Source organism: Coregonus clupeaformis, chromosome 14 (assembly GCF_020615455.1).
Source record: "Coregonus clupeaformis isolate EN_2021a chromosome 14, ASM2061545v1, whole genome shotgun sequence".
Lineage (NCBI taxonomy): Eukaryota > Metazoa > Chordata > Actinopteri > Salmoniformes > Salmonidae > Coregonus > Coregonus clupeaformis.
In genome coordinates, this window is record NC_059205.1 from 8,706,480 (window position 1) to 8,764,093 (window position 57,614).

The window sequence follows — 57,614 nt, forward strand, 5'->3', positions numbered from 1 at the left end:
CTCCAGAGTGACTTAGAGTAGGCCTAGTGAGTGAATACATTTTGGTACCGATTCCCCCATGGGAATCAAACCCACAACCCTCGCATTGCAAGTGCCATGCTCTACCAACTGAGCCACAGGTGACTTACTATTCTGCCACAGGACGGTTTTTGTTGGAGTGGATGGTTGTGAGGCCAGACCATAAAGTTGACTGCAAGTTGACCACAACTAAGCCCAAAAAGAGATTGTATTTGAAAATAATAATAATTTCGTAACTTGATTTATTTGTTGGAATAGATTTCATAAATTTAAAGTCATTTTTTGCTGAATTCCAGGTGGTTTTACAGTATTTTTTGACCAAAAACTAAAATCCTCCACCCCAAAATCACTTGCAGGACAGTTTTGCCCAGCCTGTTGCTGACCCCTGCTCTACACTGTGGTCAGCAAAACCTTTGGACAAGGTTTGATATGAAAATCTGTGCAAAACAGATTTCTGCCACACCACATGCAGCTACATTGACGTTGGTACGCCGATTTGCCTAACAACCCCAATCTGAATTCAGTCATTTCCTAAGTCCAACCATTGCCCGACAGCTGCTTACCTGTAACTGGTAAGGATGCTTTAAATTTGTTCACAACAATGATTAAAAACGAGCTGTATGTAAAATGCTGCATCAAAAAGCTTCAGAAACACAGCTGAACTCCCATCCATCATCCCTATGCTGTCATTCTTGGATAGTGAGCATTTAGCAAAGGTTTCCCATAGAGATAGAGGACTCATCTTCATATCTGTGCCATTATAGCGTCCATTGAGGCTACGACCCATAGGAAACCCCACCCAGTTGACTGCACGTACTTTGACTACCTTAAAATAGTGGAAGCTTGGTGGAAGCCCTCGATGGCGCTGCCCATGCTAAAATGGCATTTTGGCCACTAGAGATCTCTATCATTCTCTAAGGTTTTTCCCTTCAACTTGCACTTGTTGACGTTTCCGAAATTTTCTAAATACTACATCATGATTAAGTCAGAGGGGTTGTCTTCCAATGGTTTGTGAGTGATAAACATTGCTACAATGTCTCCACCTTGTGGGATGCAGAAGTACACTGCATGACCAAAAGTGAACATCTCATTCCAAAATCATGGGCATTCATATGGAGTTGGTCCCACCTTTGCTGCTATAAAAGCCACTCTTCTGGGAAGGCTTTCCACTAGATGTTGGAACATTGCAGCGGGGACTTGCTACCATTCAGCCACAAGAGCATTAGTGAGATCGGGCACTGATGTTGGGCGATTAGGCCTGGCTCGCAGTCGGTGTTCCAATTAATCCCAAAGGTGTTCGATGGGGTTGAGGTCAGGGCTCTGTGCAGGCCAGTCAAGTTCTTCCACACCGATCTCGACAAACCATTTCTGTATGGACCTCGCTTTGTGCATGGGGGCATTGTCATGCTGAAACATGAAAGGGCCTTCCCCAAACTGTTGCCACAAAGTTGGAAGCACAGAATCGTCTAGAATGTCATTGTATGCTGTAGCGTTAAGATTTCCCTTCACTGGAACTAAGGGTCCTAGCCCGAACCATGAAAAACAGCCTCAGACCATTATTCGTCCTACACCAACCTTTAAAGATGGCACTATGCATTGTGGCAGGTAGTGTTCTCCTGGCATCCGCCAAAACCTGCTCGGCCATGGAAAAGCATTTCATGAAGCTCCTGACAAAACAGTTCCTGTGCTGACATTGCTTCCAGAGGCAGTTTGGAACTCAGTAGTTAGTGTTGCAAGCGAGGACAGACGATTTTTACGCGCTACATGCTTCAGCACTCGGCGGTCCCGTTCTGTGAGCTTGTGTGGCCTACCACTTTGCGGCTGAGCCACTGTTGCTCCTAGACGTTTCCACTTCACAATAACAGCACTTGCAGTTGACTGGGGCAGCTCTAGCAGGGCAGACATTTTACAAACTGACTTGTTGGAAATGTTTGGCATGGGTCCTCAGGCATGGGTCCTCAGATCCTCAAAAGATTCTACAGCTGCACCATCGAGAGTATCCTGACTGGTTGCATCACTGCCTGGTATGGCAACTGCTCGCCCTCCGACCGCAAGGCACTACAGAGGGTAGTGCGTACGGCCCAGTACATCACTGGGGCCAAGCTTCCTGCCATCCAGGACCTCTATACCAGGCGGTGTCAGAGGAAGGCCCTAAAAATTGTCAAAGACTCCAGCCACCCTAGTCATAGACTGTTCTCTCTGCTACCGCACGGCAAGCGGTACCGGAGTGCCAAGTCTAGGTCCAAGAGGCTTCTAAACAGCTTCTACCCCCAAGCCATGACTCCTGAACATCGAATCAAATGGCTAACCAGACTATTTGCATTGTATGTGGCTATGGAGATTGAATGGCTGTGTGCTCAATTTTATATACCTGTCAGCAATGGGTGTGGCTGAAATAGCCAATTCTACTAATTTGAAGGGGTGTCCACATACTTTTGGTATCATATAATAGCACTCACAGCTTTCCAAGAAAACAAAATCTGAGACATTTATGGTCTGTTTACATACATTTTAGAGGATAATTATACAGAAAATGTGTATAAGACCTGCATAAACCGTATTTATAATTATTTGACAATATTTTAGGTTGACTATAATTCCATTACACAATTTCTGATATAATCACATGCCTTACTTCAGGAATCAGGAAATACATCACCTATAACTCTACTGCCATTCATTCCAATTAGATTGGTTTTAGATATCTCCCTGACCAAGATGGCTGCCATTTTGGCCCCATTATGGAACTTTGAGGGTTTATAACATAGTCCCTATAGTAATTTAATAGGATCTCTATGGACATAACATTGAAATAACACCAACATCACACAGTTTGAATATAGAAAAAGCACTACAGTCTTATTTTTTTCTTAAAAAAAAAAAATCACAGTAATGATTTCACACAACTCACTGCCGTGGGCAGCATACATTTAACATCTCTAAGTAATTTATTAGAACAGGGATGTTTGCAGAGAAGTCTACCGTCAAGTGGCTCAAACAGTCTTACAAAAGGTTTGCGCCAGTCACCTGTGTCCATGCATTACCAGCAAGTCTTTCCAGAGCATTGTAATGTAAAGCTTTCAGTCACTTACAATATTAGTCTTAAATGTACCCCTTCCCCAACCCCAATGTGTGTAGCACAGGAGGTTGGTGACAGCTTAATAGAGGAGGACGGGTTCGTGGTAATGACTGGAGCGGAATCAGTGGAATTAAATACATCAAACACATGGTTTCTAGGTGTTTGATGCCATTCCATTGGCTCCGTTCCAGACATTATTAAGAGCCGTTCTCCCCTCAGCAGCCTACTGTGGTGTGAAATATACCCACTTTGGTAAAATAAAACCTCGCCTGGAAATGCAAGACACATGACTATAAGCGAGGTTAGCAGTCATACATTCTGTAGCACTCGATTGCTCCACATTGAACGGTCCATTTCCTTCAGACAAATTATGCAGTAGTGCTGCTGTAGTAATGATAAAACAATAATAATAATAATAGTAGAAAAATAACAGCAAAGATGATCACAAGAGGGAAAAAACTAAAATAAACGTACGTTTCAGAGTACTGGTGCTGATAGAACCATGTGCTTTCCAAGCTCTAAAATAGATATTTATCAAACGCTCTAAGTGCAAGATATGTCCAGAGTCGACAATCTTCCTTAGTATGAAACGACTATGTTCTCAGAAATAACAACTACTTCAGGCAAAACAGAGCTGCTTTTGAACTTGTGGTCAAGTGCCCGGAAGATGTCAAGTTCATGGCAGGGGAGTACTTTAAGTCTATAAGTAACAATTATTCACAATCAACCCAATTGATTTCGCACGCACACACACACACGGTCACACAAAAAATAAGGTTACTAGTAGTAAAGCCTGTACGACCTACAAGGACCAGCCTAGAAATACATTTGGACCCTGGCTGCCCTGAAGACACAGGAAGTTAAGTCTGGACCAGGGACAAAGCACATGAACCACTGGTCCAGAAAAATAAGAGCCTATCAATAGGAAAATAAAGGAAACCGGAGGCATTGACTTTCACCTGCATGACAAGCAGAAGAATATTAAGCTTAAGGGGTCACTAGACCACAGGTACATTTTTAAAACACAGTAATAGATTCAGTACAAAGGTACTCAAATGTATTGTAAGTTTAACATCCGAGTAATGCACAACTTAAAAGTCACCCTTTCAAAAAAAAAAAGCTTGTCTAAGATGACCCCAAAATATTCAGGTAAAGTCATGAGGAAAGCCTCGGGGTTAAAACACACACACACCTCCATCTCTGAAATACATTTATTCAAGCAGCAATATGAAAAAATATACATGAAGTATGCATAATCTCTGAAAAAAAAACCATACTGTATGAAAACATCCCTGCTATCATGTCTCTAAATACAAAACGTTTACCAATAATTTGCTTCAGTTCATCAAGAGAAGTCATTTTTCAATTTTTTTTGGTCTTTTTATCTGTCCTTTTAAAAACAGGTTACAATTTCAGTCCTCAGGTGTGATGACAGTCTTTTTTTTTTATCGTATACTTGAAGAAGTTGTAAGCATGCAAGCCTCGTAGAGGAGGGGCCCGGAGGGGCGGGGCTAATGCCCGGAGGGGCTGATGGGGTGGGCTGGTAGCAGTGCTAGAGTATTAGGCCAGGGCCGGGAAGGCCTCTGGGTCGTCAACGTTGGGAACGGACACTCCACCCGGCTGGGGACAAGAGAGAGAGAAAAATATATATTTTTTTTAAATACACAATCAGAGAATACTGGGTCGTGTTCAGTAGGGATTGGGAGGTACTACATGAACAACACAACTCAAAACAAGTAGAACAATGATCACAGTCAGCTTGAGCACCCAATTTGACTTTTTGTGGTCAGTGAAAACAGCTTTCTATGGTCAGTAACCATTAAGGTTGAATGGTGGGAACCCGGTTACCGAGGTTTACTGCCCAAAACCACTCCCTTTTCCTGCGAGAAACTGGTAAATTTGAATAAATTATTTATATGAACAGCATGGCGTGAAATGGAACTGTTAAATTATATGCAATGTCTAAATCTGGCTTCTCTACGGCCAATGCATGATGATTCAACGCTCAGGATGGGGACAGACAGCCCATCTCAGTATGGAGCGCAGTTCACAATGCATGTATCATCTCATCATGGCAACCTTTTTTCTTGTGACAGGTAGGCCTAGATTTGCTGCAGCATAGCCCTTGCTACAGTAATATAAGGACCGAATGCGTGTCTAATTTACCATCTCCATCTGGCTTTCGGGGTCACCTTGTTTTTAATTGTAAAGATTATAATTTTTAAAATTCCAGCTCCAGAGTTTTAAAAATAGCTTATCACTCGAATATCGTTGCTTTAAAATCAGTGCACGCGCGAGCACTCTCTCGCAGTCTCTCTCTCTCCATCAACTCCATTCAAATTGCATCCAAAATAGATAATCCTGTTCTAGATTATATATATATATATATATATATATATAAACTCAGCAAAAAAAGAAATGTCCTCTCACTGTCAACTGCATTTATTTTCAGCAAACTTAACATGTGTAAATATTTGTATGAACATAACAAGATTCAACAACTGATACAGAAACTGAACAAGTTCCACAGACATGTGACTAACATAAATGGAATAATGTGTCCCTGAACAAAGGGGGGGGGGGGTCAAAATCAAAAGTACCAGTCAGTATCTGGTGTGGCCACCAGCTGCATTAAGTACTGCAGTGCATCTCCTCCTCATGGACTGCACCAGATTTTCCAGTTCTTGCTGTGAGATGTTACCCCACTCTTCCACCAAGGCACCTGCAAGTTCCCGGACATTTCTTGGGGGAATGGCCCTAGCCCTCACCCTCCGATCCAACAGGTCCCAAATGTGCTCAATGGGATTGAGATCCGGCCTCTTCGCTGGCCATGGTAGAACACTGACATTCCTGTCTTGCAGAAAATCACGCACAGAACGAGCAGTATGGCTGGTGGCATTGTCATGCTGGAGGGTCATGTCAGGATGAGCCTCGGCGTAACGCTCATTCCTTCGACGATAAACACTAGTCCGACCATCACCCCTGGTGAGACAAAACCGCGACTCGTCAGTGAAGAGCACTTTTTTCCAGTCATGTCTGGTCCAGCGACGGTGGGTTTGTGCCCATAGGCGACGTCGTTGTCGGTGATGTCTGGTGAGGACCTGCCTTACAACAGTTCTACAAGCCCTCAGTACAGCCTCTCTCAGCCTATTGCGGACAGTCTGAGCACTGATGGAGGGATTGTGCGTTGCTGGTGTAACTCGGGCAGTTGTTGTTGCCATCCTGTACCTGTCCCGCAGGTGTGATGTTCGGATGTACCGATCCTGTGCAGGTGTTGTTACACGTGGTCTGCCACTGCGAGGACGATCAGCTGTCCGTCCTGTCTCCCTGTACCGCTGTCCTAGGCATCTCACAGTACGGACATTGCAATTTATTGCCCTGGCCACATCTGCAGTCCTCATGCCTCCTTGCAGCATGCCTAAGGCACGTTCACGCAGATAAGCAGGGACCCTGGGCATCTTTCTTTTGGTGTTTTTCAGAGTCAGTAGAAAGGCCTCTTTAGTATCCTAAGTTTTCATAAGTGTGACCTTAGCGTGGAACCCTGTATTATCGGCATATTCAACAGCGTAATTTTTTTTTATTACCTTCAACAGTGTTATCTTGTGATCAAGCCATCAATGTTATGTGATTATTGGTGTCGTAAAAATGTTAGCTAACGGGTTAGCAATTAGCAAGTTTGACATTTCAGTGGAAATACTACTATTATCAGCTTTTTGATAAGCGGTTTAGCAAAAAAATACGTCCCGTATTATCGGCATACGGCCCCGTTATTGGCCACCTTACTATTTTGTTAAAAAGAGACACCAACCACGTACCCGAAGTGATTACTAGATAGTTGACTAGTTGGCTAGCCTTCCGGTAAAAAAGAATGACTTGCCTGTCAACTTTTCATTGCGTAGCCCGGTGCGCCCTCCTGTGGACTCTTAAAAAATGGTTCTTCACCAACATATTCAGTGTTTTACAGATTAATCTTATGTTTTGAGAAAGTAGATAACAGTTGAATACTAAAATATGAGTATTAATAATTTACATCAAATAAAACTTTAATTTCATTTATGTGCATTGACATAAACAATGAAAACACTGTTGGAGTTTGTGTTGCAGAGGTGCACTTGGAAAGTAAAGGAAGAAATACACAAGATGGGTTCAATAAATATATATTATATTTTAGACATTTATTTTTTGGTACAAAGAAATAATTTCATATGAACACAAACAAAACAAACAATTAAATCTCGACCTATATTGTCACAAAAATCACAATAGAAATCCAGCTCCACCGCTACCTCTTGATCCCACTGCACACACCTGCAGTGGAACCAGTGCTGGCAGAAGTCACAGCACACCCATGGCACCTCGGATCTACACTCCTGAGAGGAGCTTGCAGGCGGATCATGCTCCCCGTAGCGAGCACAGCAGGTGTCTTCTTTCATATAAAATAAAATAATAATAAAAATTGATTAATATGGTTTTGCAAAATGTAGAAGTTCTTCAACAACAATAGTAATTGATACAACTGAGAGAGAGAGAAAAACAGATGATGAAGTACCTGAGAGTGGTGGCATGACAGATGTGACCAGTGGAGCTTTTCTCTTCCTTTTCTGTGCTGCAGTTTGAGAAAAAGTAGTGTTAGACAGAGCATGTTTCATGAAAACCCTTTTCAACTTTTTACATCAATACCTCTGGAGGAAGCTGCAGAGGTTTTGGAGGAGGTGGAGATGACTTGAGGGCTGGTGCTATGTACTGTAGATATGTAAAGAGAGATTGGCCGATGGTGTGGCCAGGAGAGTAGGCACGTGGCCTTCTTCTGCAGCTTGGGACTCCGGCGGCTCCTACAGGTGTTGCACACTGGGAGGCACTGGCAGTAGTGATACAGCTGTCAGGAGTGGTTCCAGCAGGGGGTCCTGCAGAGGCGATGGCGTCAATGGTCTCATCCATGGCAGCCCTCTCCTGTGCCCTCTGTGTTCTGAGGGCTGCCCGACACTCTTTCTCCTCTGCCTCGGCCCTCTCCTTCTCACCCCTCTCCTGCCACTGGCGCGTGTATTCCTCCCCGGTGAGGCATGTGGTGACCACAGGCAGTCTTCTGTATCGGTCCAGCCGATACTTCAGGACAGTAAGGATGTGCCCCAGGTCCTTCGCTATCAGCCCCCCCTCTATTAGGGGGTGCTCTTCTAGAGCTAGGCCTGGGACTGGAGCAGGGACTGGGACTGGAGATGGGGCTGAGGGTCCTCCTGTGGTTGCTGGGGAGGAAGTGCTGATGGACGGCACAGTGCTGCTGGTTCCAGGAGAGGCGGTGGTGTGACCCGGTAGGGACCGAGACGGCATTAAACGGGACCCTTCAATGGCTGAAGGGTGAAAAGGAAAGAGGCCACACTTCTTAAACCCTTCCACCACATAGCGCATGTCCTTGCATCGCTGGTACGGGTAGCGGAATACTGATTCTGATTTGTTTACCATGTAGGAGTGGTCAAAATGGCTAAGGTCTCCAGCTACCTTGGAGAACTCAGCCTTTAAAGGGCCAAAGTATGCCACGTCCAGCGGCTGCAGGACATGGGTGCAGTGTGGTGGAAGACAAAGAAGTATAACCCCTTCCCTTAGTGCCGCCGCGAGCACTTCCGGGTCCATGTGGCTCTTGTGCCCATCGAAGAGGAGAAGGAGAGGGCGCTCCTTCACTGCATGCTTAAAGAAGTGCTGAAACCACTTCCTGAACAGGTCCCCGTCAATGTAGCCACTGCTAGCCAAGGCTTGGGGGGGGGGGGCTCCCAGTGTGTAGTGGCCACCGGGGAAACACTTGGGGTAGATGATAAACGGGGGTACGTCCTCCCCAGCTGCGTTGAAGCAGGCCAGCACTGTGATGTGCTCCTTGGTCCCCGGAGCCTGCTGGTACACGTGTTTTGCGCCCCGGGGAGCCAGCACTTTGTGCCTGCTCTGGTCGCTACGAAACCCAGACTCATCGCAGTTATAGATTTGTCTGGGTTACTCCCTCAACCCACTCTCCTCCAAGTGCTTCTCATAAGAAGTGAAGAAGGTGTCCATCGTCGGACGTGTGGCACACTCAGCTCTCCCCCTGCCCAGGGTGTCCGGCCTCCTCATGCTCAGGTTCTTGTGCCTCTTCCTGAACATTTCCCACCTCCTCTTCCCCAGTGGTGGGATTGTTTCCCCTGGGTGCCGAAACCTACAATAGAATAGAATAGAATATATAATTGTCCATCCAGGATGAAAATGTTTGTTTTGGCATCACCATACATATCCACATTTACATCACACACATTGAGAACAGTCAGTCCACCAATCTACATATATAAATACATAGAACACCAAATACCTGCCTATTTTGTTGGCGTATTTCATCAGCCTCTGTCTGGTGAAGGGGAACCCATAGATACAGTACTGCACCAGAGAATTTTCATCCTCTGGTGCAAGCAATGTGGGTGGTCCACTGCGACAACCATGGGTCACCCGGCCGCTCAGCCTGTCCGCCAGGGTCTGCCGAGGTACACCATGCACCTTGGTAGATAAGAAAAGAAAACTGTTACTAGCAGATAAAATTCACATACACATGGTAATCTCCTAAAAACAAAAGATGCCTAACCTTGGCAGCCTGGCGGATAGCCATCCCTGCCCCGCAGTCCTCCAAGGCATGGAACTTGTCCACCTCACTCCACTGCTTCCTCTTGACCTTCTCCATGCTGTGGTGTTAATACATGTAGCTAAATAACTTGGCATACTATACACATTTTTGAAAGATAATCAAATCAAATCAAATGTTATTGGCCACATGCGCCGAATACAACAGGTGCAGACATTACAGTGAAATGCTTACTTACAGCCCTTAACCAACAGTGCATTTATTTTTAATAAAAATGTAAAATAAAACAACAAAAAAGTGTTGAGAAAAAAAGAGCAGAAGTAAAATAAAATAACAGTAGGGAGGCTATATATACAGGGGGGTACCGGTGCAGAGTCAATGTGCGGGGGCACCGGCTAGTTGAGGTAGTTGAAGTAATATGTACATGTGGGTAGAGTTAAAGTGACTATGCATAAATAATTAACAGAGTAGCAGCAGCGTAAAAAGATGGGGTGGGGGTGGGGGGGCAGTGCAAATAGTCCGGGGTAGCCATGATTAGCTGTTCAGGAGTCTTATGGCTTGGGGGTAGAAGCTGTTGAGAAGTCTTTTGGACCTAGACTTGGCACTCCGGTACCGCTTGCTGTGCGGTAGCAGAGAGAACAGTCTATGACTAGGGTGGCTGGAGTCTTTGACAATTTTGAGGGCCTTCCTCTGACACCGCCTGGTATAGAGGTCCTGGATGGCAGGAAGCTTGGCGCCAGTGATGTACTGGGCCGTACGCACTACCCTCTGTAGTGCCTTGCGGTCGGAGGCCAAGCAGTTGCCATACCAGGCGGTGATGCAACCAGTCAGGATGCTCTTGATGGTGCAGCTGTAGAATTTTTTGAGGATCTGAGGACCCATGCCAAATATTTTCAGTCTCCTGAGGGGGAATAGGCTTTGTTGTGCCCTCTTCACGACAGTCTTGGCGTGTTTGGACCATGATAGTTTGTTGGTGATGTGGACACCAAGGAACTTGAAGCTCTCAACCTGTTCCACTACAGCCCCGTCGATGAGAATGGGGGCGTGCTCAGTCCTCTTTTTTTTCCTGTTGTTCACAATCATCTCCTTTGTCTTGGTCACTTTGAGGGAGAGGTTGTTATCCTGGCACCACACGGAGATAACTCAATCTGAATATGAATAAACATTTACATTTCAAAGCTAAGGCATTGAAAGGTGATGAAAGTTTTCACTAACTGAAAGTGTACCCACGTTTTTTGTTTGATGTTATCTGTAATGAAAATGAGTGTCCCAATTAGTTTAATATTGATGCATAAATTGTCAAATTTGACTAAATACTCCCTCTATGTAGCTGTTGTAAGATGAAACATAGCCAACAGTGATAGGTGTCAAAAAGTTAATGGTTCAAAGTTCCAAATACATTTTTGCAGATTGTGCAAAACGCCTCCGTCGGAGGACTCCAATTTTGATACGATAAAGCTTGACAACATTCAGCTGTTTTTGTGATATGTATTATCTAACGCTTACAATTTATTTCCTTTTTGCTGTCTTAGCAGTTCTATCAACATTTAGCAACTAAGCTAGCAACATTAGAAAATCAGTTAGCTATATTTCAGAGGTAAAAAGTTGGATATGAAATGATGTGTGGTCTGTCGCGCAGTCAAATTTTACAATATGCAGCGTGTTGCACAAAATGTGTACATATATACCTTTTTTGAAAACGCTCAAAACCTAACTTAACTTACACAAATTGCACTGAAAATCGGTGGTCAGCTAGCTAGAAGGGTGTCGTTAGTCGCAAAACTTACCGTTCTTTTCCAGTCCATTTAAATGTTGAGCTCGAGGTGATTTAGTCCTCCAACCGCTAGAGAGTGTCCAAAGTTAGGGGGTGTCCGATGTTGGGGGGTGTCCGATGTTAGGGGGTGTCCGATGTTAGGGGGAAAATTAGCTAATTGCCTACTGTTAGTGTCTTGACGACCGTTCCACAGGTGCATGTTCATTAACTGTTTATGGTTCATTGAACAAGCATGGGAAACAGTGTTTAAACCCTTCACAATGAAGATCTGTGAAGTTATTTGGATTTTTACAAATTATCTTTGAAAGACAGGGTCCTGAAAAAGGGATGTTTCTTTTTTTGCTGAGTTATATATATATATATATATATATATATATATATATATATATATATATATATATATATATAGATAGATAGATGTATTAGCCTACCTCTTACAGGTAATACATTTAATGCAGTACTAGCCTTATATTTATCTAATTAATGATGCATAAGAAGTGTCTAACTTATAGCCTCTGTCTCTTGCGCAATACGCAACCACCTGTGCTCTGCTGGCCTCCTTAAAAAAACGCTCCTTAGCTCTTGGAGTTCCATGCAGGAAAAGCTAGACTAGAATAGCTTGCTGGAAATCTTTTTTTTTTTTTTTTTAGCATTTCTTATACCAATAGACTATTCGGCAAGCTATTTTTTGCTGAATGTTAAATACAGCAGCCAAGAGAACTCACGGGTAGTTTGAAAGAAGAGCAAACGCGCGATGGTGGCAGGCCATAGCAGTTATTTATTCAGCCCCATACCCATTCAATCTTCGTGAAGAGAAGTGAAAGCCTTCTGCATCTAATTCTAGTCCTATATTATTCAAGGATGTCATTAGAACGATGAAGAGGAGGCTAATAACATTAGGGGAAATATTATGAAAGGTATATATATATTCGTCAGCCTACTAATGACACAAATAGGCCCCATTATATTTCAGTAGCCTATACTTGTACCTTTGTAGGCCGCATGTTCTGCACCAGAATCGCATGTTCTCTCCTGCTTTATCATGGTTTGAATGATGTGCGTAATTCCAGTCCATATAATACAATACAGTACAGTAATACAGTTCACGCTCAAAAAGATTAGCCTACTGGAGCTAGATTAATTGATTTACCCAAGAGAGGATATAGCTAGCTACATCTATGGGCTTTTATATAGCTAGGTACATCTATGGGCTTTTATATAGCTAGCTACATCTATGGGCTTTATATAGCTAGCTACATCTATGGGCTTTATATAGCTAGCTACATCTATGGGCTTTATATAGCTAGCTACATCTATGGGCTTTATATAGCTAGCTATGGGCTTTTATGTTTTTCTGTCGTGCGTAATGTGCAGTAGCCTATATCATATATGTATTGGATAATGGCACAATAATTTGTGCTTTTTTGTGCTTGGGTTCATTAAACGTCGTTAATGTAGGACTGATAAAATGTATTTAATATATGTCTCATCAGGCTCAGGTAGCATCAAGTTTGAATTTTCATGCTGATCAAAGCTTGAATCAAATCCCAACATATTTATATGCTTTATAATGCTTTTGAATGACACTTCCGGTTTTGGCGGGAAATACCGGGTTACCCGGGAGAAAAGTGATTTATTCTCGGGATTGAACATTTGTAAAATACAGGGAAAATATTCAACCCTAGTAATCATAGCCTTTTGTGATCAATATTTACATCTATTTGTGTTCAATGACAACAGCCTCCATTAGCGTTACCTTTTCAGATCGGCCTCCTCCCGCACCGCGGCCTCCCCTTCCTCCACGGGCTCCCCCGCGCCCGCGCCGGCCCAGGTCTCCAAAGTTGATCTCCAGCTGGGCCGTGATGTCGTTGGCGGGCTTGCGGAAGTGGTGATCCGGGCCGACTTCTTCAGGATTGCCCTGATGGAGGAAGAATTGATGTTGTTTACATTTAACCAGAATCCGCTGATAGCAACCATCTCAACTCAAATAGCCAACATGCTAACTACAGTTTGACATAATTAAACTCCTGATATACTATGCCAATGTGTATGAGTGTGTAGATAAAGGCTTGTTTTATCAGAATTGTATAGGGTTGAATATGTGAAACAACAGGCACCTTGAACAGAGGGGTCGTGTCTGCTTCAATCTCCGGAGCATCAATCACAGCTGGTCTCTGCAACATCCAAGAGAAAGGACCAACAATAAGGATGAATACGTCAGTCACATTTGTAATGGCATAGCCTCTTGGGGAGGGTTGTAATGGCATAGCCTCTTGGGGAGGGTTGTAATGGCATAGCCTCTTGGGGAGGGTTGTAATGGCATAGCCTCTTGGGGAGGGTTGTAATGGCATAGCCTCTTGGGGAGGGTTGTAATGGCATAGCCTCTTGGGGAGGGTTGTAATGGCATAGCCTCTTGGGGAGGGTTGTAATGGCATAGCCTCTTGGGGAGGGTTGTAATGGCATAGCCTCTTGGGGAGGGTTGTAATGGCATAGCCTCTTGGGGAGGGTTGTAATGGCATAGCCTCTTGGGGAGGGTTGTAATGGCATAGCCTCTTGGGGAGGGTTGTAATGGCATAGCCTCTTGGGGAGGGTTGTAATGGCATAGCCTCTTGGGGAGGGTTGTAATGGCATAGCCTCTTGGGGAGGGTTGTAATGGCATAGCCTCTTGGGGAGGGTTGTAATGGCATAGCCTCTTGGGGAGGGTTGTTTGCTGGTTTACTATCTGGTTTATATCAGCCATTTTGTTGGCCAATACATAAACAAATACAGACCACCACAGTTATTTAATACCTTACCAATATTTTTTCGCATTGATCCGTTGATAGGAATCAATCATGAAACTTCTTTCTAACTTGAAACTTTTTTCCAAACTTGAAATGACACAGTACAGCAAGAAAACACAATGAAATCTGCAAAACACAACTAGGGCTGGCACAATTACACATTGTTATTTTTATAGTTTTTTGTATTTTACCGCCTTTTTCACCCCAATTTCGATCTTGTCTCATCGCTGCAACTCCCCAACGGGCTTGGGAGAGGCGAAGGTTGAGTCATGCGTCCTCAGAAACATGACCCGCCAAGCCGCGCTTCTTAACACCCGCCCGCTTAACCCAGAAGCCTGTGTCGGAGGAATCACTGTTCAACTGACGTCAGCCTGCAGGCACCCGGCCCGCCACAAGGAGTCGCTAGAGCGCGAAGAGCCAAGTAAAGCTCCCCTGGCCAAACCCTCCACTAACCCGGACGACGCTGGGCCAATTGTGCGCCGCCCTATGGGACACCCGGTCAAGGCCGGTTGTGACACAGCCTGGGATCGAACCTGGGTCTGTAGTGACGCCTCAAGCACTGCGATGCAGTGCCTTAGACTGCTGCGCCACTCGGTAGGCCGGTTATTTTATTTTCATGATGGTCTTCATCCATTACCGTCGGTTATACAGTAATTGTGCCAGCCCTAGTTTTTTGGGGGGAGGGGGGAACGAACAGCTGATTGAAGACTTTCTGCGATAACATGGACTCTTAACAACGTGATGAAACTTTGTTGCCCTTGCTGGAACAAGCAAGGTGTTGTAGCAAACGATGAATATAATGGGTTTGGAACCTCTAACCTTGGCAATAGATGCGGTAAAAGAGGTTAATCGAACTCGACCAAAACAATGGAATTGCCATGGAAACGAGAGGGGTAAAAGGCCGCGGGGGAAAGATCCCGAGTCTCCTCATTGCCCCCAGCAAAATGTGCGTACATTTAGGCTATTGTTTGTGTATTTCACACTATGTTGAGGAAAATAAAAAATAAAAAAATCGGGAGTATAATCCTTGTATGGATGTCAACACCAATACATGTTCATGTCATCGTTACTAATCAACTGCATTAGACTACCACACCAATTTCTGTATGCTAGCTAAGATAACCAGCTTATACGAACAGGAGTTAGCATTTAGCAGTCACTTCTTCTAAACCTGAAAAAGGGACAACCTCTACATGTTATGCAGCGGAAACTGCCAAATATATCCAAATCGGACTTCAGTAACCACATTGTGGCCTGTTACAATACATAAATCATGACGGATTTGACAAATATCCACTTTGTTAGATCAGATTTGTTGAACGTGCGCCAATCTGGTCATTCCATTGACTCCTTCACCCCATATATTTGACTGGTAAACTCATGGATACACTGGCAATGGTTGCCTGGTATTGTGATGCAATAATTTCCATGTTAATGTAGAATGTTCATTCAAATGATAACTGAGGTGGCTCATGCAATGGAAAGTATTTTTTTGTAATGTAAGTTGAGTTGAATCAACAAATCACAGCACATATTGATGGGTACACTTCCTGTTTTTACTTCCTGCTTTGCTCCTATGGATACACTTGTAATGACCAGTCCACCCCTTATGCCTTCATTGACTTGAATGGGGATGCCCGTTCTTTTCATTATATTATTTCTATGGCAGCACATGCAGTCAGGAGTGGAGGAAAGCAGAAAATGTAGGCCAAAACAAATACATATATATACACAAATATTCCTATTTGAATGGTTATTATGGAGACCGCGGCCATTTGGCTGGCCAATTACCGTCATCCAAAACTCCATGACTGTCACAGTCCTAAACACAACCAAATACAATGGGAAAACATCCATATATATATATATATATATACACATACACACCTAACAGTGCACTGCACAACTATAGATAAGCAAAAAATAAATACAAATTCTCGGCTCGTGTCACTTACGTCTTTCGGCTTTTCGTCACTTACATCTTCGCTCTTGGACTTGTGCAGAACGTAGCCTTTGTTCCACTTGCTGTCGGCGCCCTCGTTGGGCTTGCGGATGTTGAACTCCACCTTGGCTCGCTCCTTGTCCTGCATGGCCTTCCATTCATCCAGGGTCATCTCCTTGGGGCCCTCCTCCTTTGGTTCCTCCACCTCATTCTCCCTGGAGGAGACAGAGACACATTTGTTATTGCAAGCGATTACCATCCATTGTCTGTTAGCTTTCACATTTCTGTTGTTGTTTTGGATTTATTCTAGATTGACTGTAGGGCTGCTTGCATTGTGGACCACAGGATGAATTGAACGTTGAGATCATACTGAATGAAGCAGCAAGAACCATCATGAATGCAGCACCATAGTGAACCAGTACAAATTCAAGAACAGGTATCCCTGGCAAAAATTCAACTTAACCTGTATAAATAAAAGGTTAAATGAAAAGGAGCTAAATGAGTTGGTTGTGTAGTTGGTGGTCCCGTTTTACAGTCAGAGCAGCAGTCCTGGGGTGTTCTGCACAGAGGTGTGTGGGGAGGTTAACTAGACAGGTCCAGGAGGGTACTCACTTGTTCTCAGAGTCAGCAGGGGGGTGTTCCTCTCCCTCAGGGGTTACCTCAGGGGCAGAAGTCTGTTCAGCATCACCACTGGGGAACGGAAATTCAACACAACTTGATTTATCCCCTCAAGGGCGAAGGAACAAACCAGTCAACATCAACAAAGGACCTGTGTCCTTGACTACACATAACGATGCTCTTTCATCTCATTTAAGGGAGCAGGATATGATTGTTTGAACACCGACCTCGTTTCGTCCTTGGGGTTCCCCCAGTTGTGAGAGCCACTCCCGCCACGCTTCTCCTCGGATTTCTGACTGTTGAGAAAAAAACGGAAACCAAAAGCTCCACCATCACCACCACTAGTCACAGAGCATCTGAATATCTAATCCCTCCAAAATACCATCACCACCACTAGTCACAGAGCATCTAAATATCTAATCCCTCCAAAATACCATCACCACCACTAGTCACAGAGCATCTGAATATCTAATCCCTCCAAAATACCATCACTACCACTAGTCACAGAGCATCTGAATATCTAATCCCTCCAAAATACCATCACCACCACTAGTCACAGAGCATCTGAATATCTAATCCCTCCAAAATACCATCACCACCACTAGTCACAGAGCATCTGAATATCTAATCCCTCCAAAATACCATCACTACCACTAGTCACAGAGCATCTGAATATCTAATCCCTCCAAAATACCATCACTACCACTAGTCACAGAGCATCTGAATATCTAATCCCTCCAAAATACCATCACTACCACTAGTCACAGAGCATCTGAATATCTAATCCCTCCAAAATACCATCACTACCACTAGTCACAGAGCATCTGAATATCTAATCCCCCCAAAATACCATCACTACCACTAGTCACAGAGCATCTGAATATCTAATCCCTCCAAAATACCATCACCACCACTAGTCACAGAGCATCTGAATATCTAATCCCCCCAAAATACCATCACCACCACTAGTCACAGAGCATCTGAATATCTAATCCCTCCAAAATACCATCACCACCACTAGTCACAGAGCATCTGAATATCTAATCCCTCCAAAATACCATCACTACCACTAGTCACAGAGCATCTGAATATCTAATCCCTCCAAAATACCATCACTACCACTAGTCACAGAGCATCTGAATATCTAATCCCTCCAAAATACAATCACTACCACTAGTCACAGAGCATCTGAATATCTAATCCCTCCAAAATACCATCACTACCACTAGTCACAGAGCATCTGAATATCTAATCCCTCCAAAATACCATCACTACCACTAGTCACAGAGCATCTGAATATCTAATCCCTCCAAAATACCATCACTACCACTAGTCACAGAGCATCTGAATGTCTAATCCCTCCAAAATACAATCACTACCACTAGTCACAGAGCATCTGAATATCTAATCCCTCCAAAATACCATCACTACCACTAGTCACAGAGCATCTGAATATCTAATCCCTCCAAAATACCATCACTACCACTTGTCACAGAGCATCTGAAACTCTAATCCCCCCAAAAGACCATCACTACCACTAGTCACAGAGCATCTGAAGCTCTAATCCCCCCAAAAGACCATCACTACCACTAGTCCTTTAAGGACTCAGAGCAGAAATGACTCACGGTTTGTCACCGCCGCCACTGTGTCTGTCGAAGTCCCGTTTGCCACGGGAGTCGAAGCCATCGCCCCGGCCCATGCCCCGCCCCCGTCCACCACGCCCGCCACCACGCCCTCTGGGGGGCCGGTCTCCAAGAGGTCTGAGGAGGGACACACACATAGGCTCAGCATCAAGCAGCACAGAACTACGAAAACTACTTTATTGAACGTTTTAAAAACATGCAAGGATATATACAGTGCCTTCAGAAAGTAGTCATACCCCTTGACTTATTCTACATTTTGTTGTCTTACAACCTGAATTCAAAATTGATTAAATTGATTTTTTTTCCTCACCCATCTACACACAATACCCCATAATGACAAAATTAAAACACGTTTTTAAAATTTTTAGCATAAATTCTAAAAAAAATCCTAAAAACATGTAACAAGTATTCACACCCCTTTGCTATGACACTCCAACTTGAGCTCAGGTGCATCCAATTTCTTTTGATCATCCTTGCGATGTCACTACAACTTGGGAGTCCACCTGTGGCCAATTCAATTGTTTGGACATGATTTAGAAAGAAACACACCTGTCTATATAAAGGTCCCACAGTTGACAGTGCATGTCAGAGCAGAAACGATACCATGAAATCCAAGGAACTGTCCCTAGATCTCTGAGATAGAATTGTGATGAGGCATATATCTGGGGAAGGGTATAAAACAATTTCTAGTGTTGAAAGTTTCCAAGAGCACAGTGGTCTCCATCATTGGGAAATTGAAAAAATATGGAACTATCCAGACTCTGCCTAGAGCTGGCCGTCCGACCAAACTGAGCAACTGGGCAAGAAGGACCTTGGTCAGGGAGGTGACCAAGAACCCAATGACCACTCTGACAGAACTACAGAGTTCCTTGGCTGAGATGGGAGAACCTGCCAGAAGGACAATAGTTTCTACAGCACTTCACCAATCTGGGCTTTATGGGAGTGGCCAGACAGAAGCCACTCCTGAGAAAAAGGCACTTAACAGCACGCTTAGAGTTTGCAAAAACGCATGTGAAAGACTGAGAGGCAAAAGATTCTGTGGTCTGATGAGACAAAAATTTAACTGAATGCAAAGCACTATGTCTGGAGAAAACCAGGCACAGCTCATCACCCGTCAAACACCATCCCTACCATGAAGCATGGTGGTGGCAGAATCATGCTATTTACATTTTTTACATTTTAGTCATTTAGCAGACGCTCTTATCCAGAGCGACTTACAGTTAGTGAGAGCATACATTTTTCATACTGGCCCCCCGTGGGAATCGAACCTACAACCCTGGTGTTGCAAGCACCATGCTCTACCAACTGACCCCAAGCATACAGCCAAAGCAACACTGGAATGGCTTTAGAACAAGAATGTGAAAGTCCTTGAGTGGCCCAGCCAAAGCCCAGAATTGAAAATCTGTGGAAAGACTTGAAGATTACTGTTCACCGCCGCTCCCGATCTAACTTAACAGAGCTTGAGAAAATCTGCAAGGAAGAATGAGAGAAAATCCCCAAACCCAGATGTGCAAAGCTGATAGACATACCCAAGACGACTCACAGCTGTAATCGCCGCCAAAGGTGTTTCTACAAAGTAATGACTCAGGGGTGTGAATACTTATGTAAATGAGATATTTCATTATTTCCTTTTCAATAAATTAGCAAACATTTCTAAAAACATGTTTTCACTAATTTGATCCATTTTTAATTCAGGCTCTAACAACAAAATGTAAAATAAGTCATGGGGTATGAATACTTTCTGAAGGCACTGTAGGTTATACAGTGAGGGAAAAAAGTATTTGATCCCCTGCTGATTTTGTACGTTTGCCCACTGACAAATAAATGATCAGTCTATAATTTTAATGGTTGGTTTATTTGAACAGTGAGAGACAGAATAACGCAGAAAATACAGAAAAATTCAGAAGAACGCATGTCCAAAATGTTATAAATTGATTTGTATTTTAATGAGGGTAAGAAGTATTTGACCCCTCTGCAAAACATTACTTAGTACTTGGTGTCAAAACCCTTGTTGGCAATCAGAGGTCAGACGTTTCTTGTAGTTGGCCACCAGGTTTGCCCACATCTCAGGAGGGATTTTGTCCCACTCCTCTTTGCAGATCTTCTCCAAGTCATTAAGGTTTCGAGGCTGACGTTTGGCAACTCGAACCTTCAGCTCCCTCCACAGATTTTCTATGGGATTAAGGTCTGGAGACTGGCTAGGCCACTCCAGGACCTTAATGTGCTTCTTCTTGAGCCACTCTTTTGTTGCCTTGGCCGTGTGTTTTGGGTCATTGTCATGCTGGAATACCCATCCACGACCCATTTTCAATGCCCTGGCTGAGGGAAGGAGGTTCTCACCCAATATTTGACGGTACATGGCCCCGTCCATCGTCCCTTTGATGTGGTGAAGTTGTCCTGTCCCCTTAGCAGAAAAACACCCCCAAAGCATAATGTTTCCACCTCCATGTTTGACGGTGGGGATGGTGTTCTTGGGGTCATTGGCAGCATTGGCAGCATTCCTCCTCCTCCAAACACGGCGAGTTGAGTTGATGCCAAAGAGCTCCATTTTGGTCTCATCTGACCACAACACTTTCACCCAGTTCTCCTTTGAATCATTCAGATGTTCATTGGCAAACTTCAGACGGGCATGCATATGTTCTTTCTTGAGCAGGGGGACCTTGCGGGCGCTGCAGGATTTCAGTCCTTCACAGCGTAGTGTGTTACCAATTGTTTTCTTGGTGACTATGGTCCCAGCTGCCTTGAGATCATTGACAAGATCCTCCCGTGTAGTTCTGGGCTGATTCCTCACCATTCTCATGATCATTGCAACTCCACAAGGTGAGATCTTGCATGGAGCCCTAGGCCGAGGGAGATTGACAGTTCTTTTGTGTTTCTTCCATTTGCGAATAATCACACCAACTGTTGTCACCTTCTCACCAAGCTGCTTGGTGATGGTCTTGTAGCCCATTCCAGCCTTGTGTAGGTCTACAATCTTGTCCCCGACATCCTTAGAGAGCTCTTTGGTCTTGGCCATGGTGGAGAGTTTGGAATCTGATTGATTGATAGCTTCTGTGGACAGGTGTCTTTTATACAGGTAACAAGATGAGATTAAGAGCACTCCCTTTAAGAGTGTGCTCCTAATCTCAGCTCGTTACCTGTATAAAAGACACCTGGGAGACAGAAATCTTTCTGATTGAGAGGGGGTCAAATACAGATTTCCCTCATTAAAATGCTAATCAATTTCTAACATTTTTGACATGCGTTTTTCTGGTTATTCTGTCTCTCACTGTTCAAATAAACCTACCATTAAAATGATAGACTGATCATTTCTTTGTCAGTGGGAAAAACGTACCAAATCAGCAGGGGATCAAATACTTTTTCCCCTCACTGTAGGCTGTGAGGATAATAGGTGTGATTTGAATTTTGACAGTTTTTTGCATTGCTTTAGTTACTAGTTAGCACAAACTACAGTCAAAGCCAAGTGAAAGAGAGAGGTGTCATCTGGTGTATGGGTGGTCCTCTGTAGCTCAGCTGGTAGAGCACGGCGCTTGTAACGCCAAGGTAGTGGGTTCGATCCCCGGGACCACCCATACACAAAAAAAATTATGCACGCATGACTGTAAGTCGCTTTGGATAAAAGCGTCTGCTAAATGGCATATTATTATTATTATTATTATTATTATTATTATTATTATCTGACACTTAGAAATAACAAACTGAAGCATGCAGTGTGTCCCGGACATCTGTCTATCCCACGATTCCCAGACATCCAGATTTCATCAACGATGATAATAATTATTATTATTATCATTAACAAAAAATTGCTCTAAGCGTTGTCATTTACTACAGCAACTACTCACTTTTCTGCAGAGAATTCTCCTCTCTCTCCGATGTCGGGCTTGTCCTCGACGGGTTTATCGAAGCGGCGCTCGCGTGGGGGTCTCCTGTTTTCCGGCCTCCTCTCGCCGGCGGGCCGCCCTTCGCCCTGCCCGGCCTGGTGCTGGGAGCCAGGTTGGCCCTGCTGGTCCGGCCTCCGGGCCACCCGCCTGATACCTGCCACCACAACAACACATGGAGGCTTTAGAGGTGGACACTGATATGACTACAGAGACTAATTAGGAGGGCGGTGCAACCAAAAACCACTCTTTCAATAATACTTTTTGATTAAAACATGTTTTGGCTTGATAAAGGCTATTGGGGCCAAATCATAATGTTGTAACCAAAAAATATAATAACATCAAGAGTGGTACTGTGCACGAGTGTCTAGACTAGAGGCGAATTGCATGAGGAACTTCAAGTAAGCATAGATACACACGGCATGGCGTGGCATGGCTTAACGTGACCACGCCCCCGAGTAGGGTACAGCCGTAGGCTGCTCCTGTTACTCCCATGTTCAATTTCCTGCTTTACACATAACCCGACAACAGCTGTATTATTTTTATTTGCATTCATTGGGCTCCCGAGTGGCGCAGCGGTCTAAGGCACTGCATCTCAGTGCTTGAGGCGTCACTACAGACGCCCTGGTTCGATTCCAGGCTGTATCACAACCGGCCATGATTTGGAATTCCCATAGGGCGGCGCACAATTGGCCCAGCGTCGTCCGGGTTTGGCCGGTGTAGGCCGTCATTGTAAATAAGAATTTGTTCTTAACTGACTTGCCTAGTTAAATAAAGGTTAACTAAAAAAAATCTATAATCATATTGGATGTGCTTGATTGGTCATTTTTAACATATTTCCATGTCGTCTTAACAAGCTACATCAGGGTTCTTCAATTCCGGTCCTGGAGGGCCGAAACACTTCTGTTTTTAATTTCTACCTGGTAGTTAATTGCACTCACCTGGTGTCCCAGGTCTGAATTAGCCCCTGATTAGAAGGAGAGGATGAAAAACAGAGGTGTTTCGGCCCTCCAGGACCGGAATTGAAGAACCCTGAGCTACATCATACCTAAAAACACGTTCATTTTAAAACAAAGAATGTTAGCATGAACAGGTAGACAGTCACATGGAATGTGCGTCACGATTATCAGCCAAAGAGCCGATTCCAACAGACTTTCTTCAATTAGCTAACTAACCCTGCTTTTAAAATGCCGAAAGGCTGTTGCATTACCGCTTTGTTTGAACAATAGTACGAGAAAACACCACAAAATTAAGTTTCATCAACTGCCCAAGGACCAGGTTAGACGAATCTCATGGTTTCAGGCTATTAAGCCATGTTGATGGAAAGCTCCGGTTACGCGATACATTTATGTGTGTTCAAGCCGTTCATCACCGGTAAGCCGTTTTGTATAAAGCTTGCTAATTGGCTTGTAGTAAGGCAGGGTCTCAAACCTTTTCTAGCATGAGAGCTACTGGAGAAAAAAATTAAACGTTGCAAGAGACTCATTTTTATCTACATTTCAAATAGGCACATTCTTCTCTTCTCTCCCCTGGGTCCTTAGTGTACAAGATAAAGTAGTACACTATGTTTTCTGTCAATATACCTGGTAAAATAATGGTTGATAAACATCTAAGAGGGACCCTATAAAATCTGTTTTATATTTTCCCAAATTATGTTCCGAGTTTTATTTTTCCTGGTTTTCGATTTTTTGGTTTTTCACTCTCAAAATTACAATTGTTCATAGAGAAACAATGAAATTGGATGTTATGAGTCCATGCCAATGGTTAAATCACAACAGAATACCATTATATTTGTAGGTCTGGAAGAAAACTAACTAATATGCAGGTCTAGCGATGGTTCTGTACGGCTGCTGCTCATTTTAAGGCAAAGTTAGCAAATAACAAATAATAGATACAAATGATATACAGTACTTCCTCATGATATGACTTCTGCCAGGTAAGCCTACTTTGTAGTTAACATTTAATTGAGAAGGTTTTGAGGAAAGTATTTCTGTCAAATCACAAGACGGTTATCACATCAACTGGCTACACACGGAGTGATAGACAAACACGCGCACCACACCAACAGACAGGGGCAATATTGCTGGAAATGAATAGGCATTTATTGTGTTCGGTTTGGCTTTTTAAACCAATAGTGGCTAACCAGGGGTGGGATCATGTCAATGTTGTGTTGATTAGCTAGTAGTTGGGAGCTTGCCGTGTCTGATACTTGAGATTTGTTCATGACAGGTTCGGTGGAACGTGAAAATAGCATGTACTTTCATGTACTTTCAGAATTGTTTGGAGAGTTAATCATAGTTGGGCTGCGGGCTACTGGTAGCTGGGGATCAACCTGTTGGAGACCCCTGAAGTAAGGACTATTGAGCTGTATCCGTCCAAATAACAGCTCTAATATTCTTCTGCATTTTGATATTTATGCAAACCTGGAGATTGCACCATGTAGGTGTAGATATCGCCATAGGCTACTTTGATTTGGGCCATTAGGTAGGGTTGTATCTAGTGCTGTCCCCGACAAAAAAAAATATTGGTCGACCGAGTCATCTGTTCTAAATGTTAAAACGTGTATTTTTCCACATATAGACACGACCTGTGTTTCAATAAAATCAACTATTACTGAACAAAAATATAAAACACAACATGTAAAGTGAGCTTCTCTGATGCTTTAAGCGCACTGTTTGATTAAATAAATAAGACACACAAATTACTCAAGAGATGGTCATGCTGTGTAAACATTTTTTAAATGACAGCGAGTGCCTGTGTGACTAGCGCACGTTGTCTCTCTCCTCCCTGCTGCAGCGAACAGGCACCACAGGACAGCAAGTGTTTATCGCACTGTCCGTGCTGAAGCTGCAACTTAATTACAGCCATTTCGTTTCTTACTTGTTTCTCTGACTGAAAAGTTGTTACTGAAATACCTCATTTGTTTAGGAAAAACATTCCCTCAACCCTTGCTCTCTTAATGTGAAACATCTACGCATTGCATGCACGTGACCAATAGGGCCTGACCTATAGCCTATCATAATGACATCAATAAATTGGTTATAACAAACTCCGAACACCGTAGCAGCAAAATGGATGCAGAGGTCAGAGGACATGAAAAAAGAAACTCGAAACGGGGGAATGTTTACTGGTTGCTCAGGAGGGAAAGGGGAAGTCAGATGTGTGGAAGACATTTTACTTAGTTGTGGAAACTATTGGTGATCAAGAAAAAGGAGGGTATAGGACAGGGTTCTTCAATTCCGGTCCTGGAGGTGCCGAAACACCTCTGTTTTTCATCCTCTCCTTCTAATCAGGGGCTAATTCAGACCTGGGACACCAGGTGAGTGCAATTAACTACCAGGTAGAAATAAAAAACAGAAGTGTTTCGGCCCTCCAGGACCGGAATTGAAGAACCCTGGTATAGGAGCAAGCGCTATGTGAGTATTGTGTGCCAAACAGGTGCAGTAAGATTACAATATGATACGAACAGTGTAAACCCTGAATAAATTATAAATGTACCGAAAAAGTATGTTCTAACGGGAAAGAAAATAAATATAGACTTTATTACAGCAAAGACTAAAAACAGTTGCATGCATTCATGAATTGCGGTTTATTTATTGTTTAGGCTAATCATCCAAAACTCCCTTTTGTTATTTCATTTTAAAACTAAAATGCTCGATTGCATTTTCAAAGCATGAATTACTTGTATGCTGTGTGATGACATGAAGGAATGAATGATTGATTGATATTGAAATATTAGGCCTAAGTAAGTTACGGTATTAGGACTAAACAGGACGCGCTCTTTGGCCTACAGCTCAATGGTGGTTATACAAGGCTGCTATACTAAGCCTACTAATGATAATGACATCACTTATTATAATGATGATCATAATAATAACAACAACAATAAGGAGATCAAGAAAGAGGGTATAGGAGCGAGAGCTGCGTGCATATTTTGTGTAACAAACAGGTGCTGTTTACATTTTTACATTTTAGTCATTTAGCAGACGCTCTTATCCAGAGCGACTTACATGAGCAATTGGGGTTAAGTGCCTTGCTCAAGGGCACGTTGACAGATTTTTCACCTAGTCGGCTCGGGGATTAGAACCAGCGACCTTTCGGTTACAGGCACAACGCTCTTAACCACTAAGCTACCTGCCGCCCCTGTTAGATTACAATACTATTTTCTACCCCTTGGGAACAGTGTGTTCTAATGAAAACAACATTGAAAAAGCCTTTTATTACAGCATAGCAAAGATTAAAAACTGCTGAATTTGTGAAATTGCTTTATCCTACATTTTGTGGTTGCCTGAGGCTTGGTGCTCATGGAATCACTAGGCTATTAAACAAACACTCAAACTGGAAACAGAAGCAGGATATGTCTTATTTCTGTAGATCTATATGGATGATTTAAAAGCCAGGCACGTTTAACAGTTAGGCTATTGATTATAGACCTAATTAAGTTGGGATTTCCTCTCTCCTCACTTCTCTTAGACAATTAAGGCAAGGGCTGTTTTCTCGTCTCCTGACTTAGCTGCTGCCTCCCATACATTGTTCTCAACACCAATATGCTGCTTAACTTCGCTATTATGCACTTAGCAACATATAGGGAAAGGCGCCAATTCAACGGCGCACTGAAGACTGTTTCAGAAACGCGGACGGCGACCGCTATCCATCGCGGGACAAAGCGCATTTTGTTCTAAAATAATATGTATTAGTGTTGCACCATTATTCTTACATAATATAACCATTTACAATTTCAGTAGCACATGTCTTAGAGTGATGGACTGTGCCATCACTGTGGCCTCCAAAGGATTAGTCCACTGAAACAGGCGCCAATCAGACAGGTGTCTTGTGCACCGTGAAACAAACTAAATCATTTGTGACAGCTCGACTAAAGAAATCTGGGTTGACCAACAGCCTTTCGACTAAACAATCGACTAAATGGGATCAGCCCTAGGTATCCCCATCTGGTCTCCAGCAAGTTGAAAGGTCATATAGGCCTGCCAACAACAATCTACTTTTCTAAATACCTAGACCGTTCAAGGGTAGGCAAAGACTGGAAGTAGTTACGCGACATATCTAAGACTAGCAAATTAGCCTAGATCGAGATGAACTTCTCTCACTAGCCAGCCAGCTAACGTCAGCTAACCGGCGAAAAAGCTAGGGGTAAACAAACAGTGATGTAAGTATAATGCGACAGCTTTACTGTAGGTCTTAGCAGGGTTGGACAACAAATTAGAGTGACTGAATAAGTATCATGCAAATAATTTGTTGTTGTGACAGCCAAGTATGTTAATAACGACAAGTGCGGCTGCTGAAAACGTTTATTGAAACGACAAAAAAGTGTCAGTAGTTTGCTTTGGATGATGCCAAAGGTAGCCTAATTACATTGGAGTAACAGGAGTACCCTATGCCTGTACCCTACTCGGGGGCGTGGTCACATTAAGCCTTTCCATGTGTATCTATTTAAAGATGCACTATGCAGAAATCGCTCCGACATTTCCTGGTTGCAATTTTTTAAATAGTCTGCCTAATTTCAGTATGTGACAAAACAAGCAAATATAGTTTAGATAATTATTGTACCATCTAAACCATTGAGAAATACATTTTCCATAACCAAAAATATTGTTTTTAGCGGTTTGAAGTACAAAACTGAAAGTAAAAGAGGCACAATCTAAATTTAAAAACAGAAAGCATAGAAATAAAGCACATAGAAAAGATCCACTGCTTCTTAGACTTGCTTTCAATGAGAATATTTAATGACAGATTTATAACTAACATTTATATGTGAATTTGGTCGGGTCGCCCAAAAAGTTACATATTGTAGCTTTAACAACATGAAATATGGGCCTGCTGTCAGCAAAGATGTTAGGTTACTCCAGCGGAAGTTGCTTAGCTATTTCATGAGGGTGTTGTGTTAGCTAGCTACATCCTGTCATTATTACTTTGACAGCATGCACTCTTGACTACTGGCTGACACACCTTCCTTCAATGCATTTAGCTAGTGCTAATATTTCGAGGGGGCTTAGTTAGCTACTGGTGTTGTGGTGGACATCTGGCCAGATGCACTCGTTTACAAAAACATTGCGCATGCATGTCGAAAAAATCTTACAAGTAGCTTGTTAGCTAGAAAGTTAAGTACAGTAACATTATCTGTTTAGAAAAGCTTCTGAGCAGATGAAAACAAACGCCATCACGCTAGTTACACTGTCATAACACTTCACTGCATAAACCGTTTGAATACGCTAGCTACATGAAAACAGTGCTATGCAATAACTGGATAGCCAACTTGCACTGTTTTATTTGTGTTGGCCAGTTTCTAGCTACCAAATACTAAAACAACAACCACCTGCACCGGACATTGGTTGGCTAGGTCGCCCGAACTACCTAGTTACAGCATCACGCACCGGCCTTAACGTTCAGCTCGACATTTCTGACAGTTCAGTATCCGTGTTGTTTTGAAGAATAGCTAGTTAACTACGCAGCAAGCTAGCTTGTCCCGCAAATCCCTAGGAGAGCCAGCTAGCTTTTTATTCTGCTAAGAAATAATCTAGTTTGAATATGCCCACCAAGCTCGAGCTGTTTCACAACAAAAACATTATCATGCGCAGCAACCACAGCGCCATCATCTACAAAGTCCACATCCTGCAGGTGGAATGGATTTCAGCGAGAGGCTAGCCAGAGTGCACAGGTGGATGCTATCCAATGCATGATTAACCTGTCTAACAATCATGCATTGGATATGTGCATGTTCGCAGTTGGTTCTTCTGTTGCCCTCTAAATTGATCGCAACAGGACAGAACCCATGTTGACCCTGATCATGTTGTTGTTAGCAAATTGGCTAGGTTTGTGCAGGTTTTGAAATAAATGCACCACCAATTTGTCAGCGTGCAACCTTACCTTCTTTCTTCAGAGGTACTGCAGCCTGTGTTTCATCTTTCTTGTCAAAGAGCGGATTCTTCCTATCCTTCTGTGACTCCTTCTTGGGCTGCTTGGCGGCTTGGGCTGCAGACTTGGTGATACCAGCTGCGGCCGCCTCTTTCTTCTTATTCTCCGCCGCCTTTAACACCTCGAACGGGTCTGATTCATCGTCCAATAGCTGGTCGAACCGATTGGTTACGACGCAGCCGAAGCTTTCTTGCAGATGTCCGGGCATGATCGCGCCCCTTCAGCGGAATTTCACCTCCGATTCTACGAGGCTTGGTGCGAACAATTCGCTAGATACGGCCACAAGATGGCTGGGAAATGTACCTCTTCTCTTCCGGCGCGAGGAATATCCGGGATATTCAGTAGCGCGATATGGGGAATGTAGTCGTCTAGCCCAGTGTTTCCCAAACTCGGTCCTGCCCCCCCTGCTTGTAAACAAATGCAAATGTTATCGTGTCAGGTGACGACTGTTTGATTATTCATAGATGTCATTAGCCATTAAATAATATTGCTATTAAAATGCATGTTCATTGACAAAAAAATCAAATGCCTATGCACTGTTGACTGGTTAAGAAATACACCGATGACCGATACATCTCTTTATTGCCTTATGTTTACATGCTTTATATGCAGTTAATGCTTTTCACAAAAAGAGAGAGAGAGAGAGAGAGAGAGAGAGAGAGAGAGCCTTCCAAGTAAAACATTTCCACATTCCAATGTACAGCTGCTCTCTGTGTGTGAACTAGTGCACATCTTGATGATTAAGGAGGATTTTAACTGCTTATAGAAAGCAGCAAATAAAAGTGTGTGGGGAGGGCAGGCAGGGGTCATGTAGTAAAACAGCTGGTAGTGTCATACAGCTGTCTATCTGACGAGACACTTCTGTTGTAGCCTATCAGGGCAGTTTGGGAACTAAACCATCAAGCCATATACACAGCTGTTGAAGACATGGTCACACATTTGATGCCAAGTTCATATTGCTTTTTTTCCCCTCCATTTTCTGTTCTAAGAGTACAATATCTTTGTAATAGTGCTGGGAGGAATCATATTTTCTGCTGTTGTACATACAGCATGTCTACTACAGAGTCGTAACAATGCAAGGGCAACACACTCACCACTAAATAGTGACAAGGCAATTTGGCAAGCAAATGCCTCTCCTGGTAATGCCCAAAAGTGGTTTCAATTAAATTAGAGCCATGCACAATATCAGTGACAATCTAAGACCAATAAACATATTGGAAGTATCTGTGTCATGTTGGAACCAGCATTATAGCTGATGTATTTCTCTTTAGACCTACTGTATATGGTGCACATCTGACTTAAGACCTGTTTTAGTAGAGGGAGGGATATTACTCATAGATTAACTTCACTGTTCAAAATGCTGTTATTCGTTGTTAAGTGAGACACCATCCATCAACACAACTATTCTTCATCTTTTATGAATGAAGTAACATGACAAAAGAAACACAAATGATAACTGGCTTGAGGTAATTGGCGTTGGCCAAAGGAAACCACACCACTCAAATAACCCTAATCATGTCCCATAAGGCCACACCACACCGTAGCAGCCTGTGTGTAACATGATAAAGCTATCAGGTAAAGACCTGGCTAGTATTTTAGTTACACCAGTGAGCTAGGCTATTTCAGCTCACATGCTCAGCAATACAGACTACACCAACTGTTGCTGCTCTGTAGACCCATTGCAACCTGTGAAATATCCATTTGAACACATTTGAATATAACAATGTTGATTTCAGATTGAAATACAATTGGAAATGGTTGTCTATGAATACTTCGATGAGATTGAACAAGTATGCAAGACAATAATGTGAAGCCAAAGTCATGTACAGTCAGCATTGGATAGAAGAGTGGTGGTACTAGATAACATTTTTGTTCAAACAAATTAAAGGAGTAATGCAGAGATGCGCAAAAATCGTTCATTTTAAACGTACATTTTAATAAAAGTTCAACAGCTCACAAGTAGTTATTCATCTTGCCATAAGGCAGCACTGTGAACCTAACACTCACAGAAAAGGAATGCTTTGATATCATTTTTCTCATTTTGGTCAAGTTATTAGCATGTGTGCTTTACGATTCACAAAGGCCACCACAGTCTAGAGCCACCAAATTTAGGTCATAGAGTTAGCAGCAGGAATTCACAGCCTAGTCTGTGACAATAACAAATGTCCCCTATTAAAATCAATTTTAATAGCATTTCTGTATAGGTGCTATTTGGAACCAGAAAGAGTTCTATCTGATCTTAAATGGTTCTATCTGGAATCTTTTTTTTCAGAGGATTCCCCCATTGTCTTACGTCAGATAGCGCGACGATTCCACCTGCACTGATCGGTTGAGGGGACAAGCGTTGCGTAGGAGTGACGCCCTCTGACGTAAGACAATGAGAGTGTAGTGCCTCATGGCCGTCGTCAATTTATACAGAACATACCATTTCCTTCCATTGACACATGAGTAAAACCGTTTCAACCAAATAGATTCTATGTTATAGAATAAAAGTTGAGTGATTAAACTAGTCAGTCAAGGTGAATAGCCACTACTCTGTCTGGTGGAGGTACTTTTTGTAGGCTTGTTTATCGTCATCCTCTTCTTTCAATCTCTTACGCATAGCCTTTTCAATCTCCAGCAGTTTCACATACAGGGCCTCTGACATGTCGTCGTCCATGTCCATCTGAAAAACACAAAACAGCAAAGCCATGGAAGAACAACCTAGATAACGTCCCCTTTTAAACCTAAACCTAACACTATAACATAACATAAAAACGTCTAGATAAGCTTTTTTCTTTCAAATATAATTTGTTTCAAAAATGTATTTGTATTTATTATGGATCCCCATTAGCTGCTGCACTCTTCCTGGGGTCCAGCCAAATTAAGGCAGTTATACAATTTTAAAAACATTACAATACATTCACAACAGATTTCACAACGTATTAAGTGTGTGCCCTCAGGCCCCTACTCTACTACCACGTATCTATAACACAAAATCCATGTGTACGTGTGTGTACAGTGCGTGTGTGAACCTAAAGCTAGGACATCGGCCCTATCAGGCTGAAACAGTAACATAGAACCTGTTCACACCTTCACAGATGTTTTATCTTAGGCCTAGCGTTCCAAAACTTTCTACGAGACACACTCACTTGTCGAGGCTGCGTGTAGTTGCTCCCCATGCCTGACGTCAAACTGTGGTACTTTGCTCTCGGATCCAGGGACTCCGGTTTTTGCAGAAACAGCGAGTGCTGTAAAAGACGGGATGACATTTCCGATTATGAAAAATCACTCAAAGGAATTAGTATAAAAAAATGTTAAGCTGTTGAGAGTGACATACAGTGAGGGAAAAAAGTATTTGATCCCCTGCTGATTTAGTACGTTTGCCCACTGACAAAGAAATAATCAGTCTATAATTTTAATGGTAGGTTTATTTTAACAGTGAGAGACAGAATAACAACAAAAAAATCCAGAAAAACGCATGTCAAAAATGTTATAAATTGATTTGCATTTTAATGAGGGAAATAAGTATTTGACCCCTCTGCAAAACATGACTTAGTACTTGGTGGCAAAACCCTTGTTGGCAATCACAGAGGTCAGACGTTTCTTGTAGTTGGCCACCAGGTTTGCGCACATCTCAGGAGAGATTTTGTCCCACTCCTCTTTGCAGATCTTCTCCAAGTCATTAAGGTTTCGAGCCTGACGTTTGGCAAGTCGAACCTTCAGCTCCCTCCACAGATGTTCTATGGGATTAAGGTCTGGAGACTGGCTAGGCCACTCCAGGACCTTAATGTGCCTCTTCTTGAGCCACTCCTTTGTTGCCTTGACCGTGTGTTTTGGGTCATTGTCATGCTGGAATACCCATCCACGACCCATTTTCAATGCCCTGGCTGAGGGAAGGAGGTTCTCACCCAAGATTTGACGGTACATGGCCCCGTCCATCGTCCCTTTGATGCGGTGAAGTTGTCCTGTCCCCTTAGCAGAAAAACACTCCCAAAGCATAATGTTTCCACCTCCATGTTTGACGGTGGGGATGGTGTTCTTGGGATCATAGGCAGCATTCCTCCTCCTCCAAACACGGCGAGTTGAGTTGATGCCAAAGAGTTAGATTTTGGTCTCATCTGACCACAACACTTTCACCCAGTTCTCCTCTGAATCATTCAGATGTTCATTGGCAAACTTCAGACAGGCCTGTATATGTGCTTTCTTGAGCAGGGGGAACTTGCAGGCGCTGCAGGATTTCAGTCCTTCACGGCGTAGTGTGTTACCAATTGTTTTCTTGGTGACTATGGTCCCAGCTGCCTTGAGATCATTGACAAGATCCTCCCGTGTAGTTCTGGGCTGATTCCTCACCTTTCTCATGATCATTGCAACTCCCCGAGGTGAGATCTTGCATGGAGCCCCAGGCCGAGGGAGATTGACAGTTCTTTGTGTTTCTTCCATTTGCGAATAATCGCACCAACTGTTGTCACATTCTCACCAAGCTGCTTGGCGATGGTCTTGTAGCCCATTCCAGCCTTGTGTAGGTCTATAATCTTGTCCCTGACATCCTTGGAGAGATCTTTGGTCTTGGCCATGGTGGAGAGTTTGGAATCTGATTGATTGATTGCTTCTGTGGACAGGTGTCTTTTATACAGGTAACAAACTGAGATTAGGAGCACTCCCTTTAAGAGCGTGCTCCTAATCTCAGCTCGTTACCTGTATAAAAGACACTTGGGAGCCAGAAATCTTCAAATCCCTCATTAAAATGCAAATCAATTTATAAAAATTGTTACATGCGTTTTTCTGGTAATCCCATGAATACCCAGTGCCGTCTGAATACCCTGTGGCGTCTGAATACCCAGTGGCGTCTGAATACCCAGTGGCGTCTGAATACCCAGTGCTGTCTGAATACCCAGTGCCGTCTGAATACCCAGTGGCGTCTGAATACCCAGTGCTGTCTGAATACCCAGTGCCGTCTGAATACTCAGTGCCGTCTGAATACCCAGTGCCATCTGAATATCCAGTGCCGTCTGAATACCCATTGCCGTCTGAATAGCCAGTGCTGTCTGAATACCCAGTGCCGTCTGAATACCCAGTGCCGTCTGAATATCCAGTGCCGTCTGAATACCCAGTGCCGTCTGAATATCCAGTGCCATTTGTACTGGTGCATCAAGGCTCAGACCAAAATAATCCTAAACAGCTTCTATTTATATATTCCTGCTATCAGTCACTTTTCAGCCCTGTTTATTTGTACAGTGCATTCGGAAAGTATTCTGACCGCTTCACTTTTTCCACATTTTGTTAAGTTACAGCCATATTCTAAAATCGATTAATCAAACGTTTTTCCTCATCAAGCTACACACAATACCCCATAATGACAAAGCGAAAACAGGTTTTTATAAATGTTTGCACATCTTTCTATTCTGGTTAGGGCCAGTTTGTGCTGTTCTGTGAAGGGAGTAGTACACAGCGTTGTACGAGATCTTCAGTTTCTTGGCAATTTCTCGCATGGAATAGCCAAGAATAGACTGATGAGTTTCAGAAGAAAGTTCTTTGTTTCTGGCCATTTTGAGCCTGTAATCGAACCCACAATTGCTGATGCTCCAGATACTCAACTAGTCTCAAGAAGGCCATTTTTATTGCTTCTTTAATCAGCACAACCGTTTTCAGCTGTGCTAACATAATTGCAAAAGGGTTTTCTAATGATCAATTAGCCTTTTATATTGATAAACTTGGATTAGCAAACACAACGTGCCATTGGAACACAGGACTGATGGTTGCTGATAATGGGCCTCTGTACGCCTATGTCGATATTCCATAAAAAATCAGCCGTTTCCAGCTACAATAGCCATTTACAACATTAACAATGTCTACACTGTATTTCTGATCAATTTGATGTTATTTTAATGGACAAAAAAATTGATTTTCTTTCGAAAACAAGGACATTTCTAAGTGACCCCAAACTTTTGAACGGTAGTGTAAGCATTTAGACCCTTTGCTATGAGACTCGAAATTGAGCTCAGGTGCATCCTGTTTCCATTGATCATCCTTGAGATGTTTCTACAACTTGATTGGAGTCCATGATTTGAAAAGGAACACACCTGTCTATTTTGGGTCCCACAATTGACAGTGCATGTCAGAGCAAAAACCAAGTGATGAGGTCGAAATAATTGTCTGTAGAGCTCCGAGACAGGATTGTGTCGAGGCACAGATCTGGGGATGGGCACCAAAATAATTCTGCAGCATTGAAGGTCCCCAAGAACACAGTGGCCTCCATCATTCTTAAATGGAAGAAGTTTGGAACCACCAAGACTCTTCCTAGAGCTGGCCGCCCGGCCAAACTGAGCAATCGGGGGAGAAGGGCCTTGGTCAGGGAGGTGACCAAGAACCCGATGGTCACTCTGACAGAGCTCCAGAGTTCCTCTGTGGAGATTGGAGAACCTTCCAGAAGGACAACAATCTCTGCAGCACTCCACCAATCAGGCCTTTATGGTAGAGTGGCCAGATGGAAGCCACTCCTCAGTAAAAGGCACATGACAGCCCGCTTGGAGTTTGCCAAAAGGCACCTAAAGACTCTCAAACCATGAGAAACAAGATTCTCTGGTCTGATGAAACCAAGATTGAACTCTTTAGCCTGAATTGCAGGGACTGGGAGACTAGTCAGGATCGAGGCAAAGATGAACAGAGCAAAGTACAGAGAGATCCTTGATGAAAACCTGCTCCAGAGCGCTCAGGACCTCAGGCTGGGGCAAAGCTTCACCTTCCAACAGGACAACGACCCTAAGCACACAGCCAAGACAACAAGACAACACAGGAGTGGCTTCGGGACAAGTCTCTGAATGTCCTTGAGCGGCCCAGCCAGAGCCTGGACTTGAACCCGATCGAACATCTCCGGAGAGACCTAAAAATAGCTGTGCAGCGACGCTCCCCATCCAACCTGACAGAGCTTGAGAGGATCTGCAGAGAAGAATGGGAGGAACTCCCCAAATACAGGTGTGCCAAGCTTGTAGCGTCATACCCAAGAAGATCTGAGGCTGTAATCGCTGCAAAAGGTGCTTCAACAAAGTAAAAAACGGTTTTTGCTTTGTCATTATGGTTTCCCGGACACAGATTAAGCCTGGTCCTGGACTAAAAAGCCATTTCAATGGAGATTCTCCACTGTGCATGCTTTTAAGTCGAGGGCTATGCTGTGTATGGGAAACCAACCCACAAAGATATATCACAAACTGTCAATATGTAAATAATACATATCTGAACTGTTTAGACTAGTTTCTGCGACACGTACCAAGGCTCCTGCTCCATTGTATGGTGTCAGTGTGAAAGTGTTGGTGAAGATTCTTATCTGTTCATGAAGACAAACATGTTGAGTAACAATACAAGTCTATGCAAATCTGCTTTTCTGGGAAAATCACAAGACCACAACAAATAATGTCAATACAATACTACCGTTACAGTAAGGTACTTACAAATAATGTCAATACAGTAAAAGAGTACAAGAAGACTAAAGAGTAAAACCAACTTACGAGATACATGATAGGCATGATGAGGGTCCAGAAGAAGGAGGGGAGGATTCCATAGGTCAGATTGGTCATCACCAGCCCTGGACAAATCACTGACGAGTACAGCCCCTGTCAATCATGTAAAACATGTACCCTTATTGGTTATCAGATACATGACCTGAATATATGAGGTAGAGTTTTACTAAATACTGTATAAGTGTCATGAAGCTTGACATTATGAACAATGACAGAGGACAGCATTGAGGATTTAGCATAGACAATCCACTCTCTCACCAAGTCAGGACCTAGAATGGATCCGCCACAACCCACCAGTGGCTCCTGACCTACCATTAGGCAAGCACTGCTATGTACAACTGAGTGAATGTGTACCTCACCTAGTACACGTCTCTTGCCAGGACCCAAAATGGATCAGCCACAGTCCGCCAGTTTCTCCTGATTTACCAATAAGGGAACACTGCCATGTGCAACTGAATAAGCATGTGGCTCACCTGGCTGTTTGTTGAGGGCCAGGTTAAAAATCAGGAACTAAAATGGATCTTGCCATAACCCACCAGTGGCTCCCGACCTACCATTAGGCAAGCACTGCTATGTGCAACTGAGCGATCATTTTGGCTCACCTGGCTGTTGTTGTGTCTGTTGAGGGCCAGGCTGAGGAGGTCAGAGGCATACTTGGAGGAGGCGTAGGGCTCGGTCCCCCTTCTATGCTGGACATCGTCTAGACTGAAGGCCGAGCGTCTGGCATTGCTGGATGAAGTCCACACTACCCGGGAGGTTTGACCAGCTTGGCACAGGACTGGCTCTAACTCCCTGACCTGGACCACAGGGACAGATAATATGACATCATGTTACGGAGGGACAGATAACCTGGACCAAAGAGACAGGTGAGATTATTTTCTCATATAGAGGTTTTATTTTGACTTGACTTTTTCTTTGTTGTCCTTTTGTCTTTGTCTATTGTGGGTATGAATAAATAAAATAAGATAAGTAAGAATAATAATAAATAATAATAAAATAAAGTTGTCACTTGGGAATCAAGAAATATGATGAGTGAAACTACGTAAATCAGAATGACCTCATGAACTATAAAAAACGAGAACGGCACATGATGGTAAACGTTGCTACTGAATGCCTGGTTAGATTGAATTCCAGCCCTTGCCTGTCATCTGCCGTATCTCTCACTGAGACCCAGTCCAAGGGACTAGACAGTAAGGTGCATGGACGGTGCGGCGTGGAAACAAAATGGACAAGATGGAAACAAAGATGTTTAATGGTTAATGTTGTGAATCTCTAGCCGTTACAGTGAGCTGGGTATCAATTTACCTTTGGCTGTGAACAGCAGCTGGGTTTCTTAGAGTTTCCGATATCTTTGTGCTTTTTGCTTTCTTCACCATGTGACAATGAAACATGACCTAACCAGGGAAAACTCCAGGACCTATACCCTAGTTGTACCTGGAGGTAAGGGAAAATTCCTGGACCTATACCCTAGTTGTAACTGGAGGTAAGGAAAAACTCCAGGCTCTATATCCAAGTTGTAATTGGAGGTGAGGAAAAACTCCAGGCCCTATACCCTAGTTGTAACTGGGGCCCTGGTCAGGTTACCTGGGCAAGGAAAAACTCCTGGTCCTTATGTTTTAATTTCCAGGCTCTGTTTCCATTTGAGACAAACCTCTCTCTGTTGAGAAATGTTACCATAAGATAAGATCAGATAAGACGTGACTCACCAGCATGAAGTGACCGAAGAGGTTTGTGGCGAACACTTCCTGTAGACCGTCTTTGTTGACACGGTCCTGCTGGGTCAGGAGGCCCTCTGCTGTGGCAAACATGTTGACGGCGTTGCTGCAGCACAAAGATGACATCACATCAGAGCCAGTGGTGGAAAAAGTACCCAATTGTCATACTTGAGTAAAAGTATAGATACCTTAATAGAATGTTACTCAAGTAAAATACTACTTGAGTAAAAGTCTAAAAGTATTTGGTTCTAAATATACTTAAGTTTCAAAAGTAAAAGTATAAATCATTTCAAATTCCTTTTATTAAGCAAAGCAGACGGCACCATTTTCTTGTTTTTAAAATTTACGGATAGCCAGGGGCACACTCCAACACTCAGACATCATTTACAAAAGATGCATTTGTGTTTGGTGAGTCCGCCAGATCAGAGGCAGAAGGGATGACCATGTGTTGTCTTGATAAGTGCGTGAATTTGACAATTTTCCTGTCCTGCTAAGCATTCAAAATGTAACGAATACTTTTGGGTGTCAGGGAAAATGTATGGAGTAAAAAGTACATTATTATCTTTAGGAATGTAGTGAAGTAAAAGTTGTCAAAAATATAAATAGTAAAGTAAAGTACAGATACCCCCAAAAACGACTTAAATAGTACTTTAAAGTATTTTTACTTAAGTACTTAACACCACTGCTTAATATACTTGTCCAATACATCACTTCATACTAGGTGGTACACACGTTTTGATATTGGAACAGAGCTCATATTACTGACCCATGCTGGCGATGAGTTGAGAGATGACTTGAAGGTTACCTTGAACCTTACCTAGAAAATAGGCCCTTGAAAAAAGCTTTAACGTCAATCTGTGGATTGGGCATGATCCCGGCATTAAGGTATAGGTAGTCCAGTCTGTTGTACCTGTGGAATTAGTATTAGTAAAAGTATTTATTGATGTCACATCGAACAGGATGTAGAGTGTGTATAACGCTTCAATCACACCGACTGCGTCATTGCATTTTGGGTCACCAGAAGTACATTCATTTCCAATGGAACGATGCGTTTGCCTTGCAGCATTGTGTTGCAGAGGCAGTTGCAGTGCGTTCTGTGTGGTGCATACGTTAAGATTTATCTAATGTATGCATCAAACTGTATGCGTAGACGGCTTGACAGAAATGGTAACAGAAGGTGAATGTTGAACTTTTGTTGTACACATATCCAGATGATGCTACGTACCATTTGGCGCAATGACGCTGTCGGTGTGATCGAGACGTAAGGTTGTGTGTGTGTGTGTGTGTGTGTGTGTGTGTGTGTGTGTGTGTGTTCTATGAGTATGTGTGTGAGGGGGTAATAACTATTACTACCACTGTGTGGCAGCGCTGAGCACCGAGCAGACAGAGCCCACGTCCAGGTGTGTGTGTGTGTGTGTGTCTGTGACGGGTTAACAGGTCAATGGTCTGATGGTCTATACCTAGCCTTGACCTCGTGGGCGGCGCAGAGCACCGAGCGGACAGAGCCCACGTCCAGGTGCAGCAGGTCTATGTGGGCATCGGGGTGAGAGGTCAGTAAGGCGGAGCGGGCAGCCTCGGCCCTCTGCATGTTCCTGCAGGCCAGACACAGCTGCAGCCCAGCGTCCTCACAGAGCAGGCGCTCACACAGGGCCAGGCCGATACCACTGTGGAGATGGAGAGGACATAGGAGATGACATAAAGGAGAAGCATATGGGCTTCTACTCTCCAGCGGACACACACACTTATGTACACACACACACACACACACACACACACACACACACACACTTATGTACATGATGCACACATGCATACACACAGACACTCCATACTGCTACATAAATGCTTATTTCAATTCTATAGGTCAACTGTTATTACACAGTCAGTGGACAATCAGTGTATCACAGTCGGCTTAAGGATTAGACTGAATGACGACAAGCTATATAAGAGGGCTTGTGATTTACTGTGTAAACGTGCATGCATTGCTATAGCTTCACTACATGTGAAGCAAGTCAAGTGAATGGAACTTACCAGTTGCCAAACACAGCAACTCTCTGTCATTACAACGTAATATATTACAATATAGCAAGTGGACACACGTTCTTTAGAAAAATGTCTGACCCATATTGACTTTTTTCAACGCATATTAAATCGCTGACATGCAGTGATATGCAACATTGTATCGCTCTAATAATGAATTTATCGTAGGGGTCGTAACATTCATTAACTGACAATGACGGTCAACCTATTTAGGAATAATGTACGTACCTATTCGCACCAGTCACTAAAATCACTTTCTCCATGATGGCTCTTCTTCAATAGTGTGAAAATGGTAAAAGGTGAACTATAGCAGAAAATAATACTATGAAATGTACAACCCTCTCGTCCGATTATATGAACACAACCGTAGCCTATGCAGACACCTCTATGTGGTGTGATTGGATGACGACACAGCACTATTGGCCAATTAGATTTAACTACAGAGAGCGAAGAGGATCATGCTTCCCAAGCAGCGGAGAGCTTGAAAATCTCGAATGTGGTTGTACAGGAGTCTGTTGTACAGGGGAGAGGGGCAGGCAGTGGGAAGACACTTTCATCGTTTCCAAGTCTTGTTTAATTTCAAGATCTAGAAACAAGTTAAAGAGATCAAATAGAAATGTAGAACAAATGTGGAATGCAAAATATGTTTTAATTTATGATCAAAATGTTTTCTTTGTTGCACAATTTGGGTTTGAGCTACATTATCACTGTGTGGCTAATGCACTTTTATTGAAAAGTAGGCAAATTTTTTTTGCATGTTATACTTAGTGCCCCTTTGATTTTTCATTTTCAATTTTGCTTTGTATGTAGGTATGTTAGCCTGGTTACCAGTATGTTTAGCTAACATTCCATCCTTACTCCATGTCATGTTCCATTAGCATGTGCCATTTAGCAATGGCACTGAGCACAAGGAGTGGAACGTTAGCTAAACTGACTGGTACCCAGGCTTATGTTGCAATACTGGGCAATCAAACTCTATCATGGACAGAATAAGAAATCGGTTTGATAGAAGGCCTTCAGAATTATATTAGTCTTATTAGGCTTGGTGGGGGACTCAGGTGCAGAGACGGACACACGGACAACAGAGGGTGAATTAGGATGTCGTTTATTCAGCGTGAATTGGCAGAGAGAAACAGTTCAGGGTGGAATAGCTTCAGACCGGGGTAGGAGCTGAGTGGGGGGGAGAGCCAGTAGTCCGGAGAGCTGGATGACGAGGATATCAGACAACAGATGAGCAGGTTGCGGCGTGGGAATGGCAGGTAGGCAGGCAGCAGGAACAGACGGGATCTGGTCGAAGGAGAGACAGGTTACAAAACGTGGCAGAAACAACTATAATGCTGAGATAGTAACAACTAGACTGAGATTGCTGTACGGGGCCAAGTTACCACAGGTAGTGTAGGAACGAACTGGCGCTGGAGAGGTGTCCAGCCCGGGTAGATAACTGCTGGTTGATTGATGACAATGAGCCGCAGCTGGAAGTAACGGAGCATGAGAGAGAATGGCCACGCCCCCTGACCTAGATCCTCTGACTGGGCTGCACAGCAGGGGGAGACAGACACAGACAACACACACACACAGGGGAAAAAGGAAAAGGGAAACAAGCGGGAACCGGACCAACAGTGCCGAACCGTAACAGTACCCCCCTCAACGGGCGCCACCCGGCGACTCCACCCGGCTTGTCAGGGTGGTCCCTATGGAAGTCAGCCACCAGCTGCGGATCCAGTATAAATCGTCGGGAATCCAGGACCTCTCCTCGGGACCGTATCCCTCCCAGTCCACCAGGTACTGAAGCCCTCTACCACGCCTCCGGACGTCCAGCAGTCTCCGCACCGTGTAGGCTGGATGGTCGTCACACACGCGGTGGCGGAGGGGGATCCACAGGCGGACACAAAGGGCTGGAGGAGACCAGCTTCAGCTGGGACACGTGAAATGTAGGATGGACTCTCATGGCCTGGGGAAGCTTCAACCGAACAGCCGAAGGGTTGATGATGGAGTCGATCTCGAAAGGACCCAAATACCGGGGCGACAGCTTACGGGAGTCAGTGCGCAGGGGGATGTTGCTGGAGGAGAGCCAGACTCGCTGACCAGGCTGGAACTGGGGAGCGACTACCCTGTGCCTGTCCGCCACCCTCTTGTTACGCTCTGCTGTCCGTAGAAGGGCCTCACGGGTGTCCACCCACACCTTGCGGCAGCGACGAAGGTTATCCTGAACTGACGGGACGGCTAACTCCTTTTCTTGAGACGGGAACAATGGCGGTTGGTACCCCAAAGCCGCCTCAAAAGGGGTGAGAGGCCGGTGGCAGATGAGGTGAGGGAATTGTGGGCATATTCGACCCACGGGAGATGTTTGGCCCAGGTGGACGGGTTCTGGGATGTCACACAGCGTAGAGCAGCCTCCAGGTCCTGATTGGTCCTCTCAGTCTGGCCATTGGACTGGGGATGGAAACCTGATGAGAGACTGACAGAGGCACCCAGAGCCGAACAAAACTCCTTCCATACCCGAGAAATGAACTGTGGACCTCTATCGGACACTATGTCCACAGGTATTCCATGGGGACGGAATACATGTAGGACAAAGAGGTCGGCTGTCTCACTGGCAGACGGTAATTTTGGTAATGCAACAAAATGGGCAGATTTAGAGAATCTGTCCACGATGGTGAGTATGGTGTCATTACCCTCAGACATAGGAAGTCCAGTGACGAAGTCCAAGGCCACGTGAGACCAAGGACGACTCGGGACTGGGAGAGGCCGCAGCAGGCCCGAAGGAGCCCTGTGGGAAGCCTTATTTTGGGCACAGATGGAACAGGCCGCCACGTACTCCCGGACGTCAGCCTCGGCGGATGGCCACCAAAAGTGCCTCTTAAGTAGCGACAGTGTACGGTTCATACCAGGGTGGCAGGAGAATCGTGAGGTGTGGATCCAGTTGAGCACTTGCGGCCGCACGGCTGCGGGAACATAGAGAAGGTCGGGGGGCCATCGGCCGGTCCAGGTTCCAACTCTTGTGCCGATCGGACGAGGGACTCGATTTCCCAGTGAACAGCCGCCACCAAACAGGAAGCGGGCAGAACAGGTTCAGGATTGCTGAAGTCTTCATTGTCTGTAAACTGGCGAGAGAGAGCATCAGGCTTGACATTACGTGTGCCAGGACGATATGTTAAAATAAACTTGAACCTGCTGAAGAACAGAGCCCATCTGGCCTGACGGGAGTTCAGCCTCTTGGATGACTGGATGTAAGCCAGGTTCTTGTGGTCTGTCCAGACTATGAAGGGTTGCTCTGCTCCGTCTAGCCAGTGCCTCCACTCCTCCAACGCCAACTTGACAGCAAGCAACTCCCGGTTACCCACGTCGTAGTTCTTCTCAGCAGGGGTCAATCTCCTGGAGAAAAAGGCCACAGGATGGAGCTTCTGGTCCGTGGGGGAACGTTGTGACAGGACTGCCCCCACCCCCGAATCAGAGGCGTCCACTTCCACAATAAACTGCAAACTAGTGTCTGGATGAATAAGAACAGGTGAGGTGGTGAACAGTTCCTTCAATGTACTCACAGCTGACTCGGCCTCAGGCGTCCACAGGAATGGCACCTTAGGGGAGGTGAGCTTGGTCAGGGGGGCAACCACTCGGCTGAAACCCCTGATGAAGCGGCGGTAGAAGTTGGCGAAGCCCAGGAAGCGTTGTAGCTGCTTCCGAGACGTGGGTGTGGGCCACTCCACAACCGCTCTGATCTTGTCAGGGTCTGGTGACACTTGTCCCCGCTCGATAATAAAGCCCAAAAGGGGGACGGACTGCCGGTGGAACTCACATTTTTCTGCTTTCACATACAGTTTATTTTCCATGAGGCGTTGGAGAACCAGACGGACGTGGGAGACGTGTTCATCCTGTGACTTAGAGAATATTAGAATGTCATCCAAATAGACAAACACAAACGGTGTAGAAAATCCCTCAACACATCGTTAACCATGGCCTGAAACACTGCTGGGGCGTTAGTGAGACCGAATGGCATGACTAGGTATTCAAAGTGTCCGAGAGGGGTATTGAACCCAGTCTTCCATTCGTCTCCCGGCCTGATCCTAACGAGGTGGTAAGCGTTACGTAGGTCGAGTTTGGTAAACACGGTGGCACCATGAAGGGGTTCAAATGCTGAGTTGGTGAGAGGCAGGGGGTACGTATTTCTGACTGTGATGTTATTAAGTCCTCTGTAGTCAATGCAGGGGCGTAATGTTTTGTCCTTCTTCTCTACAAAAAAGAACCCAGCACCAACAGCGGAAGATGAGGGACGAATGATGCCAGAGGCTAGGGAGTCGCCTATGTAGGTTTCCATAGCTTCTCTCTCAGGACGGGACAGATTGAAAAGCCGACTGGACGGCAAAGGGGCTCCAGGCAGTAACTCAATAGCGCAATCGTATGGCCTATGAGGTGGTAATGAAAGTGCCTTGGACTTACTGAATACCTCGGCCAGGTCCAGGTACTCCTCAGGGACTGAAGAGAGGTCTGGGGTTTTGACAGGGAAGCAGGGGAACCTACCGAGGGCGGAATAGCCGACCCAAGGCAAACAGAATGGCAGTGAGTGCTCCAACTGTGTATTTTGTGGTTTTGCCAGTCAATATGGGGGTTGTGAATGCTAAGCCAAGGGAAACCGAGGATAAGGGGGAGGCCGAGGAGGAGACTACTTTAAACTGGATGGTTTCTTTGTGATTGCCGGACAGCATGAGAGAAACGGGGACAGTTTGATGGGTGATGTTGGCAAACTGATGGCCGTCAATAGCGGTTACTGTTATAGGCTTAGGCAGGGGCTTAACAGGGATCTCAGCCTGAGTGACCAGGTTAACGTCAAGGAAACTATCCTCAGCACCAGAGTCGATGAGAGCAGCTAGTGGGAGAGATAGATTCCTGAACTGGACTGTAGCTGGGATAACTAGACGGGGTGCTGTGGGCATTGAGTCAGGTGTAGCACTCGCAAGTATGCCCACTTTTACCTGCGAGCTTGGTCTTTTGGGCGAACCGGACAGTTAACCAGGAAATGAGTGCGGTCCCCACAGTACATGCACTCACCAGCCCGCATGCGCCGTTCCTTTTCGGCAGGGGACAGACGAGCACGGCCCAGCTGCATGGGCTCGTCTAGTTCCGTGGAGGGATCCGCTGCGGTGTGTGGGCGGTGTCCGAGTGGTGGTGTAGCTCGGGCTGCAGAAAGCGAGGGGGCCCCGCCTGCGGTGTGGACCCGACCGCCCCTCTCCTGTCTCCTCTCCCGTAGCCTGTTGTCTATTCGTGTAGCAAGGGAAACGAGAACATGAAGGTTAGCAGGCTCATCACGAACAGCTAGTTCATTCTTAATCGTGTCACTTAGACCGTTAACAAACGCTCCCTGAAGAGCTTCGTCATTCCACTTGGAATCGGCTGCCAAGGTCCAAAAATCAATGGCGTATTCAGCCACGCTACCCGTGCCCTGTCGTAGCTTCAATAGTCTCTTTGTGGCGGTCCCGGCATGGTCCGGGTGATCAAACACAACTTTCAATTGAGAGGAAAAATCGTCAAACGACAGGCTGGCAATCTGCTGAGTAGAACAAGCCGCTTCTGCCCAAATCAAAGCTTTGCCCCTCATTAACCCCAGTGCGTAATGTACCTTTGAGGATTCCGTGGAGAAAGACAGGGGCTTCTGTTGGAACACCAAGCGGCACTGAAGCAGGAAACCACGGCATTTGTTCAGGTCCCCGGTGAAAGGTTCGGGTGAGGTTGTAGGGGGTTCCCGAAGGGCAGGAGCGGAAGCCGAGCCTGGAGCCACTGTAGGAGGAACAGGCGGAGGAGAAGCAGAGGGAGGAAGGGTAGTGAGTGTTACCAGGTTAGCTACCTGAGAGGTGAGATGAGATACTTGATCCAACAACTGCTGGTTGTTATCCACAAGAGTCCGGATGAGTTGGTCGTGTTGTCCCAATAACATTCCCTGTGAATGGAGGGCGCGTTGTACGCCATCACCCGTTGTTTCATGTGGCATCTCTGCTGAGTCCATGTTTGGCCAGTTCGTTCTATTAGGCTTGGTGGGGGACTCAGGTGCAGAGACGGACACACGGACAACAGAGGGTGAATTAGGATGTCGTTTATTCAGCGTGAATTGGCAGAGAGAAACAGTTCAGGGTGGAATAGCTTCAGACCGGGGTAGGAGCTGAGTGGGGGGAGAGCCAGTAGTCCGGAGAGCTGGATGACGAGGATATCAGACAACAGATGAGCAGGTTGCGGCGTGGGAATGGCAGGTAGGCAGGCAGCAGGAACAGACGGGATCTGGTCGAAGGAGAGACAGGTTACAAAACGTGGCAGAAACAACTATAATGCTGAGATAGTAACAACTAGACTGAGATTGCTGTACGGGGCCAAGTTACCACAGGTAGTGTAGGAACGAACTGGCGCTGGAGAGGTGTCCAGCCCGGGTAGATAACTGCTGGTTGATTGATGACAATGAGCCGCAGCTGGAAGTAACGGAGCATGAGAGAGAATGGCCACGCCCCCTGACCTAGATCCTCTGACTGGGCTGCACAGCAGGGGGAGACAGACACAGACAACACACACACACAGGGGAAAAAGGAAAAGGGAAACAAGCGGGAACCGGACCAACAGTGCCGAACCGTAACAAGTCTACAATAACCATCACAATCAGGAATGGAGTCTTTGACTAGACTACAGAACTCTCAAGAAATGAACAGCCCATAACTCAACTAACACAACGAAGACAGCGACTTTTACACTGATAGTTATTTATTTCTCAAAAACTATATATATTTTTTACTTTCAACTTTAAAATATGGAAAACAATTTTGACAGTTGAGAACATTTATATTGTATCTAAAATTATATATTTTAAATAATTAATTAGAAAATAGCATTCTGATTAGAAAGAGGATATCTAAGATGCAAAGTGTGAAAGATTAGGCCCAGGTAACTGTTGGCTGTGTTTGTTGTTAACTATATCAAATGCATTTTAAGTTTTACATTTGCTGTTATAGCATTAATATTTTTCAATACTTTTTTCAGTTGATAATATCTGAAATTAAAACAAACCATGTCATAAATGAGAATATCCCTTACTTATAATGCCCAAATATTTTTTAACTTCTGAAAATACAACTTCAACTGGTGGCCATGGACCTCCCTAAGACAGAGGTAGAATCTGGGGCCCCAGATTGCACCATGCTCTCTCTCACCAATGAGATCATGGGTGATGAGTATGCTGCATATGACAGCTACAGCTCCCTGTCCTCCCTGTCGTCATCACTCAGTGGAAGCTTTACTTCGATAAGCAGCATCGACACTGTATCATCTTGGGCTTCACATGACTCCTTCATCTGTCTGGCCATTCAGATCCTTCTAGAGGAGTTAAACCTCAATAACACAGGGGTAGCATCATCTGGGGTTCCCTCCATCTTCCCTGGAGAACTGTCAGTGAACTCTGTGGCCCCTCAGGATGGCACACTTGTGGCTGAGACCCCTGATAAACTACAGATGCCTATCAGTGATGAGGTGCTGACCTCTACCAGGAACCGGCTGCTTCCAGGGACTCTGGAGAGCACTGAGAGGGGGGCAGAGGAAAGGAGAAGGAGCCTGTAAGCATTACTAGTCACTGTTGTACTTTTTACAGTTCTCTAATATTGTAGTAAGACATCCTGTCAACACAGAATGTTGAAAATACAAAGTTGTGAATAACTGTTTTATCCCCTTCTTTTTTTTTGTCTTTCATTTTCAGGCTCACTGAGTTGCTAATTAATTAGCAAGCAAAATTAAGGCAGAGCAAAATAAGAATAATCTGCATTCTTGTTTGATTAGAAGAAGAAAAACTATTACATGTTGAAGAATGTTCAGTAAATCTTTGATATTTTGTTTTGTTTTTCATTGAATCCATAAGTAGGCCTAGTGTCTAATAAGAGTAAGAACAAATAAATATATATATATTAAACTCGCACGAACAATAGAAACCAGGTTTTAAGAAAGAAATGTCAATATTCCAAGGCACAAATTGAACTCAAAATACTATTTATGAACAAGTTTATCTTTGAAAAAAAAATACAAAATATTTCACAACATGAACTGATTAATGAAATATCTAGCAAACAGATACATTGTTGAATATCTGACTTTCTAAACATTATTATTATCTTTATATAATTATTATATTATAAACCAAATTACATTTCCTTGTTTGCACTCTGACAGAGCATCACAGACACAATCAATATTTTTTACAAAACTGTCCCCCACCCAAAAACTTGATTGAGAGAGAGACACCAAGAGTGTGCAACGCTATCATCAAGGCAAAGGGTGGCTATTTGAAGAATCTCAAATATAAAATATATTTTGATTTGTTTAACAATTTTTTGGTTACTACATGATTCCATATGTGTTATTTCATAGTTTTGATGTCTTCACTATTATTCTACAATGTAGAAAATAGTAAAAATAAAGAGAATCCCTTGAATGAGTAGGTGTGTCCAAACTTTTGACTGGTAGTGTATATAAGACCCCCTAAATCATTCTGAGATCATTTACCTCCCTAAGCCATCAGTATTAACCAGTGGCAGATATACACAGGTACCTCCTTGTACAGTCAGCTCAGGTAATTGACTCTCTCCATTCACAGTACATGCAGTATAAGTCCCCAGCGTATATTTACCTTGTAAAAGGCATTTATATGTCTCAGTGAAATATACCCACTGCACAAATATGCACTACATGGTAATGCTTCTGTACTTACAGTCATTCATGTAATGAGTTCACCCCAAAAATGCGAGCAGGGGGGAAAAGTACTGACTGTGTGGTTGTGTAGCCCTGGTGAGTTGGTGAGGTCACATAGACAGCATCAGATGCCCACAGAGCCTTGCTGTAAAGTGCTGCCTCTGTGCTTTTGCATGGTCCTGTCCTGTCCTGCGTTAGGCCTATTTCGTCATACTAAACTGCTCTCTATCTCAGTTGGGTGTGTACAGATGTAGGATCTTAATTTGAGCCAGTTTGCTACAGCAGGAAATGTTAATTATTATGTGGATTATAATGAATGGACATTTTTGTAGGGGTTGATACATTTTTCATAAGGGAAAATCAAGTCTAACATTTCTACGTGGAAATTACAAACTTCTGAACCCTTTTTAAACCTCAAATACTCTACAAGTTTGACATTTCCTGCATAAAACTCTGGGCCTAGTTATAAAACTCTGGGCCCTAGATCTCTATTTCAGTTCGGTTTCACATAAGAACTTGTGGGAGTTTTTCTTACCATGTAACCTGACCAGGAATGTGGGGCCCTAGTTATAATGATCTATAATTAGAAAAATAACTCAGCGTTTAGGTTATATGCACTATGGATAATATACTGATTATGTTAATGACCTTATATCACTTGAGTCATGTCAGGTCCCCTGTGTATTCAAATGAAGTCTGAAAATGAACATAAATACAATAAAATAAAGTAAATCATTAGAAGCTCACAGAAAGGGATTCCACTCTTTTCTCAAATAAATAAAATAAATATAAAATAATGAAATATTATCTAATGGAAAATAACTCATTTGTGTTAAATAACTTATTTCTACTTATATGTCAATTAAGTTGGGAGGTAATAGTATAACTTTTCTCAACTTTCAATCTGATTGATATCAAACATACCCATAGCTGTCAATCTGATTGATATCAAACATACCCATAGCTGTCAATCTGATTGATATCAAACATACCCATAGCTGTCAATCTGATTGATATCAAACATACCCATAGCTGTCAATGTCACGATTCAGACAGACGACCAGAGGACCACAATTGCGTCACACCAGAAAGTTTATTAAACTTAAGGGAAAAGGGAAGTAGGGAGTGAATGAAGGCTCCAGGGGTAACAGGGATCCCGTCCAATGCGCTGGGTCTGTGCCCCCCCCAGTGGCAGCGATGCGTCCTATGAAGCCGGTGGTGGGTGGTCCAGAAGTCCTGGGGGGGGGGGAGACACAGACACAACAGGGCGGAATGAAACCAGGCAGCAGTACAGTTCAAGGGAAATCCAAAATACGTAGTAGCAAGGCAGAAGGCTGGTCAGAGTTACCGGGATTGAAGAGTAGTCAGGAGTCGTAATGGCAGAAGCAGGTCTGGATCTCCTGAGGCAGAAGAGTATCCAAAAAACAGGCAGGTCCGGGGTCACAAAACCAGGGTGAGCCAGAAGCGCGAGCAAACAGGTTCCGGGTGTGAGCTTTGCAGACGATCTGACACCGGAGAGCTGAAAGACAGGGCCTTAAATACTGGGAGAGGTTAGTGGGTAATGCAGCGCAGCTGGCAGAGTAATTAGAGCCGAGCAGAGCAGGGACAGGTGGAGCTAGTTAGGCTGAGTAGAGAGAGGGAGGTGAGCAGAGTGGAAGATAGTGGAAACAAATTAAGGTGGTAACCCGGTGGAGTGAGAGGGCTCATGACAGAACCCCCCCAAGGGACGGCCCCAGAAGTCCCAAGAGCAACACCACGCCGGGCGGGAGGAGGGGAGCCGGAGGAGGGCTAGAACTCCTCCGAACGGTCCGAGTGAACGTCCTCATCCTCGGAGGAAGCCGGAGGGCCGTGGTCGGGAGATGGGACAGGTCCCGAGACAGGATCAGGCACAGGACAGGAAGCCGAGCGGGCCGGACGGTTAGGGGACCCCTCTGGGGCGGCCCCTACGGATTGCAGGTTGATCAGGATGCCGTTGGTGGAAAGCGGTGATGAGAGTCCTATCCACAATCCGACTAGCTGGCACCCAGGTCCTTTCCTCAGGTCCATAGCCCTCCCAGTCAATGAGGTACTGGAGACCCCTACCCCTCCGTCTGGACCGAAGCAGGCGGCGGACGGTGTAAACCAGACCACCCTCGACGAGCCGTGGAGGAGGAGGACCAGGCGCAGCAGGGACCAGCGGACTCTCATGGATGGGCTTAATCTTAGACACATGGAAAGTGGGGTGCACCCTCAGGGAATTAGGCAGTTGGAGCCGGACAGCAGTTGGGCTAATCACTCTTATGATAGGGAATGGGCCAATGAACCGAGGTGCCAGCTTCTGCGACTCCACCCTGAGTGGCAGGTTCTTCGATGACAACCACACCCTTTGACCAACATGGTAGGTGGGAGCAGGAATTCTCCGACGGTTGGCCCCGGTAGTGTAGCTGGCAACGGACCTGAGGAGTGTGGCTCGGGCTTGTGACCAGGTGCGGCGACATCGACGGGCAAAAGCAAGTGCAGATGGGCAAGTAACCTCCTCCTCCTGGCTGGCAAATAGAGGAGGCTGGTATCCATAAACACATTGGAAAGGGGACATACCGATGGCAGAGCAGGTCAGAGAATTGTGTGCGTACTCCACCCATGTCAATTGCTGCGACCAGGAGTGGGGGTTGCGTGAAGTCATGCATCGCAGCGCCTTCTCGAGCTCCTGATTAGCCCGCTCTGACTGCCCATTGGATTGGGGATGGAATCCGGAAGTCAGACTGACTGTGGCTCCCAGCAGGTGACAGAACTCCTTCCAAAAAGCGGAGGAGAATTGTGGACCACGGTCAGAAACAACATCCCTTGGCAGTCCGTGGATCCGGAAGACGTGTTCCAGGACCACCTGGGCGGTCTCCTTGGCGGTTGGGAGCTTGGGGAGGGGAATGAAGTGTGCCATCTTGCTGAAACGGTCAACGATGGTGAGAATGACGGTCATGCCACTTGAAGGGGGCAGCCCCGTGACAAAGTCAAGGGCGATGTGAGACCAGGGACGTCTGGGCACAGGCAGGGGCTGCAGCAATCCGGCTGGGGGCTGGCAGGACGACTTGTGTTGGTTGCAGATGGGGCAGGCTTGGACGAATTCCCGTACATCCTTCCTCAGAGAGGGCCACCAGAACCTCTGGGCGAGCAGGTTGTAAGTGCGGGTGGAGCCAGGGTGACAAGCTAGGCGGGAGTCATGTCCCCACTGAATGACCTGGGACCTCAGGTCTTCGGGGACAAAAAGGCGGTCAGCTGGGCAAGTGCTGGGACCTGGCTGGTTACGGAGAGCCTCCAGCACCTGTTCCTCAACAGCCCAGGTCAGAGCTGCAACGATGCAGGGACTTGGCAGAATCGACACAGGGTCCTTGGAGGGGGTGTCATCCTTCTGGAATTGACGGGAGAGGGCGTCTGGCTTGGTGTTGCGTGATCCAGGCCGGTATGACAGAGTGAAATTAAACCTGGTGAAGAACAGGGCCCAGCGGGACTGCCTGGAGTTCAACCGTTTGGCCGTGCGGATGTACTCCAAGTTCTTATGATCGGTCCAAACGAGAAATGGAATGGTGGACCCCTCCAGCCAGTGACGCCACTCCTCCAAGGCAAGCTTCACAGCCAGCAGCTCACGGTTCCCTATGTCGTAATTGCACTCAGAGGGGGACAACCGACGTGAGAAAAAGGCACAGGGATGGAGCTTCCTATCCTCCGCAGCCCACTGAGAAATCACAGCCCCAACTCCCACATCCGAGGCGTCCACCTCCACAATGAATTGTCGGTCCACATCAGGCATCTGGAGGATGGGAGCGGAGGTGAACCTCACCTTGAGGGTACTGAAGGCTTTGTCGGCTGCTGGGGTCCAGGTGAAGGGTTGCTTGGTGCTGGTTAGAGCAGTGAGAGGGGCAGCAACGGTACTGTAGTTCCGGATAAACTTCCTATAGAAGTTAGCAAACCCCAGAAACTGTTGCAGCTTCTTTCTGTTCTCCGGAACTGGCCATGAAGTGACTGCTGATACTTTGGCAGGATCCATTTGGATACTTCCTTCTGCCACTATGTACCCCAGGAAGGCCACTGTCTTGACGTGAAACTCACATTTCTCTGCCTTGGCGTAGAGGGAATTCTCCAGAAGACGATGAAGGACTTGCTGGACATGGCGGGTGTGTTCAGACAGGTTTCTGGAGTAAATTAAGATGTCATCCAGGTAAACGAAGACAAACTTGTTTAACATGTCCCGCAGTACATCATTCACTAGAGCCTGGAACACAGCAGGAGCATTGGTGAGGCCAAAAGGCATAACCAGATACTCGTAGTGGCCTGTTGGTGTATTGAATGCGGTTTTCCATTCATCTCCCTCCCGGATCCGCACTAGGTGGTAAGCGTTTCTGAGATCCAACTTGGTAAAAACAGTGGCTCCCTGGAGCAACTCAAAAGCAGAGGTGAGCAGAGGCAGAGGGTAACGGTTCTTCACTGTGATGTCGTTGAGTCCCCTGTAGTCGATGCAGGGGCGAAGAGATCCGTCCTTCTTCCCCACAAAGAAGAAGCCAGCACCAGCAGGAGATGAAGATGAACGGATTAATCCTGCGGACAGAGAGCCATTGATGTAGTCCTCCATGGACTTTCTTTCAGGAGCAGACAACGAATAAAGACGACCCCTTGGAGGAGCTGTTCCAGGGAGGAGGTCGATGGCACAGTCGTACGGTCGGTGAGGGGGCAGAGATGTGGCTCTTGCTTTGTTAAACACCTCTCTGAGACCATGGTAGCATTCTGGGACATTGGAGAGGTCAGGAGCGGAGTTAGTAGGTACTGGCCGAGGGGGTAGTGCGGCAGCAAGCAGGCAGGTTCGGTGGCAGTCCTCTCCCCACTCCCTGATCACCCCGGTCACCCAGTCGAGCTGAGGGTTGTGCCGGGCGGAGCCATGGGTAACCCAGGATGAGGGGTTGGCCTGGAGAGGGGAGCAGGTGAAACTGGATAGTTTCTTGATGGTTTCCGGACAGACCCATCGAGACCGGGGCCGTGACATGAGTGACCGATCCGAGTAAGTGTCCGTCCAGTGCCCGGGCAGGAATAGGAGGTGTCAAACGGAGGTTCTCCAGTCCCAGTTGGCGTGCCAGCTTGATGTCCATTATGTTGGCTTCGGCGCCAGAATCCACCAGAGCAGCCAGGGTGTGAGTTGAGTCAGAGAGGCGGAGGTGAACTTGCAGCAGGGGTTTGCGGTCGGAGGACTGGATGGTCATTGAACTCAACCGGACTCCCCCTACGCCCGGTGAGCTTCGGCCCTTTAAAGGGCAGGTTACCACACGATGTCCATCACCTCCACAATAGAGGCAGAGGTTTGAGGTGAAGCGGCGCTGGCGCTCTGCAGGAGTGAGGGAGGCTCGCCCAATCTCCATAGGCTCAGACTGATCAAGCTGACCTGGGTGAGTGGCAGTAGATGACAGGAGCCCAGTCGGATCTCTCCGAATGCCGGTAGTAGGTGGACCTTGGCGCCCCCTCTCACGACGACGGGTCTGTATCCTTCTGTCGATCCTGACAGTCAGTGCGATGGCTTCATCAAGAGTGGAAGGCAGTTCATGGGAGACCAACTCGTCCTTGATATAGTCAGCCAAACTATGGAAGAACGCGTCCACCAACGATGGTGTGTTCCAAGAACTTCGTCTAGCCAGGGTTCGGAAGTCGATGGAATGGTCTGCGACTGTACGTCTGCCTTGTCGAATACTGAACAGTTCACGAGACGCCTCTGCGGTGGGTGAATCCAGGTCAAACACCTTCAGCATCTCCTCAGCAAACAGGTCGAAGGTTGCACATGCGGGGGTTTGACGTTCGAACTCTGCTGTTCCCCAGAGTCGAGCTCGGCCCGTCAGGTGAGTGATGGCATACCCAACTTTAGCCCCCTCCGTGGCGAAGGTCCTTGGCTGCAAGGAGAACTGAAGTCGGCAGCTAGTCAGGAATGGCCGGACCTGGGTTGAATCGCCGTTGAACCGCTCGGGGTTTCCAATCTTGGGTTCCGAGCAGCGGCTGCAATGACCGGGGCAGGTAACTCGGGGCTGGGCTGGTGGGCAGACTGGCTGGGGTAAGGTTGGTGAGGAGTTGAATGATCATGGCGAGTTGTTGTTGCTGCTGCTGGAACTGCTGCTCATGCTCATCGGTTTCCATGTCGGGGAAAGTGTGCGCTGAGTCCATAATGGTCAGATCGTACTGTCACGATTCAGACAGACGACCAGAGGACCACAATTGCGTCACACCAGAAAGTTTATTAAACTTAAGGGAAAAGGGAAGTAGGGAGTGAATGAAGGCTCCAGGGGTAACAGGGATCCCGTCCAATGCGCTGGGTCTGTGCCCCCCAGTGGCAGCGATGCGTCCTATGAAGCCGGTGGTGGGTGGTCCAGAAGTCCTGGGGGAGACACAGACACAACAGGGCGGAATGAAACCAGGCAGCAGTACAGTTCAAGGGAAATCCAAAATACGTAGTAGCAAGGCAGAAGGCTGGTCAGAGTTACCGGGATTGAAGAGTAGTCAGGAGTCGTAATGGCAGAAGCAGGTCTGGATCTCCTGAGGCAGAAGAGTATCCAAAAAACAGGCAGGTCCGGGGTCACAAAACCAGGGTGAGCCAGAAGCGCGAGCAAACAGGTTCCGGGTGTGAGCTTTGCAGACGATCTGACACCGGAGAGCTGAAAGACAGGGCCTTAAATACTGGGAGAGGTTAGTGGGTAATGTAGCGCAGCTGGCAGAGTAATTAGAGCCGAGCAGAGCAGGGACAGGTGGAGCTAGTTAGGCTGAGTAGAGAGAGGGAGGTGAGCAGAGTGGAAGATAGTGGAAACAAATTAAGGTGGTAACCCGGTGGAGTGAGAGGGCTCATGACAGTCAATCTGATTGATATCAAACATACCCATAGCTGTCACCGAAACGTGGCTACTATCAGCGTCAAAACACAACGTCACATGACTGTCTGTAAAAGTAAGAGTTATCGAAGAGAAAATAATGACTAGTTTTCTACAGCCCCACTTCCTTTTCTCTTTTCTACAGCCCCATTTCATTTTCTCTTTTCTACAGCCCCACTTCCTTTTCTCTTTTCTACAGCCCCACTTCCTTTTCTCTTTTCTACAGCCCCACTTCCTTTTCTCTTTTCTACAGCCCCACTTCCTTTTCTACAGCCCCACTTCCTTTTCTACTGCCCCACTTCCTTTTCTACAGCCCCACTTCCTTTTCTACAGCCCCACTTCCTTTTCTACAGCCCCACTTCCTTCCCAAAATCATTAGTAGTCCAGGGGAATATTATTCCAAAATCGACTGGATAAAATTCCAGATCTGGGAATGCCGCAACAAAATCCTACCCTCTTCCCGGGAACGACTTTCTGGAAAAGGAGGAGGAGAAGGCAAGCTCTCTCGCTGAAGGAAAGAGAGATGGAAAAACACATAACAAGACATTAACACACTCTGGGATTCTTTGGGGTGTCGCCAAAAAGCCCCAGAATTCCACCTGATCCACATAAGGTTTCAATTATGGCCTGGAGAGCTGGAGGGGCCGTTAGCTTAGCGCAGGCCTCTGTTGGGCAGCCAAGGGCTACTGAAGTAGGACCAGAGGTTACATTCCTCCTCTGGAAAACCTGTTCATTACTTTGGGAGTGATGATGTGTTATAGGTCTTCTAAAATTAACACACATTATGTAGACCAAAAAAGAACAATTGTTGGACATAGAAGTAAAAAGATGTCTGACTGAACTTGAATGCTCCTTGTATTGCTTTTTATTGACTGTTGGAAAAAGTCAGCAAACAGACTTTGCTCTGTTTTCTAAGTGCTTTTTTTAATCAAACACTTTTTCAACATCCAACAGTTTCCACTGAAAGCCTAAAGCAGGGTTTCTCAAACTTGGTCCTGGGATCCACCCTGGGTGCACATTTTAGTTTTTTTGCCCTAGCTGATTCAAATAATCACAGCTTGATGATGAGTTGGTTATTTGGATGGAGTTTGGGAAACACTGGCCTAAAGGATAAACATAAGGATAAACCGTGTTACCTCCACCTGCCAAAAGTCCTGACAGATCAGCGATAATGAAGCATAGAGAAAGTAATACAGGGAACGGAAGTGCATTCAGACACACTGCTATTGCATTAGTTTAATACTATAATACATATGTCCTACAGAGCGCATCTCCTATCTTTGCAATAGCCACTTCTGTGACAGCATGGGCAGTGGCATTGAGGAATATCTTCATTTTAATAAAATAGTCAATTTCTTATTTTTCTACTTCGATGAGTGTAATGGCAGTTTGTAAATAACCAGAAAAAGGGTGCATACCACCACCTGCTGTGCTGGAGTGTGTGTAGTCTGGCCAGGTGTAAAACCAAGGTTGGGGATTTACTGCCACCTGCAGTTATGGAATCGTGTGATCCTTCCTTAACCTATAACAT

At 45.1% G+C, this 57,614-nt stretch overlaps 2 protein-coding genes across 3 annotated transcripts; both read right to left on the reverse strand.

The window, feature by feature from the left end:
* Nucleotides 1-2,947: 2,947 nt before the first annotated feature.
* LOC121580677 (plasminogen activator inhibitor 1 RNA-binding protein) lies at nt 2,948-29,588 on the reverse strand. Of its 2 annotated transcripts, none has more exons than XM_041895662.2 (9): nt 29,207-29,588; nt 22,289-22,481; nt 18,429-18,563; nt 17,031-17,099; nt 16,798-16,875; nt 16,223-16,400; nt 13,578-13,634; nt 13,217-13,378; nt 2,948-4,717 (listed from the first exon to the last, which is right to left on the reverse strand). In XM_041895662.2, exons 1-9 carry the CDS (start codon nt 29,460-29,462, stop codon nt 4,658-4,660), a joined length of 1,188 nt encoding a protein of 395 aa, XP_041751596.2. In that variant the 5' UTR covers nt 29,463-29,588; the 3' UTR covers nt 2,948-4,657. The 2 variants fall into 2 exon arrangements, with proteins under 2 accessions (XP_041751596.2, XP_041751595.2); XM_041895661.2 differs by having other exon boundaries at nt 16,199-16,400; nt 29,207-29,587.
* A 1,581-nt stretch (nt 29,589-31,169) lies between these two features.
* LOC121580679 (3-keto-steroid reductase/17-beta-hydroxysteroid dehydrogenase 7) lies at nt 31,170-40,900 on the reverse strand. Its single transcript, XM_041895663.2, has 9 exons — nt 40,734-40,900; nt 39,926-40,129; nt 39,283-39,375; nt 38,457-38,571; nt 37,353-37,547; nt 36,739-36,843; nt 36,501-36,557; nt 32,386-32,484; nt 31,170-31,919 (listed from the first exon to the last, which is right to left on the reverse strand). The coding sequence occupies exons 1-9, from the start codon at nt 40,766-40,768 to the stop codon at nt 31,785-31,787; spliced, it is 1,038 nt and encodes a 345-aa protein (XP_041751597.1). The 5' UTR covers nt 40,769-40,900; the 3' UTR covers nt 31,170-31,784.
* Between the last annotated feature and the right edge of the window lie 16,714 nt (nt 40,901-57,614).

What these genes read in the sequence shown, in the direction of transcription:
- LOC121580677 (XM_041895661.2), bottom strand. Translation starts at nt 29,462, where the DNA reads ATGCCCGGACATCTGCAAGAAAGCTTCGGCTGCGTCGTAACCAATCGG. An exon ending in GGAGAATTCTCTGCAGAAAA is followed by an intron (nt 18,564 to 22,288) that starts GTGAGTAGTTGC and finishes GTCCCTCCTCAG; the next exon opens with ACCTCTTGGAGACCGGCCCC. An exon ending in GTGACGAAAAGCCGAAAGAC is followed by an intron (nt 13,635 to 16,198) that starts GTAAGTGACACG and finishes TGGATGTTGCAG; the next exon opens with AGACCAGCTGTGATTGATGC.
- LOC121580679 (XM_041895663.2), bottom strand. Translation starts at nt 40,768, where the DNA reads ATGGAGAAAGTGATTTTAGTGACTGGTGCGAATAG. An exon ending in GCCCACGAGGTCAAGGCTAG is followed by an intron (nt 39,376 to 39,925) that starts GTATAGACCATC and finishes CTAATTCCACAG; the next exon opens with GTACAACAGACTGGACTACC. An exon ending in ACTACACGCAGCCTCGACAA is followed by an intron (nt 31,920 to 32,385) that starts GTGAGTGTGTCT and finishes TGTGTTTTTCAG; the next exon opens with ATGGACATGGACGACGACAT.